At 39.2% G+C, this 72,089-nt stretch overlaps 1 protein-coding gene, 4 non-coding genes and 1 pseudogene across 5 annotated transcripts; all 6 read right to left on the reverse strand.

The window, feature by feature from the left end:
• Window positions 1-22,356: 22,356 nt before the first annotated feature.
• On the reverse strand, window positions 22,357-22,419 carry LOC114823112 (small nucleolar RNA snoR101). Its single transcript, XR_003771233.1, has one exon. It is a non-coding gene; the product is annotated as a small nucleolar RNA snoR101 (small nucleolar RNA).
• An 80-nt stretch (window positions 22,420-22,499) lies between these two features.
• On the reverse strand, window positions 22,500-22,562 carry LOC114823113 (small nucleolar RNA snoR101). The gene has a single exon (XR_003771234.1). It is a non-coding gene; the product is annotated as a small nucleolar RNA snoR101 (small nucleolar RNA).
• Window positions 22,563-22,708: 146 nt separating this feature from the next.
• Window positions 22,709-25,307, reverse strand: LOC114823110 (pentatricopeptide repeat-containing protein At2g01860). The gene is made up of 2 exons (XM_029098465.2): window positions 23,712-25,307; window positions 22,709-23,355 (listed from the first exon to the last, which is right to left on the reverse strand). Exons 1-2 carry the CDS (start codon window positions 25,169-25,171, stop codon window positions 23,253-23,255), a joined length of 1,563 nt encoding a protein of 520 aa, XP_028954298.1. The 5' UTR covers window positions 25,172-25,307; the 3' UTR covers window positions 22,709-23,252.
• Window positions 22,770-22,826, reverse strand: LOC114823115 (small nucleolar RNA snoR101). Its single transcript, XR_003770472.1, has one exon. It is a non-coding gene; the product is annotated as a small nucleolar RNA snoR101 (small nucleolar RNA).
• LOC114823114 (small nucleolar RNA snoR101) lies at window positions 22,922-22,984 on the reverse strand. Its single transcript, XR_003771235.1, has one exon. It is a non-coding gene; the product is annotated as a small nucleolar RNA snoR101 (small nucleolar RNA).
• Window positions 25,308-36,211: 10,904 nt separating the features above from the next.
• Window positions 36,212-37,700, reverse strand: LOC114823111 (granule-bound starch synthase 1, chloroplastic/amyloplastic-like; annotated as a pseudogene).
• Window positions 37,701-72,089: the final 34,389 nt, after the last annotated feature.

Here is a 72,089-nt window from a genome sequence, read left to right on the forward strand (position 1 = left end):
CCTTAAAAAAAGTGTTCATCATTCATCATCCGTTAATCCTAAAGATCAAGCCCCGACGGCCCTTTGGATCAACAACATCAAATCTACCCATTACAAAGATAGAATCAAAGGCTAAATTTGTAGAAGAGATTGTAACCCCTAAATCATTAATACAAATATTATTTTGTACACGTGTTCTTGTCTCATTCATCGCAGGAATTTCTGTGTTTATAGTTTTGTTTCAGGTAATGTATTTCAGAACACTTGGGCTGCAGTTGGTAGTTCTCATCAAACGTCAAAATTTGAGATTTGGTTAGAATATTTACAAGGTATTCTTGGGGGGGGGGGAATTTCCGAAAATCTCGAACTGAACAGAAAAAATCTCGATCCTAAAGCAAAAATTTCCCAAACCAAAATTCTCGAAATTTTCGAGATGCTATCCCGAACCGATCTCGAAATTTCGGTACAGGATTTAGGATTGGCATCTCGATATTTCGGGAATCCCATACCGAACAGAAAATATATAATATTAATTATTATATATATATATATTATTCTTTTATAATTGATGCTAGTAGTTTCTAATTCATGCTCCACAACTTGGAATGCCCTATACCTTGCATATTTTTCATGTTCTGTTTGATATTCATTTGGATTTTATTATTGCTACTGCCATGGCTGATGATTTCAGAAAGCTTGATTCTTTTGTCTCTCAACAGATGGCAAAAAGGGTTTAATTAATTTGAATTTTGACTCTGATGAAAACAGTCAGGCATGTCAGTTTTAGATTAAATGGTAGTGTGAATGAAATGACATTCCTAGTTCATGAATGTGTTCTTGAATTATATATTTGAACAACAATTCATAATTTCATATTTCAATTTGGGATTCCCGATTTGCCCCGAAATCCGGTAAATATTTCGGGATTCCCGAAATTTTGGTTTGGAATTGGTCTTCAAATTCCCGTCCTACAAAATTTCGGTTTGGGATTCGGGATACTAGTTTTGGTATGATATCCCATACCGAACCACCCCTAGGTATTCTACTTAAAAATACTTTTTGATACAATAATGTATTTATATTCGAATTTAAAACTTTTTATTTTTAATTTGAAAAGTAATATTCACAAATCTATTTTTACGGTTTTACTTTCCACACACGCCCTTATTAATTTTTTATCATTGATTTTCTTTAATTTATTCAATCAGACGACCAAAAAATTGAAAGGGTAAATGAGAAGTAAAAATGAGCGTGTAGATAAAACTACCCCTTAACTAATGGGTGGGCATAAACTTCACCTACTATTCTATTATGATAAATGCTAGAGTACATTTTTGCCCATCACCATAAACTATGGTGTATGCTCACTATACACCTAATCATTTGTCACGCATCTTTTCACTTAACTTTGATTAATTTTTTTCAAAATTGAAAAAAGTAGCATTTAATGTGACAGTTAACTAAAATTAAGTGAAATGACACATGACAAATAATTCGATGTATGGTGAGCATACGCTATAGTTACGGCGGTGAGCAAAAAAACACCCTAAATGTTAGCAACTTTTACACTAACTTTTGAATTGGAACATTCTTAATTTAACAAAACATTTATTGCTTTTAAAATTATGTTTTCTATTTTTTTTTTCATATTTAATTCTTTGCCAAATGCATTAAAAGTTTGTTTTTGTGTAAAAAATTAACACATTTTGTGAAAAGATAAGAAAGTCCAAATGCAAAGATTAGTGCAAAAGTGAAACGTGTTATGTAAAAAATTGACAAGCAAAAGTTTCCATCCTCACTCCTCTCTCCATCACTTCAAATTCAAATTAAGAAGTGATTTTTACACACATTTTTTATCCTCTCACACACTCATGTTTAATTTTGATCATTGATTTCATTTGATTTATTCAATCTGATGATCATAAATAAAATAAAATAAAATAAAGTGTGTGATAAGCTAAAAAGAGTGAATAATACTCAAAACTTCAAAACTTTCAAGTTATTACAACAAGGACCCAAAATATTCATGACCAAATAAAATTTTATTCAAAAGGACTAAGCTATTTGCCCTTTAGTGAATGAGAACATAAATATGAAAGTATAAACTTTTGGACAGAAATGCAAAGACACAAAAGTATAAAACTTCATGTAATTTCAAGAAAGGCTTGAAAGGCTGGTTTTGGAAGGCTGTGGATGAGTGAAAATTATGTGCCCCCAAATTTCTTCTCCAACCCCATGGTGGCGGCGGTGACGGTGAAGCCATGGGAGGGGGTGAGAATTCATGAGTGGGTTTTTTCGACATGCTTGTTTGTGGGAATGCTAGCACTCTTAGGAATGCGAGTACTACTCACAAACTTATCAACATTAATACCGGTAGCAATATTATGGGGTCCATAGACGTTTGTTTTCCGAATGGCTCATCCAATTCACTAGCATGTCGAAGATTTGTTTTTGCAGCGATGATGAAGAAACTCGTCCCTCTCTTTCGATTGTCCATGTTGCCTCGGTTTTGGATGGGCTTTATAATGATATGCTTGGGCTTGTTCTTGACAATGCTAGTGTCGGTTCGGCGTTGTATGGTCTGAAATGGCCCTCGCAGTGCACTAACATGTTGAGTGTGAGTTCATGCGGCGGTGATGAAGAAGTTTGTCCCTCCTTTGACGGTTAAGAGGGCTTTGGAACCAAAGCTCGTGCTTGTTCTAGGCATGCATTGATCAGGGCTTGGTGCTATGTGTTAGATCCTTCCTAACCCCCTGCATGTTGAAAACAAGTTCGAGCAGTTGCAACGAAGTGTTTGGACGAAAGCCTATCTTTTTCTCGCATCAATGAATTAAACATTTATAAAAAGCATCATGAGAAACTCATAGGTATTATTTTCTTTCTATTAATTTTTTTTTATAGAAATAACACGTTTGTCACCTATGGCACCCTGGATCAAGCTCAAACTGGCATTGGCAAAAAATTTGACGTCTTTCATTTTATGAGGGCTAGAAAGTTGGTGTTCAACGATTTCCACATCATTGTGAAGTGGATCGTAAGACCGAATATAAGTTGATCGACTACAAACTTGATCTTACTGATGCAGATAAAACCACGAAACGTAGATTTCTGGTCCATTTATAAGTTGTACAAGGATGATGAGAGACTCACATTAGTAATGCAATCATGCAAGTCGTTTGAACAATCATGTTCTATGTTTTATTCACTTCTTCTTCTTCCACCATTTGAGCTTGTGAACTCTGAGGTTGCAGGGATTTTGAGTTTTCGCATTTGAAAAAATGTTAGGGAGACCATCTATATAATCAATATTTTGTAGACCACGTAATGTGGTGATTGATTGTTGGATAACTATGTGCCCTTTTCATCGTTAATTCTCCATGTCTCTGTAGACATCGAAATTTCGGTAAATAAATGTTGACCGATAAATCAAAGTTTCAACGCTCATGTATTACATAAATTTTACACGTAGCGTGTGTCTAAACAAAAAATCGAAATAAGTTGGAAAAGTCATCAAACAGGACACATGTCAACACCTGGCAGAAACGACTTATTTCATCTGGAATATTATATTCAAAATTAGGCCTTGGAAATTTCTATAAATAGAAGGCTAATTCATTCATTTGAGGGAGGAATTCATATTACACCTTGAAGCTCTGAAGCTCTGAAACTCCGAAGCTCTCAAGCAAATCCCGAAGGATCAAGAAAGCCCTTTTCGTTCTTCATCAAATCCTCCTTCAAGATCAAGCCCCAACGGCCCTTGAAGAACAATCCACCGATTCAAGATCAAGCCCCGACAGCCCTTGAAGAAAGTCGTTCTTCGTTCTTCGTTCTTCGTTCATCATTCTTCCAAGATCAAGCCCCAACGGCCCTTTGGATCAACAATCATCCACCAATTCAAGATCAAGCCCCGACGGCCCTTGAAGAAAGTGTTCTTCGTTCTTCGTTCATCATTCTTCCAAGATCAAGCCCCAACGGCCCTTTGGATCAACAATCATCCACCAATTCAAGATCAAGCCCCAATGGCCCTCGAAGAAAGTGTTCTTCGTTCTTCGTTCATCATTCTTCCAAGATCAAGCTTCCAAGATCAAGCCCCAACGGCCCTTTGGATCAACAATCATCCACCAATTCAAGATCAAGCCCCAACGGCCCTCGAAGAAAGTGTTCTTAGTTCTTCGTTCATCGTTCTTCCAAGATCAAGCCCCAACGACCCTTTACACCAACAATCATCCACCAATTCAAGATCAAGCCCCGACGGCCCTCGAAGAAAGTGTTCTTCGTTCTTCGTTCATCGTTCTTCCAAGATCAAGCCCCAACGGCCCTTTACACCAACAATCATCCACCAATTCAAGATCAAGCCCCGATGGCCCTTGGATCAACAAGCCACCGTTTTTCAAGATCAAGCCCAAAAGCCCTTGAAGATCCGTTCATCACTGTTCTTCAAGATCAAGCCCAAAAGCCCTTAAAGATCCGCTCATCACCATTATTCAAGATCAAGCCTCAACGGCCCTTAAAGAAACACTCATCCTCAAGATCAAGCCCCAACGGCTCCTTGAAGATTCGCTCAAATCCACCTTCAAAGATCAAGCCCACGGCCCTTGAAGAAACTTCCAACAATTCATCCAAAATCAAGCCTCCACGGCCCTTGGATCAACAAAATATCCATAAATCAACACCTTACGGAGATCGAATCAGAGCATCAAAATAGAGAGAGATTGTAACCCAAAATCATCAAATACAAATATTATTTTGTGCACGTTGTTCTTGTTTCTTTCGTTTCAGGAAATTTTCGTGTTCACAAATTTGGCACGCCCAGTGGGACAATCTCTACCTCTCATCTCTTTCTCCGTTCAAGGAATCCAAACACACCTCAAAGTCAATGGCATCAAGCAAGGGACAAGCCGTTCTCACAACCACTGAGGGAAGGATCCTAAGCACTTCTGCCGCAAACAGACAATCCATTGGCGCCACAACCGCTCCTCAACATGCCACTTCAAAGTTGGTGCTGCTAAAAGAGCAAGGGGAGCATCAAAGGTGTGAGTCTATCATCAACCTGACCTCGTTGGGGGCACCGAAGCATGCTGCTGAGGCACACAAGATGACATCCCAAAACAGCCAACGACGTTCTTCGTCAGCATCTTGGATGTCTAAAGGAAAGTCACGTCTATTGGTTGCACAAGTCATGACCATCAGCATTACCTCCATCGAAGAACAATTGGCTCAGATGAATGAAGCAATTGCAAGGTTAACCCGAACTGTGGAAGAAAAAGACTTACAAATTGCAGTACTTGTCAACCGACTGGAGGCGTAGGATGGCGAGAAACCCAAACCAGAAGATGATCCACTACAGAGAAGAGATGACGAAGAAGAGGAGCCTCAGGTGGAGGAAAACGATGTGAAGCCGGAGCCAGACCAGGCAGCGGCACTCATGGGATCTCTTTCTATCCAGCAGCTACAGGAGATGATCACCAGCACCGTTAAGGCGTAGTACGAAGGGAGCTCAAATACCTCCGGGTTGTACTCGAAGCCATATTCAAAAAAGATTGACGCCTTAAGGATGCCGAGGGGTTATCAACCGCCAAAGTTCATGCAATTCGATGGAAAGGGAGACCCGAAACAGCACGTTGCCCATTTTGTTGAAACTTGCAACAACGCAGGGACCGAAGGGGACTACCTCGCCAAGCAATTTGTGCGCTCGCTGAAAGGAAACGCCTTTGAGTGGTATACAGACCTAGAGCCTGAGTCCATCAACAGTTGGGAGCAATTGGAGACGGAATTCCTCAACCGCTTCTACAGCACCCGCCGCACTGTAAGCATGCTGGAGCTCACAAGTACGAAGCAATGGAAAGATGAGCCGGTCATTGACTACATCAACAGATGGCGCACTCTAAGCCTCGACTGCAAAGATAGGCTCTCGGAGACCTCTTCAATCGAGATGTGCATCCAAGGCATGCAATGGGGTTTGCAATACATCCTTCAAGGCATTAAACCACGGACCTTCGAGGAATTGGCCACCCGCGCCCATGACATGGAGTTGAGCATCGCCCATCATGGGAAGAAGGAACCGATCGCCGACTACAAGAACGACAAAGTCCTTGAGACAAAGGTGGAGAAGGCTACGTGGAAATCCACCAAGGAAGCAATGACAGTCAACACATCTCCCGTCAAAATCCCTACACGAGGCAAGGCGATTCAAGCTGAAGCTTTTCGTGATCAAGAGATGCGTAGACGCACTTTGAAGGAGCTTGAAGAGAAAACTTATCCATTCCCCGACTCTGATATGGTTGCCATGCTGGATGACCTGTTGAACAAAAAGGTGATCGGTTTGCCTGAGTGCAGACGGCCGGAAGAGATGAATCGTACCGACAGTCCAAGGTACTGTAAATTCCACCGCTTCATCAGTCATCCAACAGAAAAGTGCTTTGTGCTGAAAGATCTCATCATGAAACTGGCTTAGAAAGGAATCATCGAGCTAGATCTTGACGATGTGGTGAAGTCAAATTATACCACCATCACTTCTGGCTCTTCCTACTTAAAGTTTTTACCTCAACCTCTGGGGGCATCCTCCAAGACGAGCAAAGTTGAAGGATGGACTCAAGTCACTCCTAAGAAATTGCACAAGAAGCATACGTCTCCTCCACAAGTCAAACAATCGGAAAGGGGGCATAGCAGCTCTTGTCAACCTTCAAAGCAATGTGAAAGTGTTGAGGATGATGAAATTACGACACAAAGATCGTCTGTTGCCATCACAATGCGCGATTTCTTTCCCGAAGACTTCTTCAATCACTCGGTCAAGGCTCCTTACTATGAAGATTGCGAGGAACAACTCTCCCGGATCGCTTGACAAACCACCAATTGCTCCTTGTCCGCAAGAGTCTAAACTGCATGGCACAACGTTCCTTGTCTGCACGAGTTGAAACTGCAAACGACACCAATCACTCCTTGCCTGCATGAGCTAAAACTGCAAACGGCACAAAAAGAAAATACCAAAAAAAAAAATATGTATGTATTTGAACTACGTTACGACTTGATCTCTTCTTTAGAGGGGTACGTAGGCAGCTTGAATATTCAAAATTTCGAGTTCAGTCACATCAAAATAAAAAAAAAAATATATATATATATATATAATAAAATAAATAAAAAAGAGAGTTTTATTAAACATTTGACTATTGAGAGTCAATTTGATTATACAAAATTATTTATAAAAAAAATAAAAACATATATTATTATGTATTTACAAAAAAAACAAAAAAACAACAACAACAACAAAAACAAAAAAAAAACAAAAAAAAAAACAAAAGAAAAGAAAAGAAAAAATAAATAATATATGAGTGTCTCGGCCCAGCAGCAACAAAAGGCTCAAGCCACAAGCCACAAGCCCAATCCGCGGTCAAGACCAATGCTTGCTCAGACTTCGCTTACAAATCCAGGCCCAATTCTTGAAGCCTTGATCTGCCGAGCCCACCTTCATGGTCGTCGTCTTCTACTCCAATACCAGCAGCATTAACCTCAACAAAGGCATAGAGGGATCTTCCAGTGCCTCGAAATTCATACCAAACTCGTTGGCTGCTCCCGGCAAGGCAACAAGGATCAACAATCCACCAGCGACGAATCCACCCCCACAAGTTCCTTCTGATGTCTTCGCCATGACAGGACCTGAGAGACAAGGCGGTTCAGATGGGTGTAGATGCTAGTGTTCAACGAATCGCCGTACTAGAGAAGGTCCTCGACGTCAACAACAGAGACGGAGAAGAAGCCTTAGAAGATGCGACTGCATAGTCTATGCTCACTGGGGAATAGAATCCGGAGCGCGACGTTTGAGGGTTTGATCCACTGCTAGATTTCATTCTCGAGGTCATGCCATGGCGTTTTCAGAACATCCATCTTCGGCCGCCTCAAGAACCGCAGCTCGTTTCCTCAAACAGGCCCCGAAAGGCCCTAAAAGCTAGGCCCACCATGATGCTATTTATCACTGACACCACCTATAAGGCGGACCCGATCCGAAATGGAGAAAAGCACTCCGGTGAGGAAACCCCACACACCCACCGCCGATCTGCTCACCTGGTCCGAGACTCCACTCGTCTTCATCTTCAGTCAGTGCGGCAGACCACCTCTTCATCACCAATCTCGACGCCGACGCCATCTACGACACCTGCCGCACACGCTGCAACCACCACTCTCAACCGTCGTCTCCGAACCATATTGAGTGACAACTTGTCGGTTTCAGATCTGGGTTCACCTACCCCGGTCATTTCCTCGCCGTTCTGCTCGACATCGTCTGTACCATCCGTCCCTTCAACGCCGAGTCTTCCATCGGTGAAAACCAGACCCAATGCTAATAAAGTCACGGTGCTAGTGGAGATCATAGAGGTAGGGTTGCAGCGGCAGAAGGAGATATTGGTGGCAAGTTTGTTGCGACTAGAGTTGCAGATTCAGGACCGTCTGATAAAAATGGAAATCGTCAAGAACTGCTTCGCCGGGAGCGAGATGTTAGAGGTCCTCATCCAACCTTCGGACCGCTATCTTGGAGCCCAGCCGCACGTCGACGACGAGCAGAGAACCCATTTAATGGCTGCTGCTACATATGTTGTCCAAGCTCAGAGACGCAACAATGACGACGGGGTTGATACGGAGAGCCATAGCTTCTGCGGTGTCGTCGAGATCAACGACGGCAGCGTCGTTACGTCTGCATCCAGGCTATGGCGTCAAAGGCCCAAGCCCAACAGGTGGACCTCAAGGCCCAAGACAAAACGAACATCAAGACCCTACTCGAATCAGACCAGTATGTGTGCGAAGATCTGCAACCAGGGAATTCCTCAGGACACCCAACAAGAAATGCAGCCCAAGTCACCATCTCCTCCACCATCGAGGTTGTCCCTGCCTTGCCTCCGCTCAGTTCGAGGGTCTTGGGTTCGAGTTTGTCCTTCTTTGCCTCGCTGCTGTGCCGTGGGACTTGGATTGCATCCCTCTCCTCCTCGACACTATGCACTACCTCCTCCTTTTTCCGTCTCTCGGACTCGACCTGGGTTTTCACCCACGAACCCAGCTTGCAGAGAGCACCATATATATATATATATAAAAGAAAAAAGAATAAACAAAATAAAATTATAAGGGTTTCGGTGCATCAGGCATCATACAAAAGAAATAATAAAAAAATAAATAAATATTAAAATAATATATATATATATATATATATATATGGATGGTGCATCAGGCACCATACAAAAGAAACAATAAAAAAATAAAAAAATATTAAAATAATATATATATATATATATATATATATATATATATATATGGATGGTGCATCACGCACCATGTGCAAAGAAAAAAAATATATATATATAATAAATAGATGATGCATCAGGCACCATTTGCAAAAATAAAAAAAATAATAATAATATATATATATATATATATGGATGGTGCATCAGGCACCATGTGCAAAGAAAAAAAATATATATATATAATAAATAGATGATGCATCAGGCACCATTTGCAAAAATAAAAAAATAATAATAATAAATAAATAAATAAATAAATAAATAATAATAATAATAAATAAAAAAAGAAGAAAGTGGATCCTTGGTGGCTAGCACCATGCAAAAAAAAAAAGAAAAGGTTTTGGAATGGTGGATCAGTCCGTGTGTGAAAAAAATTAATATGTATGTATGTGTGTGTGTGTGCATAATATATGTATGTTTACAGCAAAAAAAAAAAAAAAAAAAAAAAAACAAATGCATTGAGAGAAATAAAGTCCGTTTTTATTTATTTTTTTCTGGAAATTTTACATAAATTTGCATTATACATAAAAAAAAAGTCAAATCAAATTTACAGAAGGGGATCTTCAAGGATGATCAGGTGGTGCTTAATCACTCGGCGGAACTCCAGCAAGAAGAGGAGCCGGAGGTTGAACATTTGGAGCTTCATTACGCGGTACAGTCTCAGAAGATGAAGGCAAATGCTGTTGGAACAACCCACAAACTTCTGATGATCAAGTAAAATCTGACCATCAGAGTCCTACATCTGGTCAATCTTCCTCTTCATGTTTGTCGCATAGCTATGTGCGAGCTTATGCAACTGTTTATTCTCCTGCTTGAGCCCTTTAATCTCTTGTTTGAGACTCATCACTTCAGCCGCTAATGATTCAACTTGACAGGTTCGAGCAAATAGACGTTGGGCCATATTAGACACAGAACCTGCACACTACACACTGAGAGCCAGAGAATCCTTAACAGCCAACTCATCAGACCGTTTGGAAAGTAGTCTGTATCTCTGGGAGTGACAAGGTTTCGGGCCACCACCGCAGCGGTCAAATCATTCTTCACCACCGAATCCCCAACGGTAAGAGGACCAGTATGGGATATGAAGGATGGGCGCCATATGTTGTCTGGAGAAGAAGGGACTGCCTCTTCATCAAAATTAAAGTCAAAACGACGGTCGGAGGGTCCAAACATTTTTCAAAGTGTTGAAGAAAGAAGAGGACGGACGAACCAAGATCTTAGAAGTGCAAGAAAGGAGTTTCTACAAGCGAAAATTCAAGTGCGCTTTGAAACAAACTGCGTGCCTCTATAAAAATCAACGCTCGACGGGATTGAAGAGATTGAAGAGGCGAGCTCAAAATTCGAAGAGGCCAATTCAAAAATCGAAGAGGCAAGCTCAAAAATCGGAGAAGTATCTTGCTTTTCCAGACGCGTTAGCACCCGTCACGCGCAAAATTAGCTTTGCGAAAATCACGGGCAATTTGTCGAAACGCCGATCCCAGATATCGAAGAGGCGCCAGTCTTTTTCAGCCTCGTCAACACCTGTCACATGCACACTTAGCTTGACGAAAATTACGGATAATTTGTCGAAGATTTCTGATAAAGAAGAAAGCACGTGAAGCCATACTGATCAATCACGCATTGATTGCCGACACGAGTAAAAGAATAGTACCTCTACAGGTACTAAAGAATTTCCTATAACTGTCCACTTTCACCCTCCATAGCAAGGCAGACATACATAACATTTCTTCATCTCCAAGAACCTTTCTTCATCTCCGAGAATGCCTTCCCAACGAAGCCTCTCGAGTCACTCAGTGTTTCTTATTCCTTGGGGTACCTCTGCAAACAAATGACACCAAAGCAAAAGTATCTCATATCACTAGGGTAGAAAGCAAGAGTATCTCATATCATGCGTTCTCCCTGTCCTTTCCTTTGTCCTTGTTCTTACCTACAAAGACAAGGATAAAGAAAACAATATGCCGGAACCTCCACTCAAACCCGGGTAAGGAACCGACTGCTTGGAACCCTTCCCTGATTGCCTACCTAGCACTGCTCTCGAGTACTCGTCTCCCACTGCTGATGTACTTCCAAAAAAAAAGCTGCCACATCTGCCTGAAGAACAGATAAGGCAAGTGAAAATGATTCCTTGCAGCATGTGGAGACAACGTGCAGAAGAAACAAGCAGAGAATAATGCAGTCTTCACAGTCAGCTCAGCAGAAGGAGTCTGAGCTGAAGAACTCGAGAAGATGCTACATTCTGCCAGAAGAATAGATAAGACAAGGGAAAATGATACATTGAAGCATGTGGAGACAAGCACAACAAAGCACATGCCGATTCATCCGCTACTTCTTCAAAATCAAAAGTATCTCATATCATCAGGTTTGCAATCACTTTGGGTGGAGGACTCATTTTGACCTTCAAATTCTTGGGTCGACTTGCTAGGCGTTGTGGGCTGCATGTGCCGTTTCACCACCCTTGAATCAAATCCTTAAAGATCAAGACACCAACTAGAAGAATAGCCCATCAATCTTGAAGATCATACCGTTAACCAAACTGCTCAGGTGTGAATTAGAAAGATTGAACAAAGCAACAAGTCGTCACCTTCACCACGTGCCTGCTTGCCATGTGTTCGAGTCAACCTTCAAGAATCAAGCCTCAACGGCCCTTGAAGAAGTTTCCGGCCAAATTCAAGATCAAGCATCGACGACCCTTGAGGAAATCACAAGTCCGATTCAAGATCAAGCGTCCACCATATTTGAATCAAATCCAGTTCAAGAATAAGTTGTGGAAAATCAACAATTGAAGGAATCCAGAAAATCCTCCAACCCAGTTCAAGATCAAAGTTGTGGAAAGTCAACAAGCGCAACAAAATACGTGCCGATTCATCCACTACCAAAGCCAAAGATCATCTACCACATGAAGCTCCTTGTGGTCCAATTTCAACCTTCAAGATCAAGCCTCGACGACCCTTGAAGAAATCTCCAACCCAATTCAAGATCAAGCCTCGACGGCCCTTGAAGAAATCTCCAACCCAATTCAAGATCAAGCCTCAACGGCCCTTGAAGAAATCTCCAGCCCAATTCAAGATCAAGCCTCGACGGCCCTTGGATCGACATCTACATTAAGGGACTTCAAAACGCATCTCCTACACGTGACAAGCACATGTATACGACGTGCCTTGAAGTGGGGGCATTTGTAGACATCGAAATTTCGGTAAATAAATGTTGACCGATAAATCAAAGTTTCAACGCTCATGTATTACATAAATTTTACACGTAGCGTGTGTCTAAACAAAAAATCGAAATAAGTTGGAAAAGTCATCAAACAGGACACATGTCAACACCTGGCAGAAACGACTTATTTCATCTGGAATATTATATTCAAAATTAGGCCTTGGAAATTTCTATAAATAGAAGGCTAATTCATTCATTTGAGGGAGGAATTCATATTACACCTTGAAACTCTGAAGCTCTGAAACTCCGAAGCTCTCAAGCAAATCCCGAAGGATCAAGAAAGCCCTTTTCGTTCTTCATCAAATCCTCCTTCAAGATCAAGCCCCAACGGCCCTTGAAGAACAATCCACCGATTCAAGATCAAGCCTCGACAGCCCTTGAAGAAAGTCGTTCTTCGTTCTTCGTTCTTCGTTCATCATTCTTCCAAGATCAAGCCCCAACGGCCCTTTGGATCAACAATCATCCACCAATTCAAGATCAAGCCCCAATGACCCTCGAAGAAAGTGTTCTTCGTTCTTCGTTCATCATTCTTCCAAGATCAAGCCCCAACGGCCCTTTGGATCAACAATCATCCACCAATTCAAGATCAAGCCCCAACGGCCCTCGAAGAAAGTGTTCTTAGTTCTTCGTTCATCGTTCTTCCAAGATCAAGCCCCAACGACCCTTTACACCAACAATCATCCACCAATTCAAGATCAAGCCCCGACGGCCCTCGAAGAAAGTGTTCTTCGTTCTTCGTTCATCGTTCTTCCAAGATCAAGCCCCAACGGCCCTTTACACCAACAATCATCCACCAATTCAAGATCAAGCCCCGACGGCCCTTGGATCAACAAGCCACCGTTTTTCAAGATCAAGCCCAAAAGCCCTTGAAGATCCGTTCATCACTGTTCTTCAAGATCAAGCCCAAAAGCCCTTGAAGATCCGCTCATCACCATTATTCAAGATCAAGCCTCAACGGCCCTTAAAGAAACACTCATCCTCAAGATCAAGCCCCAACGGCTCCTTGAAGATTCGCTCAAATCCACCTTCAAAGATCAAGCCCACGGCCCTTGAAGAAACTTCCAACAATTCATCCAAAATCAAGCCTCCACGGCCCTTGGATCAACAAAATATCCATAAATCAACACCTTACGGAGATCGAATCAGAGCATCAAAATAGAGAGAGATTGTAACCCAAAATCATCAAATACAAATATTATTTTGTGCACGTTGTTCTTGTTTCTTTCGTTTCAGGAAATTTTCGTGTTCACAGTCTCCACTTTCAACAATTGAAATAAATTAGGTCATGTTGTGACATATTCTAGCACATGTGTGTAAATCACTAGTGGATTGGATTAGGATACTAGAATATTATATCATTTTATGAGTGTATTACTTGTAGGCAAAGAATCTTACCGAGTTCACTATAAATAAAAACACAAGCCATGAGGAATAACACAAAAAATTCATCGAGTCCATCTCCATCTATCTCTGACGCACCCTCCCTCCCTTTAATAAAATAGGCCACAACAGGCCCCACGTAATTTCCCTTTCACAATAATTGTTGCTAGAGTTACTTTGCCCCGTCTTTGATAGGGACAAAATTTTGAGAGGAATGCTAGGTTCATTCCCCCACTTGCCTTCTCCAACTTGGCTTTCTCACTCAATAAATGCCATGTGGAATATCATGACACCTGATATTATGTATTAATTGTGTTTAAAATTTCTTTCATCTCGTTCCACTATTACTCCTGATTAAACCAAAATAATATTATTTACCAAAGTTGACAAATTTAATTATATTTGGCACAATTGCGAATATTTGACATATATATAATTTTGGATTTTAATCAGGTTCAATTTTATATGTGGGACAACCTTTGAAACTTTTTTTTCTCTTGTACTGTCTGGGCAATGTATTGTTTTTCTTTGGGCGAATAGTCTGCAGCAAGCACAATGGAAAAATAGATGTAAAAAATAATGGAAGAAGGTAATAAGAACCTAAATCAAAAGGAAAAGAATTAAAAAAAAATAAAAATGAGTCCTTATAATACTAAACTTGTGTAAAAAAAATATTATCTCTACTAATTAATAAAACACTCATTATCAACCAAAATTCTATGAAATTACCAGTTTAACCCTTTAATTAAAACAGAACATGAATAAGAAATATGGGACAAAAATGTAATTTCACACAACTAAATTTTGTTGTTTTTTTTTTCAAAACATCACATACATGTAATCCTAACATATCTCTAGTTATAAAAATAAAAATATATAAATAAACAAATAAATAAAAACTTCTCATTCCCACGTTCTCTATCATTCCATTTCTCTCTCCTTCTATTTCAAAATTTAAAAAAAAAAAAATATTTCTCACATAATTTGTGTGTGCCCATGTGCTAGTTAATAATTAAAATAATTAGATTTATCAATTTCGGTGGATAATATTAATTATTTGGTTGACATATGATGACACATCCCGTCCCAAAGGAGGGCATGCTGGCCGTCACGTGAGAGTGACGTAACCATTTACACAATTCGGAAGCTTTTAAAGAATACGATTACTAAGGTATAACACCCGAGGGTGAATCCTACTTTTGTGAATTTTGCCAGAACACCGTTGGATTCCTCGTGGCCATCAAAGCTCTGCTAGCTTGAACCTGGAGGGGCGTAAAACAAAATTGAGTGGGTCAGCAAAACAAAGCTTTTCGAAAATCTTTCATTTAAAACATTTCTAACCCCTCGCTGTAAAACCTGTATACTTTCCCAGAAAATAGCATAATAGCATAATACTTTTCATAAATCTCAAATCATCAATTTTTCTTAAAATCAGGATTTATACCATGATAAAACTTTCGAAAACAGAATGAATGATGCATCAATGTAACAGGTGAAATGGTGAATTAACCGGAGACCCTGCAGTTGGTCCTATACGGTTAATTCTATAGCTCAACATCCAATCCAACCGGAGTCACCTCGGTGACCTGTACGGTCTAACTGTGCACGTCACTCGGAACTACATATAGTAGTCTGTACGATGACAGGTGTATAAATACGCTATAGTGCTTCTCACATCAATCATCAGCGCGCATATCTAAGGTCACCCACCAGTCGGAACCCCTCTAATGGTCTGTACGACTGGCATGTCGGAACCCTCACATGGTCTGTACGACATCCACCTACTTGGATCCAAGGCGAGCATGCGGTGTGGTGAATAATAATATAAGCACTAACACCTAGGGGCAGGTTATGAGCTTTCAATGCAATTCATATAAAATAACTCATCTAAATAATAATAAAACTCACCTGTGCGTCCACCGCGTCAATTCATATATATATGCATCAATTATCAAACTAATTATCTCAACAATTGCATGCATGGCAAATTAATTCATAATTTTCATATAAACGCATTTTCTGGGAAAAACAGCTGTATATAGGTAATACGAAAACAAAACTGCCCACTCACCTGGAGTTCGCCCTACAACTTCCTAGCACAATACGCCAAGCCGTCATGACGATCGGCGCCTAAAACAATAATCAAATCCAACCTCAGAATTCATATCGATAGAATATATAACTTATATAAAATACGTCACTACGTAGTTCGATCCGGAAGATCTGCCACTCAGATTTTAAATCCATAACTTCTAGAGGTCCACAATATATCCCTAGAACAACATCCTAAAATTTCCTTACCATCCAACGGTCGGATCTCCGTCAATTAACAAAACCAAGTGACGGTTAACATTCTATATTATGGACTTACAACTCCAATTCCGGAAGATCCGCAAATCGGATTCCCAATCCGTAAGTTCCTATAATCCTCAAATATTACGCATTAAAACGCATCAAAGTTTGGTGACGATCCAACGGTCAGATCGTCAATTCACATTTTCACCTAAATGCGAAAACTATAAAACGTTATTTAAAGCACCTAACCAACAATTCTTAATAACTTCTCATACGGTGCTCAATTTGGGTATATGAATATACCACATTGACCTGCTCGACGTCACGGACGTCGACAAATTTTTAAAATAATTTTTTGATGTGGCACGCGCCCCCACGCGCCAGGGAAGGCACGGGTCCACGCGCGCCCACGTGCACCTTCTTCGACCTAGTTTGGGAGTGAGGTGCTTAAAAAAAAAGCACCCATGAAAAAAAGCTGTGAGGGTTTTAGGTGTTTGGTAAACTGAAAAAAAAGGGCTTATTTTGGAAGCTGCTGTGAGAATAAGCTGAAATCAAAGGAAAAAGCTGAAGCTGCTATTTGCAGCTTTGGAAAACTGGCTTTTTTTCAAAGCACACGAAGCTACAGTGCTTCTTTAATGAAAAGATCTACTATTAGACTTTTTTTTTTCCAAAAGCACTTTTACAAAAAAGTTTACCAAACACTCTGCTGATTTATTTCACAGCCGCTTATTCTCACAGCACAGCCGCTTATTCTCACAGCAGCTTTTTTTCAAAGCACAGCAATACCAAACCAGCCCTTCCTTGCGAGCTCGCCGGACTGATTTTTCCGGTGGCCGGAAAACTGGGGAATTTTCAAATGCTTCGTTCTCCTTCGTTTCTCAACCATTTTCTTCGTATAATATATCAATTTGAATCCCTCAACATGTAGAATCACAATATACTACTTTTAAGCTTCAAAAACAACTAAATCTCACCGGAAAAATCCAAGCAAAACCGGCCAAACTTAACCCTCGTGATCCCGACGTCCAAATCCTTCCAACGAAGCACTCCGAGCTTCCTTGGGACCTCACTAAGCTCACTATAAGCTTAGAATTCCCTGAAACACAACATATTACGAGTGCATGAACAGTGACCAAAAATGAAGGTTCGGATTTCACGTGATTCCGAGGGTTTCACTTCCTAAAACTAGTACCATTCAACTCAGAACGTCAAAATGATGAAGAACCATACCTTAATAGCTTCGATCCGTGACGTTTGGGAGGTTTTTGGGTGATGCCGTATGTATGGGTGTGAGAGAGAGAGGGTGAACGGAGAGGAAGAGAGAGAGAAGGGTCCTGCGTGGTCCAACCAAAACCAAATCCTCCCCATCCATTTTTCTAAATCCCTAACCACAATATTTTACAACCCAATAAATTTAATCCAAACTTATAAAATTAATCCAAATAACGTCACACCCACGTACCTTAATACCCGCTAAGGGTAAATCCGTCTTTTCACGTCCTCGATGAATAAAATCCCGGGACGGGCTGTGACATATGAGGTGATTAATTCCTCAAGCCCTTTTTCATCTCTCTCTCCCACACCCTCTTTGACACACCTTGACCAGAATTAGGGCATGTTGGGCGTCACGTGAGGGTGACGTAGCCATGTGTACAGTGCAGAAACAATAATGATAGTAGAGAATACGAATAAATGAAAACCAACTCATAAGAGTACTAGTTAAGACAAGTGCTAGAATATGTGTGAATACATAATTAGGGCGTAAGTAGCCTAAGTTCAGTTCAGAAAATAAGTACTAATTAAACGACACCCAAAGATGCCCTACATTTGTGATAGTCTATCAGAACCTCCAATCAATCTTCATGAGCCACCAACGAACATGCTTATCTAAAACCTGGAAGGGCGCAAAACACAAAGTGTGAGTGGGCAAAAACAAAGTTTTTCAAAACCATTTAATTTGTCAAATGCTCTAACCTTTCGCCGTAAAACATGTATAATTTTCCCAGAAATAGAATATATATATATATATATATATATATATATATATATTCAAATCATACTTCACATATCCATATTTATAAGTATGCCATGCCAAAAATATAAAACAGAATAAGTAACTCAGGTGAAAATAAATTCATGAAAAATAACATATTAGTCGGAACCCCTGCAGAGGTCTGTAATTCATAGCTAATTAGTCAATCTAGCCGGAGTCACCACAAGTGACCTATACGGCACTACACTGCACACGAGTAGGAACCATTGTAAGGATCTGTACGACAAGATTGGGTGTAATATAGTTATGCTCAATGCTACGCTCTCATGGTAGCTATGCGATAAATCGCTAGTCACCTACGAGTCGAAACCACCTATAATGGTTTGTACGACAAGATTGTGCACCTAAATTGGATCCAATGTGAGCATATGGTGCGGGAGGTGACATCATAAACAGGCATGTACCATATCTCTGGCTAAATCACAATCACCCGGGGTGCAGGTTTATGAGCTCTCAATCACGTCTCCCATTATCAATATCTCATACAATAAAACATAACTCACTTGGTACTTACCTGAGCGTCCACAACACCAATTCATATTATACATCATATACTAATTCATATGCTGAATATAAATTTATATGCATGACATTTCAAAGCATACTTTCATTTAAACACATTTTCTGAGAAAATATCAAGTATATAAATATATATTGAAAACCAAAAGCCCACTCAATGGTATGTCGAAGGGTCGTAGCCCCCGAGTCGCCCTTGACTGCGCTCGTCCTCGGGATAGATCTCACCTATATGCGAAATAACTGAATAAACGTTATTTAAAGCACATAGACAAAACTAGTTAATAACTTCTCATACATTGCTCAAATGGGATGTTTGAATATACCAACGTGATCTACACAACCTCATGAACATCCCTATATTTTTAGAAAAAATTTCCGACGCCCCACGCGCCGCCACGCTTCGGTAAGGGTACGGCCAGACGCGCCTCCACGCGCTGGTAACCCTGACGGAATCCTAATTGCTGTTAGGAATATTCCGTTAAAAAGAAACATAAACCGTTAAATCTACCTGACGGCGTCAGAATATTCCGTCAACTTTGACGAAATATTCTATCTTCTTCTCCGATTAGCTTAGTCGGTCGCCGTTGCCATCGCTGTCCGCCGGAAACTGGAAAAATATGTAAAACCTCATATCTCTCTCATTATTGCACCAAATTCCACAAAATCTTCACCAAAATGAAGCTTACAACATAAGAAACAAAACCTTACCAATTTTGGGACTTGAAATCCTCGAGAATTTGCCGGAGATCCTTCGATAATCCGGCCAAACTTTGAACTCGTCGATCTCGACTTCCCGACGTCCAATTCACCTCGTTTTTCTTCTCCGAGCTTCGTGGAGAAGTCCTAAAGCTTCCTAGAAGCTCAAAAACCACTGAAACCTTCACATTTACGTGTGCATGAACAGTGCACGAAAACTGAGTATCTCGGGTTCTCGGGTTTCGAAGGTTTCACAACCAAAAAAGGGTATGGTTGAGTTCACCATAACGTGATGTTCCAATTCAATAATGTATTATGATGCGAAGAAAGATAAACACAAGTCATTATATTATTGGACTGAAACGATAAGCCATTCCCTAGAAATGAGAAATTAACATAGCAAGGAATGCTGCATAGAAGAAGCGGGGCCTCTAAATCCTTATGCCTAGTACATAGTATACCTACCAAACCAACCGATCACAACAGGCTGTTTTAAATGCTATGACTAGAAAACAAGCAAAACATAGGCAGAGTATACTTTGTATACGGAGGAAATGGTGCTTACCCAATTAATTGTGTGTGGGTGACTAATCACTAATCATACTTAGTATGATGTAGAGAGCTTAGGATGTGCGTGTGTGTGTGTGTGTGTACACAAATGTACTCGAGCTTCACACCGACCCAGACACTGAACCAGAGGCAAAGAGCCGTGAAGACCTACCTGTGCTCTTCTTAGAGGTACACTTCTCATTCTTTTTACCTACTAAGTTTTACCATCTGTTATTGTCTTCTTATTTTCTGTTCATGTGTTGTGCAATTGACTACTCGTCATTCACAAAGACTCCAAAGGAATTTGCACAAGAGTTGGCAAAGGAGGCGCATTGGGATAATGGGTTTAACTTGGTCTTGGCAGATATTCCTTCCCAAACCCGATTTACCTCTCCAACGGGCCAAAAGGAGAAGCGACTCTTATTCAAGAGGTTTCTCCAGGCATGTGGAAGGAACACACTGTGAACTATCAAATTCAGAAGCTGAATTGGTTGAAGGAGATATGGAATCCATAAATACAGCTCAATTATTTTACTTGTATGTATGCATTTCTGAGGATGATGCAGAAGCCAGGCACAGAACAATAAAATACAAAACCCGGTGCCGTTTATTTACAGCACAAAAACATTATCACTTCTATTATTTATAAAGAATGACATAGAGAGAATGAAGCGTGAAAGAAAACGTATGAAAATAAAAACCCCACTCAAGGTGGGCAGAAAGAACTTTTATTCTATATGAGAGCATCAGTCATAAATAATTGCAAATTACAACAGGCAAGCTGGAATTTTAAAAGCCTAACCTTTTTCTTCCTCTAATTGCAACAACTGAGACTTTGTTTCTTCATCTAGCTTCAGTCCTGCGATATCGACCTCCTTGCATGCACTAGTACTCTTTTTCCAGGCTCCCAAAAACCATGTAAACTTTAATCAATCCCAACTACAGAGAATCTTGCCTCCTTGGGAGATCATTTGAGCAATGACAAAGCTTTACTGCCACGCCATAGGCTGGAAAGTCACAGAGTTTTGTATATGATGACATGTGAATCATGCCCAGATTGTGTAAACCAGTCAGAAACACTCTACAACTTCACCTCAAGCCTGATGCACATTCCATAATAAAATAATCTGCCCTTATTAGGGCGTTTCATGCATCAGGTTAAGGCTTCATATAGCATCATTCATACCCTTGAAGAGATTGTAACACATTAAAATTATGTTAGAGAGCTTTCATCTGATCTTTCAAGTGGCTCTCCAATATTTTTTTCCCACAGTTCTCTCACTATGTTATCATAAACAGCAGTTGAAAGAACTCTTTGTCCCATACTTTTTATGCATAAATGTCTCAATCAATAAATCATCCCAATCCCCCTGTCCCTTTTATCATATTCTTCTCTTGCTCACATCTACCTTCTTTTAGTCAGTATCCAGTTCTATTGTCAGAAAATTGACCAAGGGTCTAAGGCACAAGCTAAAACAATGGTTATGAACTAGTATAGATTACAGAAAAACAACATGAATTCTTCAGTACCCAAACCAAGCACTCACCTGCACGTGACTAAGTGTAGGATGAACCCAGTGGTTGGCTGAGATTAAAATAAGCGTTAATTATGCCAGTGCTTCTTCGTTATCAATGTCTCTCCAAATACTAAGAGCTTAACGCAACAAAAGTCACAGAAGCTCAGCCGAACACAATACCGGTAAGAAAATTGTCTGCAACAGAATCTGTAGTGATCTCCACTATTAGAAGACATAAAGTTGAGAGTAGAATTAAAAACCCAAGGGTGGTCCTTGTACAGGTTCTAATAAGCAATGATACAATCGTATCTAGCTCTTGATGATCTTAAAATTGCAGAGGAAGTACAAAAGGGATGCACTGGGAAAAAAAAACAAAAAGAAAGAACCAAAGAATACCCAACTCAACAACAACAAAAATTGTTGGAAGACTCATTAATTAAACCCAAAATTTTAAAATAACAGCAGCCAAAACCATCTTTTACCCTTTCTCCCCCTCTCAACATAGTGGAAAGGGTAAATTTTGAAACTCCCTTCCCTGATTTCCTACATCTTCAACAATCAAATAAACAGTGAGAACCCACTAAACTCACACAAGCTCACGACTCAAACTCACCTCACTTAAAAGGTTAAACGCAGATAAAAGAAAAATGAAATCAAGAATAATGATAAAAATGGTGGTTGCAAAGGCCACAAAGTGGAGAATTATGAAGAATGAGATGAGCCAGCGTTCACCTTTGATGTTAACAAATGAATAATAGCAGCAATGCTATAAAAGATAAAGGCGTAATAGTAGCATCATCTGAACTAACACTCACTGGTGCAAACACGCACAGATCACACATATAATTATTATGAACAGATGTGCAAAGGATAGAGCATCAGCTAATAACTTGTCAACAATTGAACTTTCATAAAGTTCAGAGATCAAGTGTGAACCATCATCTGCCCTAGCACACACAAGCACAAATACACACTCATGCTCACACAAAGGAATGTAGCATATGTACAAAAAAATTGAGGATCGGTAAATAGCTTGTCAACAATTAAACTTACCAGAAGTTCAGAGATCAAGAGTAAAACATCATGTACACCACACACATATGCATGCAGAAATACGTACTCATTTGCAAACATAGAGCATCAGTTACTAACTAGTCAACACTTTGAAGTTACCTGAAGGCTGAAGTTTAGAGATAAAAGTAAACCATCACACACACCAATGCACGTTATCGAAAATAAGCATTTATTCTCACACAGAGGATTGTTATTAACAGAAGTGAAGAATAGAGCAAAGTTAATAACTTGTCAACAATAAAACTTAAGTTCAGGGATCAGGTGTATACCGTCGGCTGCATGAACACATATACCCACACGAGCACACACAAATACACACTCATGATCCCATAGAGGAAGGTTTGGAAGAGATGTACAAGAAATAAAGATTTAGTTAATATCTTGTCAACAACTGAACTCACCTAAAGTTCAGAGATTAAGTGTACACCATCATCTGCACCATCATTGCACCAATATTAATAAAAATTTTAAAATTTAAAAAAAAAAGAAGAAAAAAAGACAGAATATCACAGCATTATGAATCTATATGGAGCAGGAGTTACACCTATAGTAGGTCATACTTGTAGAATAAGACATGCTGAATTCAAAATTAATTTACAGAAGTTCAAAAAAGGACAGCCATGTAAACCCCAAAAGAAAATTAGAATATAAAATAAAAGTAACCAGACAGATGCCAGTTGGACCTTTTCAAGAGTTTTAGATATTGTAGTTAAACTCAAACAAGATATCCTTCTGTTTTGATTGCGAGGGAGGCAAACGTGGGAGACGGGATTGGAGTTCCGGCTTTGGATAGCATTCACTGTTACCACACAAAAAGAGGAAATAAATACTGCAGAAAGCAATTATCTGCAATAACTGAGAGAAATCTATGATGTGATAGAGTGGTCATTTCATTATCTAATGCAAAAACATTATCACTTCCATTAGATATAATTATTAAGAACGGAAATATGAGAACACATATGAATGCCAACAAATCGATGTCCCTGATGGCTCTATGAAACTTTACAATATATAGAAGATAACGGAAGTACACATACTCCAAAAACCAATTAACATGGGCAGAAATAACTTCTACTCCACATGAGAGCATCACTAATTAGCAATTACAAGTTACAAGTTACAACATGAAAGTTGGAATTTCAAAAACCTAACCTTTTTTCTCTTTCTAATTGCAACAACTGAGACATTGTTTCTTTATCTAACTTCAATCCTGCTATTTCTACCTCCTTGAATACATCCCTGCACTTAGCCAGCCTCCCAGAAACCACGTAAATTTTAATCATGTCTAAATATACATCATATGTTGGAGAGAAACCTGCTTCCTTAAGCTTTGAGAAATATCTTACTGCCCTTGGATGATCATTCAGGGCAACAAAAAGCTTTACTGCCACACGATAAGCTGGAAAATCAAAGAGACAATTTGAAGCCTCCATTTCCCAAACCAAAGCTAGAGCCTCCCTGTATTTCTTCTGCGAATAGCGACTATGAATCAGAGTTGTGTACATAACGACACTTGGATCATGCCCAGATTGTCTAAACCAGTCATAAACACTCTCCACAACTTCAAATTTCCCAAGCCTAATGCACACTTTCATAATAGCAGTACAATCCTGCTGACTTAAATTCATGTCTTCCCTTTCTCCAAGCTCGTCGAGTAAGGTCATTACAAGCCTGTGCTTATCGGGGTTCTTCCCAAGCTTGAGTATCAGCTTAGCATATAAGCCCGGATCCAACTTTCTTCCACTATTCTTAGCTACCAATACAAGCTTCCAAGCTAGATGCAAGCTTCCTCCTTTAATGAACCCTCTCGCCATTGCCTCAATCACTCCACGACTTGCCAAACTAGCAAACTTGTCCAAATTGAAAGGCAGTTTAAGCTCGTGGTGCCTTGCCAGGACCTCAACCGTTGAAGCCAAAAGGCGGTCATCGGGGAAGAGTTGAGGCTGTTTCTGAGCCCAAGAGAAGGTCTGCAGAGCTCTCTCAGGGAGACCCATGTGACCCAATTCCCTAATTGTCATGGAAAGAGAGCCTTTTCTAAGACACTGAATCCAATTGTTCAGAACTCGTCCCGCGTCTTCGTCTGCTCCAAGGCTTCTGATTTCCCTTGCTAACCCAACAAGCGCATTAGGGTTTTTGTAGACTTGGTCGCATACGGGCGGCACCTTAACATGTTTCTTGGGCGTGGGAAGTCCCAAAGGTCGAAGCTTGTGAGGAAGTGGGAGCGGGAAAGGCCTCTGTCGATTCAGCATTCCGGGCTTCTGGGGTATTCTCCCTTGGAAAAGGGATGAAATAGCTTCGATCTCATCTGATTCCCACGCAATGACGCCATCTTCTTTACCTTCTTCATCTGCTGCTGCTGCCTCGAATTCTTCTGTTCGAGATGAAGGTTCTGTGGAAGTGCTTGTGTTGTTCAAGAAGGGGTCGATTCCAAGGAGGTCCGGAGGAAGCTTGGTGCGCCGCGGGTAGCGAAGGTTCTTGGGAAGTCGTGTCCTAGTGTTAGAACGCTGCGCCACTGTAACCAGCCGGCGGCCATTTCTTGCAAAACTTTGAGGGAACAAAAAGGGAATTGTAGCGGACAATAGAGAATCCATTGAATGAAAACTATGACCCATGATTACAGAAGTGACATTTCCTCGAACACTTGGTCTGCACTAGCCATGTAGAGAGAAAATAGACGCAATGCTCGTACAGAGAGCCTTATTCGTACGGATATAAAGGAAATATAAAGGTTGGCCCTTAATTTAATGGAAAACTAACCAAAACCCCTAAAAAACTTTGGAAAACTAACCAAAACACCCTCAAAACTTTACTTTCAATCATAAGAACAGATTTTTTCAAAAATACCAATCCTACCCTTCACACATATGTACAAGATTGGGTCAGTTTTCTGCAAAGTTCAAGTGGATACATCCAAAAGAAGAAAAATGAGATTGACATTTTCAGAAAACATTTGCATGCAAAAGAATATGTGGCAAACATGCAACAACCAAGACAATACAGATTCACATGCAAAAGAAAATATGGCAAACACTGCAGCAACCAAGACAACATAAATTCACATGACATTCAAGCAAAGACAAGATAGCCAGCTTTCAGAGACAGTGCTGACAGTTTTCAGAAACAGTGTGCTGTCACTATTCAGAAAATTGTAAATAGATGAAATGTTATTTTGTCTTTGAAGAATTAGATTTTGTATATAAGGGAGTCTTTCCTCCCATACAGAACACGTTTTCTCAACATCTGAAAACATCATACTCACTTCATACACTCAAGCATTCGTAGCCTTCATAGCATCCTTGTAAACACTTTTTTGTAATCACTTTCTTGTAAACAACCATCTCTGTAAACATTCCATATATCAATAAAAGTTCAAGTGTACATATTCAAGCAATCTCCAAGTCTTAAGTAAGTTTTCTTTTCCTTCTTTAGTGTGTTTGTTTAATTAGACTTCTAGTCCAAAACAGGAAACACTATTGTTGTTATATTATTAACCTGTTAAACCGACGATCATACTTTGTTCGAGCACTCTGTTATAGTTGAATGTTTGCCATACAAATAACTGGACATCAACCAGGTACCTCTGAGTTCTTCGTACCTCTGAGTTCAGCCGTTAAGGCCTTATACTTGTACTGTGAGTGGCTGTCATGCTAAAACATGTCGAGTTCCATGTGCAAGGTTCTATGTCTAGTTGTTATAATGGTCATCTGACTATTTAACCGAGCATGCGTTGCGAATTTGGTATCAGAGCCTAATTTAACATTTTAATAATATAATTATAATAGTAAAGTACCTTGAGGATAGAAGTCGTAGATACAACTGATATCATATTTGTTTATTGTATATGAACAACAGATATTATTGTCCCTGTAGACCCTGTCAACCACAATTACCAGGTATTTATTGTCTCAGACATCCAACTATAACTAGCATAAAGAGAAGATTAGCATATATATCCAAAAGAATTATTAGTACTTTGAAGAAGCAAAAGTTTTATCTTGGATATCTTGAACATTCTTCATTTATTCGTAAATATAATAACACATAATTGCAGCATAAAGTTTTAGAAGCAAAAAGAATAACAGATCAAGTTTTAGAGACACTGAGAGAAGAAAAAGAGTTTTTAAGAAACCAGTTAGCCGTAACCCTAGAGAAAGGTAGACTATAGTTTATGATAGATTATCTTAATTTAGAAATTAGTGAACCTCAAAAAAGAAAAATAACTTTAGACCAAAATAGTTTAGTTTGTTATTTTCCATCAAGAAAGCATAATCATATTTTGCACAGTGAAGAAAATTCACAAGCCAATACTATTGTAGATCTTATTATTAGTCAAGCAGAAAATATAAAATTAGAAAATAATAAGCATAATCATTTGTTAAATCAGTTGTTAGAACATTTCTAGAAAAACTTCATATAAATAATTAGACAAAATTTAGACTATATTACATCTCAGTTAGAAGATAATAATAGAAATATTCAAAGGTTTCCTAGCAAAAGAGAGATAAAAGAGCTTGTTGATCTTATAGATAGTAAGCCGAAGCAAGTAGAACTTAGATCATTAGAAATAGTTGAACAGCTAAAATCAGAAGTTCAAAAAATTCAATTAGTACAAAAAGAGTTAAGTGAACAAGTAGATAAGTTGCATAATAAAATAGATAAGTTATTAGTTTAATGACAGATTCTAGAACTAGCAAAAAATATATTCAAGCTTTGAAATAAATTAGTAAATTAGATAAAGAACCAGTAGGATTAACAGATTTTTCAACACAAGTATCCAGTAGTAATATTCCCATTAGACAAAATAATTTGATTATCCAATTAGTTTTAAGTTTAGCTGAAAAATTAGATCAAGTTGAAGAACAAATAGCAGAAATAAACCAAGTTCTACATAACGCATCTTCATCACTTCCACCATCTTTGCTAGATAAATTAGAAAATTTAACTTTGAGTGCAAATAATAATAGAAGACCTAAGCTAAATCCTTTTGATAATAGAAAATGGAACTCTTTAGGAAAAAAGGAAAAGAAATAGTTAGAGCAGAAGATATTTATCCAAATGAAGAAGAAGCACAAGAATTCATTCGAAGAGGTTTTGAGAGAACACAGAAAAATAAATATAACTTGTATCAATTAGGTTTATTTGAAAACAGAAGTAGAATTGTAAGCAGCATCAGTCAACATGAAGTTAGCTGTATTGATAAAGAAGTCACACTTAATCTAATTAGTAAAGAAACAGTTACTCATTTGAGAAAATCACATTTTAGTCAGATTCATATAGGAACAATATTAATTGGAATAGCAGGATTAACCAGAGCACAAGTAGGTACAAAAGCTTTAGTATACATATATGATGATAGATGGGATAATCACCAACAAACAGCAATAGCAACAGCTGAAGTAGACTTAAGTTCAAACTTAGCAGTTATAGGTTGTATTCCAAATTATGTTATGACGATTAATGAATTTAGTAAATATATTAAAGTGAGCATAAGAACAAAAAATTATAATATGAAAGGAGAGTATAAAAATTTGTGTATTAGCCTAATGTATATAGGTAAAGTGTCTGATAGATATAATCATAAGTTTAATTTAGATTTTCAAAATTTAGTTCAAACATTTGGCAGTAAATATGTAAATATGATAGAAGCAAAACCCGTAGATAATAGCCTTTTAGAAGGAACTCAATGGACATTGCCTAATTTACAAGTAACACCAAATAGACAACCAGATAAAGTACAAATATATGAAACTAGTACAGGTCAAGCAACAATTATGTTTAGTAATTATAAGCAACTAGAAAAAATAGAAGAGGATGAGAGTTAAATTGAAAATGAAAGTATACATATGGCTTTTGATAATTTAGATATTAATTTGGTTGAACAAAATTTTGACTATATTGTAGATAAACTTATAGAAGATATTGATCATTTAGATGAAGAACAATATTTGGAAAAATATAAGACATATGATTTAGGACTACATAAAATTTCAGACAAAGAAATGAAAATTATAATCTTAGAAATAGGAGTAGAACACATTTTAGTATCAAAAGAATATAATAATTTATTAGAATTGAAAGCAGAATGTAATCCAGCAGAAGAAAGTAGTACATCAGGCGTAGAAAATCCAGGACACGCAAGCAGAACCGATCAACAATTTTTAAGACCAACAAATGAACAATATAATGAAAAAGCAAAAGTAGACTATATGGAAGAAAGTATGATAAAACCTAGAAAAAATAGGATTCCATATTTGAGAGGGTTAGAACAAATTAATATAGCTGGTAATATATTAAATTTAGATAATGTAGATCCACAAGATTGGGAAAGAACGATTGAGAGATGGGAAAAAGGCTACATACATGCAGCATTAATGTTAGATTTTAGTAATTCACAAAACATGTTAGATTACTTTGAACATACTTTGGATGGTTTAGTTTTTGATTATTTCCAGTCATGGAAAGTTCAAAATCTAGAACAACATCAGGCAGCTAAAACACATTTTAATATTGATGGTTTTGTTACTTTGATTAAACAAGAGTTTTTAAATCATAATAGGTTAGATGGCAGAAGTGAACAAGAACAAATAAGAGCAATCAGAAATTTAGAACAATTACAAATTTGCGATTTACAGTATATAGCTGAGTATACCATAGATTTCTTTAAATATTTAGGAAGAACAGATAGAATTAGTGATATTAATTTATTAGATACTTATATGACAAAAATAAAAGGACCAATAGGTGAAAAGATTTGGAATGAATGACAAAAGCATTCGAAGAAAAATGATATTGCTATAGGACCTAGAATTCAACATATATATGATATACTTAGACAAGAGTATAGTCAAATAAAGGCTAAGAGACAAATCAGGAAGCAATTTTACATGAGTTGTAAAAATATAGATTTACCACAACAGTATGGTTGCCATAAGAAAAATAAGCATAAGAAAATATACAAAAAGAAATATAAGTCATATAAACCCTACAAACAACATAAGAATTTCAGTATAAGACCTTCAAGAACATATAGGAAGAGAAAATATAGTCCAAAACAATTTAGAAAAAGAAGGGGCAGACCTTAGATTAGGAAATATAAAGCACCAAAAGATAAGAGTAGTTGTAAATGTTATTCATGTGGAGAAGCTGGACATATTAGACCTAAATGTCCAAAATTAGGTAAACAGTCGAAAGAAAAAGTACATTTGATGGAGTTGTTTAAGTTAGAAGAAGATGAGGATATTCAGTCAATATACAGTTTAGATAATTTAAGTGATAATGAGAGTATTTATAGTATAGAGAGTATTAACATGATAGATACAGATTCGGAAGATTCAAGTAGCACAAATAGTGATCTAGAAGAATATATGTGTGCATTCATAGAAGAACAGCATGAAGAAGAATATAAATACATTAATTTAGGTTGGCCAGAAAAATGTCATAAGTGTAATAAATTAGGTGCAAATAAATACTACAATACATACTCAATATTATGTGAAAAATGTTATAGTAATAGGTTATTAGAAGTTAATTCAGCAGAATCTGAAATATTAGGAAATATTGTTCATAGTATAGAAAAACCAAATAGTAGTTCCTTAATTACTATAAATTGCAAAATAGAATTAGCAAAAGAACATAAGATACAAACCATAGCTATGATAGATACAGGAAGTACAAAGAGTGTTATAAGAGAAGAATTAGTACCAGAAAAATAGAGACAAAAATTAGCAAAACCAGTAAGAATAACACAATTTGATGAGAGACCAGTTTACTTAACACATTGTATAAATAATAAGTTTATTAAAGTAGAAAAACAACAATTTAATTTACCATTAACATTTGTCTCACCAGTAGGATCATATCCATTTATTTTAGGATTAAATTTTTGAAAAGTTTGCAAGGTTTTTTATTTATGAACCCTAACATAACATTTTTCAAAAAAGGCATTACAATAACTGATCAAAGTAATACTGTAGAAGCATATAAAAACATAAGTATAGAAGAGACTAGTGGCCAAGATAGTTATCATTTAGAAAACTCAAAAGAAAATGATGAGCATAATAACGTAGAAGAGTTTGATAAAGACATTTTTGAACATGAATACCCGATTTTAGAAGAAGGAACCTGTATAGAAATATTATAGTTAGACAGACCAAAGAATTTAGAAGAATTGTTACAATTAGCAGAACAAACTAGGATTATAGGAGAAGACCCACAGTTACATTGGAGCAAAAATAAAATACTAGCAAAATTAGATATAATTAACCCAGATTTAACCATTAAGACGGCTGATATGCCTTGTAGTCTAATAGATAAACAAGAGTTTGAGCAGCAAATAAAAGAGTTGTTAAATTTAAAAGTAATTAGACCATCTAAGTCTAGACATAGATCATCAGCATTTATTGTAAGGAAACATTCGGAATTAAAAAGAGGTAAGGCTAGAATAGTTTATAATTATAAGAGATTAAATGATAATACATACGAAGATAGTTATAAATTACCAAATAAGGATGAGCTTATAAACAAAATTCAAGAGAGTAAATATTTTAGCAAATTTGATTGTAAATCAGGTTTTTGGCAAATAAGATTAGCAGAAGAATCAATTGAATGGACAGCCTTTACTTGTCCAGAAGGACATTTTGAGTGGCTTGTTATGCCATTTGGACTTAAAAATGCTCCATCGATCTTTCAAAGAAAGATGGACCAAATTTTCAAGAAATATGATAATTTTTGTAGTGTTTATGTAGATGATATTTTAGTACATAGTAAAAATAAAAATGAACATAGGAAGCATTTAGAGATAGTTTTACAAGAATTTATCAATAATGGAATTGTAATTAGCAAAAATAAAATAGCATTAGAAAAGCAAGATATAGAATTTTTAGGAATGTATATCAAGTCAGGTACAATCCAATTACAAGATCATATAGCTAAAAAGGTGTTAGAATTTCCAGATAAATTAGAAGATAAGAAACAGTTACAAGCATTTTTAGGATTGTTAAATTATGTAAGAAATTTTATCCCTGATTTAGGAAGAAAAATAGCAGTATTACATAGTAAAACTAGCAAAACAGGACAAAAATATTTTAATAGTGAAGATATTAAATTAGTTCAAAAAATAAAAGAAGAAATTACTAAACTTAAGCCATTAACATTACATTAGGTGATAGTTACAAGATAGTCGAAACAGATGCTTCATCATTAGGATGGGCAGGTATACTATACTAGAAAAGGCATAGGGAGTCTCCAAAGTCTGACGAACAAGTTTGTAGATATTCCTCATGAAAGTTTAGTGATGTACAGTCAAGATTACCATCAACAGATTTAGAAATTTTAGGGATAATTAATTCACTTGAAGCATTTTCTTTATTTTTACATAATGAAGTATTTATGATTAGAACAGATTGTCAAAATATAGTTTCTCATTATAACAAGATACATGCTAATAAACAGGCAGCCCGAAGATGGGTTAATTTTGTTGATTCAATTACAGGAAATGGTTTTAAACCAATTTTTGAACATATAAAAGGTAATGACAATACATTAGCTGATATCTTTGTAAACACGAAAATTCCTGCGATGAACGAGACAAGAAACACGTGTTCAAAATAATATTTGTATTGATGATTTAGGGGTTACAATCTCTTCTACAAATTTAGCCTCTGATTCTATCTTTGCAATGGGTGGATTTGATGTTGTTGGTCTAAAGGGCCGTCGGGGCTTGATCTTGGGATAAACAGTTGTGCAGATTTGTTGACGTCGTGGATCCAAAGGGCCGTCAGGGCTTGATCTAGGGATGAACGAATGATGAACGATGGACACTTTCTTCAAGGGCCTTCGGGGCTTGATCTTGAATTAGCGGAAGTTCTTCAAGGGCCGTTGGGGCTTGATTTTGAATGAGGATTTGACGAAGAAACGAAGAGAGCTCTCTTGATCCTTCGGGATTTGCTTGGGAGCTTTTGAGTTTCAAAGCTTCAAGGTTGTGGTATGAGGTGAATTGGTTATGAATTGGTCTCCCCAAAATGAATGCCTTGGCCTCCTATTTATAGAATTCCAAAACTTGATTTTTTTGGATTTAAATAATTAGATGAAATAAATCATTTCTGCCAGGTGTTGACACGTGTCCTGTTTGATGACTTTTTCGATTTATTTTGATTTTTCGTTTAGTCACATGCTATGTGTAAAATTTATGTGACACATAAACATTGAAATTTTAATTATTGATCAACATTTATTTTACCGAAATTTCGATGTCTACAAATGCCCCCACTTCAAGGCGCGTCGTATACATGTGCTTGTCACGTGTAGAAGATGCGTTTTTGAAGTCCCTTACTGCAGAGGTTGATCCAAGGGCCGTTGAGGCTTGATCTTGAACTGGGTTGGTGATTTCTTCAAGGGCCGTTGGGGCTTGATCTTGAACTTTGTTTGAAATTTCTTCAAAGGCCGTTGAGGCTTGATCTTGAAGGTTGAAATTGGACCACAAGGAGCTTCATGTGGTAGATGATCTTTCGCTTTGGTAGTGGGTGAATCGGCACGTATTTTGTTGCGCTTGTTGACTTTCCACAGCTTTGATCTTGAACTGGTTCAGAGGATTTTCTGGTTTCCTCCAATTGTTGGCTTTCCACAGGCTTATTCTTGAACTGGTTGGAGGATTTTCTGGTTTCCTCCAATTGTTGACTTTCCACAGCTTATTCTTGAACTTGGTTGGAGGGTTTTCTGGTTTCCTCCAAGGGACTTTCCACAGACTTAATCTTGAGCTGGATTTGATTCAAGGGTGATGGACACTTGATCTTGAATCAGACTTGTAATTTCTTTAAAGGCTGTCAAGGCTTGATCTCGAACTTAAACATGACCACGAGCAGTTTCAGGACATGCATGCTTTGAAAGATCAAGGAAGTTCGCAGCATTTTCATATGAACCCTGAGCAGTTTGGTCAACGGTATGATCTTCAAGAGTGATGGGCGCTTCTTCCAGTTGGTGACTTAATCTTTAAGGATTTGATTCAAGGGTGGTAAATCGGCACGTGTAGCTCACAACGTCTAGCGGGTCGACCCAAGAATTTGAGGGTCGAAACAGGTCCACCAAACCCAGAGTGATTGAAACCCTAATGATATGAGATACTTTTGATTTTGAAGAAGTAACGGATGAATCGACTCGTGTTTTGTTGTGCTTATCTCTACATGCTTCAATGTATCATTTTCCCTTGCCTTATCTGTTCTTCAGGCAGATGTGGTATTTTCTCTAGAAGCATAAGATGTTGAAACAATGGGTATTTCGATAGCAGTGCTAGGTAAGCAATCAGGGAAGGGTTCCAAGCAGTTGGTTCTAGATCGGAAGTTTGATACCAAGTGCTGTCTGATTGCTTTCTTTCTCCTTGTCCCGCAGGTAAAAACAAGGACAAAGAAAAAGATAGGGAGAAAGCATGATATGAAATACTCTTGATTTCGAAGAAGTGGTGGCGATTTGACAGCGTTGCACAGCGAGGCTTTGTTCTTCGACGATGGTGCCGCCAATATGTTTGTTGAAACTTCTCGAGCTCTTGGATTCAACTCAGACTCCTTCTGCTGGGTTAGTTGATTGTGCAAGGAAAGGGAGACTTGATCTTGAAGGAAATCAACACGTTGTCTCCACATGCTTCAAGGTATCATTTTCACTTGCCTTATCTGTTCTTCAGGAAAATATGGCATCTTCTTCGGAAGTACATCAGCAACTGAAGACGAGTACTCAAGAGCAAGGCCAGGTAAGCAACTAGGCAAAGGTTCCCGGTAGTCGGTTCTTTGCCGGGAGTTTGAGTGGAGGTTCCGACATATTGCTTTCTTTATCCTTTTCTTTGCAGGTAAGAACAAGGACAAAGGAAAGGACAGGGAGAAAGCATGATATGAGATACTCTTGCTTTCTACCCTGGTGATATGAGATACTTTTGCTTTGGTGTCATTTGTTTGCAGAGGTACTCCAGGAGAGGAAGAAAACTGGGTATTTCGAGAGGCTCTGCTGAGAGTGTACTCTCGGAAATGAGGAAGGGTTGGGCATTTTGCAGGTCTGCCTTGCTATGGACGGTGAAGGTGGACAGTTATAGGAAGTTCTTTAATACCTGTAGAGGTACTATTCTTTCACTCGTGTTGGCAACCATTGAGTGATTGATCAGTATGGCTCCACGCGCTTTCTTCTTCATCAGAAATCTTCGACAAATTGCCCGTAATTTCCGCAAAGCTAAGTGTGCATGTGACAGGTGCTGACGAGGCTGAAAAAGACTGGCGCCTCTTCGATATCTGAGATCGGCGCTTCGACAAATTATCCGTGATTTTCGCAAAGCTGAGTGTGCATGTGATAGGTGCTGACGAGGCTGAAAAAGACTGGCGCCTCTTCGATATCTGAGATCGGCGCTTCGACCAATTATCCATGATTTTCGCAAAGCTGAATGTGCATGTGATAGATGCTGACGAGGCTGAAAAAAAAGACTGGCGCCTCTTCGATATCTGAGATCGGCCCGTGGTTTCTGAGCAGCCCAGCTTTTGAGAAAGCAGACGTCTCTTCGATCTCTGAGCTTCCGTCTTCGATTTCTGAACTCGCCTCTTCAATTTCTGAAGCTCCGTTGAGTGCTGATTTTAAAAGAGAGGCACACATCACATTCCAAAGCACACTTGAATTTTCCGCCTGTAGAAGCTCCCTACTTGCACTTCTAAGAACTTGATTTGTCCGACCTCTTCTTTTTCTTCACACATTCGAAAATGTCTTGCCCTTCTGACCGTCGTCTTAACTTGAATGTCGGGGAAGATAGTGACATATCTTCTTCAAACAACATTTGGCAGCCGTCCTTCGTATCTCCCAATGGTCCTCTTACAGTTGGGGATTCTATGATGATGAACGATACAACCGCTTCGGTGGTGGCCAGAAATCTTCTCACTCCTAGAGACACTAGGATACTTTCCAGGCGGTCCGACGAGCTGGCTGTTCAGGACTCTCTGGCCTACAGCGTCCGATGTGCAGGTTCAGTTTCAAACATGGGCCAACGCCTTCTTGCTTGATCTCGTCAGGTTGAGTCGTTGATGGCTGAGGTGGCCAGTCTTCGGCAAGAGGTCAGGGTGCTTAGGCATGAGAATAAAGAGTTGCACATGCTCGCAACTAATTACTCAACAAGCATGAAGAGGAAACTTGACCAACTGCAGGAGTTCGAAGTTCGGATTCAGAGTGATCATCAGAGGTTTGTGACGTTACTCCAGCGGCAACTTCTGCCTTCGTCCTCTGGCGCTTCACCAAGTGTTGAAGCTCCGGATAATCAATCTCTGGTGCTTCGTCTTTCTGGAGCTCCGCCGAGTGATGAGGCGCCACCTGATCATCCTTGAAGATCCCTTCCTGTAAATTTGATTGGACTTTTTTTTTTTTTTTTTTTTTTTTTTTAACGTACTTGTAATTTTTTTTTTGGAGATATCAATGGACATGCTTTATTTTATTCAGTATGCTGTGCTAAATACAAATAAAATGTATATCTGACTAAAATGCGTTACTTCCTTCTTTTTCTTTTTTTTTTTAAAATTTTTTTTTTCTCTTTTTTTTTATTTATTTTTCTATTTTTTTTAGATGGTGCTTAACACATCCATTTCCTTTTAGATGGTGACTAATGCACTATTCTTTTACTCCCTATTTTTAGACGAAAATTCGTCGTCTTCCCCCTGCTTTCTTCCTTTCAATTATTCATACTTGCTAATAGTAGCATACACCATGACCTGTCTTTCTTGTTTTTTTCTTTTTTTATCATTTCCTTTTGGATGGTGCCTGTCAATCACTTCTTTTCCTTGCTTTCGGTGGCTGGTCACCATTTGAAAACCCTTTTTTTTTTTTTTTTTTTTCTTTTTTTTCTTTATATATGGTGCTTTGTAGGGATGGAACTCGACGGACGGTGAGCTACAGTCGAGGCTTCATGACCGGCTAGTCGTTTGACGGCGGTTTATTGAAGTTCTTCGTTGTTGTTTGTCACGGACGGAGAGAAGGCCTTTGGGTGTGAGTTGACAAACTTTGGTTTTGTCAATCTCATTCAAAGGCAGCAGCCATGGCGGAAGTGCAGAAGCAGCTGGAGCTTGAGGTAGAATGCAAGGCATTGAGCTTCGCTACCGGCTAGTCGTTTGACGGCGGTTTATTGAAGTTCTTTGTCGTTGTATGGGCTAACAGTCAAGACCTTGTCTGATTCCAAGATTCCTGCTTTCATCCAGTTAATTTTCCTCCCTTTTACTGGTTTGTCATACCCGTCAATGAAATCAAACGAGCTCTTGAATTCATTGGGCAGATTGAGAAGTGCAAAGTCAGCGAAAGCAAATCTGCCTTGGTAAGCAATGTTGTGAATGCAAAAGGCTACTTTGGCGGTCTTGTATATGCCTTTAGGCTTGTATATGGCTTTCAGGTAGCATGGAAGCAGGGCGGTGTGCCAATCGTTGGCAATGAAAACAACTTCTTCCCCATATGGTCTAGAAAAAATATTTGCTGCTGTTAAGGTTCAGAAATCTTGGTGCCACTAGAGCTGCCTGTCATAGAAGGCTGAATCTAAATTGATTGTCCTTGAAATCGACTCCAGCGACCGGACCATAAATTTTGGATGCAGTTTTCCCCATACCCTTTCGAGAAACAATGGTTGATCCACGAAAACACGATCAACTCCTCGTTTGTAGCAGTGAAAAAAATCGAACTGTTTCGGTTTTATCTCCCACTTTAAGCTCAACTATGACTTCTGTATCCCATGCATACTTGTACTGATCATAACGCGGAGAAATCGTCATCACTCGATGCCCATTTGCAGCCATAGCCGGTGGGAGGCCTCCAAGAACATCACCATGTCCACCAGTTTTACTCCATGGACCAACCTCAGTTCCCAGAAACACTAAATTCATCCCACTTCCACAAACAATGACTCCTGAAGTCTTCCTAGTGCTGTTGACGGTTTTGCCCCTCGTTTGCCTTGCAGCTGAATTGGCTATGATTCTGACTCGGAGCTCGTCCACCGAGTTCAAAGCTCTCAACCCATTGTGAGTCAGGGTCTGTTTTTCCAAAACTCATTTTCTTAAATCCTGTTTTCGGGTTTGATCCGGACGATACAGCGCCATAGCTGACATGAGAACTTGTGGAGGCAAAGCTTGAAGCAGTGATAGTTGCCATCAACTTCGTAATTCTATTATGTTCTACTTCCCACAGAAGCAGTTGAGCTCCTCACAGCAAGCTGCAGATGGATGATTCTTTTTTTGTGTGGTTGTGTGGTGAAGGCATCGCCATCGCGACTGTTTCGATTCCGGCATCTGATTTTGGAGCCCTTGGTGGAGAGAAGGCTGAAAGGAGGTGGCGGGTCGGATATGGACCGGAGTCTGTACCCGAGGAGTGTCGCGAGGCTGGGGTTGCAAGGGAAGATAATCTCCCTAACATTGTGAATGAACTGGGGGATGGGGACGTTGGTGGAGCTGTGGATGATGTCCTTTATGATTCCATCTATCCATGCCGTGGCGGCAGAGGAGCCGTCTTCCATGGCGGAAATTGTTCTTTGGTGAGACTTTTGTCGCCCATGAGCGCGATCACGACGGTGTCGTCGAAGACCATTTGGATGGCGGTGGAGGTGACCGGAGCCAAATCGAAGGGGCAGAGTTCTCGCTCCACTGGCAGATGCACGTTCATGTCGCAGAGGGAGGCAAGGGCATTGCCGTCAACGGAGGTGACGGAGATGAGGAAGGTGCCTTTGGCCTTGGCGCAGGGGACGAGGCGGAGGAGCTCCTCGGTGGTGCCGGTGTCTAGCGGCGTCGTTTAGATCTACAGCTGGGTGAGATCAGAGAGTGTGGCTAGGTTGACCTTGACGAATTCAGCGTGTTAAGGTTCATCAGCACGATCCGATGGACTAAGAAGCAGAATGGGCCTCTTGCGTGGCCTATGGCATCAGCCAGTCTTTGGGCTTCTGGGCAAATAAATTGGAAAGAGGCCTGGGTTTTGACTTTTTTTTTTCTGTCGGTGGAGAAGAGCTGGAGGGAGACGTGTGAAGCTTGGGCCTGGATGGAAACGCGTGGAGCTTGGGCCTGGGTGGCCTCCTTTTGAGGGCTGATGGATATACATACATATATATATATATATATATATATATGTATGTATATGTATGTAAAAGAAATCTTTATTTTATTTTTTTATTTTTTTATTATTATTTATATATATATATATATATATTTTTTTTTTAAATACATAAAACATATGTTTTTTTTTTATTTTTTTTATATTTTATTTTGATGTGACTGAACTCGAAATTTAATGTTCGAGCTGCCTACGTACCCCTCCAAGGAAAAGATCAAGTCAAAACGTAGTTCAGATGCATTTTTTTTTCTGATGATTTTGCCGTACACAGTTTATGCTCTTGCGGGCCAGGAGCTTTGGTTGTGGCCTTTTAGGGGTAGTAGCGCTTCAAGAATCTTCCATTGATAGGGCCAATCTTCAAGCCGTCTTCTGCCATGATTAAGTAGGCGCCGTTGGTGTAAACCTCTTGTATTACGTATGGTCCATCCCACTTTGATGTGAACTTGCTTTTCGTCTTGTGAGTTGTGATGATAGGCCTACGCAATGCGAGGACGAGATCTCCAGTTTGGAAAGACCTTGGGCGGACCTTCTTGTTGAATGCCTTGGATAGCCGTGCTTGGTAGCATTCTAAGTGTTGTTGAGCTTCGAGCCTTCTTTCGTCGAGTGCTTCCAACTCTTGAAGGCGCAACTTTGCATTCTCCTTCTCAGTCAAGCCTTCTTGCATAGCCATTCTCAGTGAGGGGATTTGACTTTCGAGCGGTAGAACAGCTTCCACGCCATATACAAGAGAATAAGGCGTAGCTTGGGTAGGAGTCCTATGTGTCGTCTGATATGCCCAAAGTGCTTCGCTTATTCTTTCGTGCCAGTCTCTCTTTGTTCGGCCGATCACTTTCTTTAAGAGATTGCACAATGTTTTGTTGAATGCTTCTGCAAGACCGTTGACCGGGGCATGATACATGGAAGACTTATGCTGCTTGAACTTGTATTTCTCACATAGCTCATCCACGAGTCGGTTGGAGAATTGCTTTCCGTTGTCAGTGATGATGTAGCGAGGCACCCCATATCGGTGGATGATGTGCTCCTTGATGAAACGGACGACAGTTTCCTTCTTTACTTCCCTTAGTGGTATGGCTTCAGCCCATTTGGAGAAGTAATCTGTTGCAGCTAGGATGTAAGCTTCTCCTGCAGATGATTTTGGAGTAATTGGTCCTACGACGTCCAATCCCCATGCATCGAATGGCCATGAAGCAGCTGTAGGGTGTAATGGCTCAGGTGGTTGGTGTATGAAGTTTGCGTGGAATTGGCAGGCTTGGCACCTTTTGGCATATTCCAAGCAGTCCTTCACCATGCTTGGCCAGTAGTAGCCCATTCTTTTGAGCTGGAAATGTAGCTTTGGTCCAGATTGATGCGCCCCGCATACGCCTGAGTGTGCTTTTTCCATGGCTTGATTAACTTCTTCCTCACCTAGGCATCTCAGAAGTACTCATTCGAAAGAGCGTCGGTAGAGTGTTTCTTTGTAATAGAGGAAGCGAGGTGCTCGTCGACGTATTTCGGAGCGGTGTCTAGGATCATCTGGAAGTTTTCCATGCTCTAAGTAATCGATCAGCGGTTGTCTCCACTCTTCAACATCGACTGGAAGTACTAAGATGACATTTGTATCATCTAGTAGCATTTCAGTGACGAGGGGGATCACCCATCTTTGGCAGACTGGCACGTCTGCAGCTTCATCTTCTCCTAATGTCATGCTTGAGGCTAGGTTGGCAAGAGCGTCTGCCATTTGATTTTCTTTTCTTGGCACATGCTCTAGTGTCACAGTCTCAAACTCTTGTAGCAGTTGAGTTGTCAGCCGAAAGTATGGGATGAGATCATCTTTCTTCACCTCATATTCAGTTAAGAGTTGATTGATTATGAGCTTGGAGTCGCCAAATATCTCAAGGGCTGTGATTCCCATATTGATCGCCATTTGGAGTCCGATGATCAGTGCTTGGTACTCAGCGACATTGTTAGAGCATAATTCGCTTAGTTGAAAGGAATAAGGTAATATATGCCTTTGTGGCGACATGAATACTACTCCTGCCCCCGCTCCGTCTGCTCGTGCAGATCCGTCGAAGAACATCGTCCATGTCGGGAAGATGTCGATGTAGAACACTTCCTCGTCAGGCAAGTCGTCTGAGATTTTCCAATCAGCTGGGATTGGGTGATCGGCAAGAAAGTCTGCCAGCGCTTGTCCCTTTACGGCTTTAGCTGGGATGTAGATGATCTCATATTGGTTAAGAAGCAACGCCCATTTAGCGAGTCGCCCTATCAAGACGGGTTTGGACATGACGTATTTGACTGGGTCAACTTTTGCAACCAAGTGGATGGTGTAAGCATGCATGTAATGCCTGAGTTTTTGGATGGCGAACACCAAGGCAAGGCACATCTTTTCTATTGGGGAGTAGTTCAACTCGGCGCCGGTGAGGGTTCGACTGAGATAGTAAAGCGCTCATTCTTTCTGGGATTCATTCTCTTGCGCCAAGAGTGCTCCAACTGAACTTTCCTGAGCAGCGATGTACAATATGAGTGGTTTCCCGGGCACAGGCGCCCCCAAGACAGGTGGACTTGACAAATACTTTTTTATGCTTTCAAAAGCATTGTGGCATGCTTCGTCCTATACAAACGGAACATCCTTCTTCATGAGTCTGCTGAACGGTTGACAACGCCCTGCAAGGTTAGAGATGAAGCGTCTGATAAAGGCAAGCCGTCCTTGTAGACTTTTTAGCTCGTGTAGGTTTCTTGGCTCAGGCATGCTTTGAATGGCCTTGATTTTTGATTGGTCCACTTCAATACCACGGTGCTTGACAATGAAGCCGAGGAACTTTCCGGAGGTGACGCCAAACGCACATTTTAATGGGTTCATCTTGAGGTTGTATTTTCGTAGCCTTTCGAACACTACTCGCAAATCCTTCAAGTGATTTGATCTTTTCTTTGTTTTGACCACCACATCGTCCACATAACATTCTACGTTTTTGTGTAGCATGTCATTGAAGATTTTCTGCATTGCGCGTTGATATGTAGCTCCAGCGTTCTTTAGACCAAAGGGCATCACCTTGTAGTAGTAGATACCTTTTGGAGTGCGGAATGCTGTTAGTTCCTCGTCTTCGAGAGCCATACGAATTTGATTGTATCCAGAAGAGCCGTCCATGAATGACAGTGCCTCGTGGCCAGTGGTTGTGTCCACCATGATTTCGATGATTGGCAAGGGGAAGTCGTCCTTTGGACAAGCGTCGTTGAGGTCCCGGAAGTCTACGCAAACACGTATTTGTCCAGATTTCTTAAGGACGATGACGATGTTGGAGATCCACTTGGGTATTGCACCTCTCGAATGAATCCTGCTTCGATTAGCTTGTCAATCTCTGCCTCAATTTGTGGAATGAGCTCGGATCGATAGCGTCTTTGAGTTTGCTTTATTGGTCGTGTTCCAGGCTTGACTGCAAGATGATGCACAACGATGACAGGGTTAAGGTCGGGCATTTCCTTGTAAGTCCAGGCAAAGACGTCTTTGTACTCTGATAGCAGTTGGTAGTACTCCTCTATCTCGTCTGCTCTTAGCAGTGCACTTACAAAGATAGGTTTTTGCTCCTCTTCTGTGCCCAAGTTGAGCTCCTTGAGATCGTCAACCGTGGCTTGCCCCCCCATCCTCAAGTTGTGGTGGTGCAGCAGTGACATCTTCTTCGAGGGTTTTGTCTTCTTTGCCTTCTTAGATCGTGATGTGGAAGACATCTTGGACTTCCTTTTTAGTGTCGTCCTCTTGGGTTTGTTGGTATGCAGATTGTCCAGTATGGATGATTGTGCGCCTTCTTACTATCAGTGGTCCATTTGCGTCAACCTCCAATATTGCTTGACGCTTCATCCTTGAAGGAATTGAGCTTCGAATATCGCCTTTTTCTACTAGCCTGCCGAGCTTTTCTTCCTTTGACGTTGTTTCCCTATTTCCAGAAAACTTCATGTTGTCTTCAAGTCTTTCCAAAGCTGACTGACAAGGAGGAGAGCTAGCCGTGTTGCTTTGCTTATTAGGTTTTGACAACCTTTCAAAAATAGAGCTTCGGGAGGTTGGCCTGTTAAGCCTCTTGAAGACGGATGTTCGGTTTTGACCACCAATGTGATCAAGGGCTGACGTTCTGGGTCTTGAACGATTCATCCTATCGAAGACTGGCGTTCGAGGGGTGGATTTAGGCTCCTCTTGATCTTGTTCAATGCTCACACTGATATGTTGAGTGCTAGCATTTTTCGCTTGGCTTGAAATCTTCACGGGTGCATTTGGTGTGAATCCAAGTCCAGCTTTGTTGTTGTTAACTCCGTAACCATGCTTCTTCAACTTCTTTTGAGTCTCGGTGAGTTCACGTTCTTTATTGTTGACGGTGTTTGAAACCTTTTTTCCAGGATTCGAAGAAGAAGCGAAGTCGTACCTAGCTTTTGACATGAGTTTGTAGGCGTTCGGATCAAAACCTTCTTCAGTCCTCTTGGTTGGGAGAAAACTTGGTTCCGCTCTCTTTGGTAGAGCTTTTACGAAGCCTTGTGGTAATCTTGCAACCTTAGCGTTGCTTAGCTGTGTCAGAGGTAGAACTGCATTCGTCTTGAGCAACTTTACATTATCTATGTACCGTTGTGCATCAGCTTTGCTTATTTCGGTTTCGAATGGGGATTGACCATTCTTTCTTCTTGACATCGGGATGTATCGGAAAACGGGTGTGTTTAGTACATTTGAGGGCGTCCTACTCCCTTTGGTTGTTGCAGGTTTAGCAAGCTCATCATCGTTCTTGCTTGAAGACGACATGGCTTCTTCTTCTTGCTTCTTGGGCATGGCTTGCCACTCCTGCTTTTTAGGTGTTGCTTTACCCGTGGATTTGATCTCTTTTGGAAGAGCTTCGAGCACCATGTCTTCATCTATGTAGAACTTGGCGTCTGCGAAATGTGATTCGGCTTCGGTGAATGGTTTGGTGTCGCCATAGATCACCTTCACTCTTTCTCGGTAGAATTTCAAGCATTGGTGAAGGGTGGACGGAACTACTCCATTTGCATGGATCCAAGGCCTTCCTAAGAGCAAGCCGTAGGAAGTTTTTGCATCAATCACGTGGAATATCGTGTTTGACTTGAGTTCACCAATAGTCATCTCTACTCGGATCATGCCCATCGCTTTTTGTCCTCCTTGATTAAAACCTTGGATTAATAGACGACTTAAGGACAGTTCATCCGCCTTGATGCCGATTGTAGTCATTGTTGACTTTGGCATGATGTTTATGGCTGATCCACCATCCACAAGCATGCGATTAACTTTGTGCTCCCTTACGTACCCAGAGACGAAGAGAGGACGGTTGTGAGGCTTGGATCCTAGCAGTAAGTCTTCGTCGGTGAAATGGATTGCGTCCTTGATGGCACAGCATGTGGCACATTCATGTGGTCGAAGCTTCAAGCCTTCGTTCTTGCTTTCTTGCACTTCGTGGTCATTGGGACTTTCCAAGACTGCTGCTAATGCTAATCGCATCTTCTTTGGTAATCGCAGCGCTTCCTCAATGCTGAAGTGTGTTGGCAGACCTTCTTCGAGAGTGAGAGTTTTTTCTCCCTCAGTGGTGATATCTTTGCCTTTTGAAGGTTCTTCTATTTCTACTTCGACCATGTGGCATGCAGCGATAGTGCACTGTTGGAAGAAGTCATTCGGGAAGTACTCGTGCAATGAGATAGGAATGCGTGGCTCTTGCTCCATAGGTTCCCCAGCATACATTGGCTTATCAACTTTTACGTTTCTTTTGGGCTTCCTACTGTTGCGGGGATGGTGCTTTCTCACTTGTTCCACCTTTTGTCTTATGGCTTGTGGTTTTGGTTTCCTTATTTTTTTGTAGGTCACCAATGTCCATCCTTCTTCATCATCGGCATGTGCATCTTGTTCGTTTGCCCCCGGTGATGGTTGCGCAGAAGGTATCGTGTAACTTCAACATTGATAGGAATGGTCAAGTGCTACTTGGAGAGGCACGGGATTGAAAGTTCCAAATGCAATTGTAGTAGTATGTGTCGCGGCCGTGTCTTTGAGGTCGAGCTCGATTCGCCCTTGTTGTGCTAGCTTCATGATGAGCTCTTTGAGGACGAAGCATTTACCCACAGGATGGCTCACGATTTGATGGTACTTGCAGTATTTAGGATCGTTTATGGGATTCATTTCTTCAGGCCGCTTGCATTCGGGTAGCTCGATTACCTTCTTTTCTAGCAAATCGTCTAACATTGCATCCATGTCTGAATCAGGAAAAAGGTATACCTTCTGCTCCAATTCCCTCAAGGTGCTTTTGTACCTTTCTTGGGTGCGGGGAGGCTCACTTTTCTTTATCTCATTTGCTTTAGTTTTGGAGGAGATCTTGATAGGCGAGGAGGCGGTCTTGACGGGCGCAGTGCTGATGGTGAACGCTTCCTTGGGGGGTTTCTTCCCAGTCTTGTCTACATTTGGGGAGAGCACCTTATCCTTCTTGAAGTCGGTGATCGGGTCTTTCTTCCCTTGATGGGCAATACTTAGCTCCATGTCATGGGCACGGGTGGCTAACTCTTCAAATGTCGGTGGTTTGATGCCTTGAAGGATATAGTGTAACCCCCATTGCATGCCTTGGACGCACATCTCAATCGAAGAGATATCCGAGAGCCTGTCCTTGCAATCGAGGCTCAGATTGCGCCATCGGTTGATGTAGTCCACGACTGGTTCATCCCTCCATTGCTTCGTGCTTGTCAGCTCTAGCATGCTCACGGTGCGACAGGTGCTGTAGAAGCGGTTGAGGAATTCCCTTTCCAACTGTTCCCAGCTGTTGATGGATTCGGGCTCCAGGTCTGTGTACCACTCAAAGGCGTTTCCTTTTAACGAGCGCACAAACTGCTTGGCGAGGTAATCTCCTTCCGTCCCTGCATTGTTGCAGGTTTCGACGAAATGTGCGACATGTTGCTTCGGATTTCCTTTTCCATCAAACTGCATGAACTTTGGTGGTTGATAACCCCTTGGCATCTTTAGGGCATCAATCTTCTTGGAGTAGGGCTTTGAGTAGAATGATGAGGTATGTGAGCTCCCCTCGTACTGCGCCTTGATGGTGCTGGCGATCATCTCTTGTAGTTGTTGGATAGAAAGAGATCCCATGAGTGCCTCTGTTTGGCCTGGCTCCGGCTTCACATCGATTTTCTCCACCGGAGGCTCTTCATCCTCGTCGTTTTCCTTCTTTACTGAACCATCCCCTTGCTCGATTTTCATGTTGGGCTTTACATCTAGTTGGTTGACGAGTGCGGCGATTTGCTGGTCTTTTTCTTCCACAATCCGTGTTAGCCTTGCAATTGCTTCATTCATATGAGCCAGCTGCTCATCGATTGAAGTCGCTCCAGTAGTCATGACTTGCATGGCTGAGTTGCCACTTGTGTCGGCATCGGAAAGCATGAAACCAGAGTACTTCCTTGGGCTTTCCTTCCTTGGCGCCTTTAGCGAAGCCAGGGTGATCAAAGGTTCATGCCTCAGGTGCTCTTGTTCCTTCGGCGGAGTTGATGCAGGGGTGGAAGATGCGGCAGAAAGAGCTCTTGCCTTGCTTCGAGTTATGACGCCCGAAGTAACACCGCTTACGGTGATAACGTTCTTGTTCCTTTCATTGGCTGCGAGAACAACTTGAGCCTTCTTTGATGCCATTTGTGCTTTTTGCTGATTCAAAGATAGAGATGAGAGGTAGAGATTATCCCACCGGGTGTGCCAAATTTGTAAACACGAAAATTCCTGCGATGAACGAGACAAGAAACACGTGTACAAAATAATATTTGTATTGATGATTTAGGGGTTACAATCTCTTCTACAAATTTAGCCTCTGATTCTATCTTTGCAATGGGTGGATTTGATGTTGTTGGTCCAAAGGGCCGTCGGGGCTTGATCTTGGGATAAACAGTTGTGCAGATTTGTTGACGTCGTGGATCCAAAGGGCCGTCAGGGCTTGATCTAAGGATGAACGAATGATGAACGATGGACACTTTCTTCAAGGGCGTTCGGGGCTTGATCTTGAATCAGCGGAAGTTCTTCAAGGGCCGTTGGGGCTTGATTTTGAATGAGGATTTGACGAAGAAACGAAGAGAGCTCTCTTGATCCTTCGGGATTTGCTTGGGAGCTTTTGAGTTTCAAAGCTTCAAGGTTGTGGTATGAGGTGAATTGGTTATAAATTGGTCTCCCCAAAATGAATGCCTTGGCCTCCTATTTATAGAATTCCAAAACTTGATTTTTTTGGATTTAAATAATTAGATGAAATAAATCATTTCTGCCAGGTGTTGACACGTGTCCTGTTTGATGACTTTTTCGATTTATTTTGATTTTTCGTTTAGTCACATGCTATGTGTAAAATTTATGTGACACATAAACATTGAAATTTTAATTATTGATCAACATTTATTTTACCGAAATTTCGATGTCTACAATCTTATCAAGATTAATTTGTTGAACAGGTATGGAATATCGTGGACCATCATAGCAAATAGCACAAGACCGCAAGGCAGAAGAGTTTCTTTCAATGGCATGATGATGCACCATCAACCTCCACCATTCAGTGGATTTCAAAATAGCATGAGCAGACCAGCATCACCACCAGTACCCACGTTCAACTTTAATGGCAATATTGTTGAAGGAATCAGAAATCCAACTCTGAGATACAGGTCAAGGGTACCGGGGCTTTCTGATAGGCAACAAGTTCTCTTAGATAATTTCTGGAATATCCAAATTAAGCAGCCAAGCATGAGGTTAGGTCATGAAAAATTAATTTGAGCCTTGGAACAAGAGTTTGATAGCTTTAATTTTAATTCCACCAAAACCAGCAGCATATTCATTCTCTTGAGCACAATCTTCAAGCCATTTCTAGGGACCATGAGTCATTACTTGGTAAGTTTACCAAAATGAACCAAGAACTCCAATCTCTTAGAATGCAGCAAAAGGCAAGTGATACCTTGAAAAGAGAATTAAAAATAGGTTTAGAGATTGATCAGCATAAGCATAAAGGAAAAGAGGTTATTGAACCCATAGAACAAGACGCTAATGAGCCCATAGAAGAAATTAAGATTGAGCTCTTAGAAGAAGACGTTGAAATGGAGCAACATCAAAGTAATGATCAGCATCAGGTTCGGAGTGACAAAGAAAAACAAGAAAAATATGAAAGTTTTCTTAGGAATATATCTTCAGACTTAATATTAGACGATGTTTTATTAGAAGAAATTTCAAAAGCAAAACTGAGAATAATGTCAACAGATATGCAAAATAAGATCCTGAGCAGAGCATCACAGTCCATGAAAGAGTTACAATTACAATTACAATGCGCCTTGTATCAGTCCATCTTTGATCCAAAACCAGGGATGGATATTATTACAAAGATGTATCCTCCATGTCTTTGTGATAGTACAGAGAATTGTATTTGTAAACCAGAGGTTAGCGTAGCTGTGGCCAGGATTGACATGAGAGATTTTAAAACATGGCATTTTAGTTATGAGCATCAGAAAAAGCATAATGAGGTAGAAGTTACCCCTGCCCTACTATTAGAGTTTGGTTATCTCGATAAAATATTTATTAACTGTATTTCTCAACTAGAATCATTTCCTGAAAAGCTTATTAAAGTAGCAGAAGACTATCTAGAAAGGTGGAAAGAAATTTGCATAAGTTTTATTAGTAGTCCTCCAGATTGGTATGTACACATGCATAAGGAGAAAGCTAGGCATATAGCCATGATCAATGAAGAGTCCTTTAGACTAAACCCTATCTCCTCACATAGGTGGACTCCTTCATACAAAGATATTTTAAAATTTAGAGGGATCCAAATGTTTGCTTTAGATGAGTTTGAAGATTTTAGGTATGATATGGTACTAGTAGCAGAAGAAGAAGAGATGTATATTTACAGCAAGACAAGAATCAATCATCAGCCTTATTGGAAGCCTCAAAATTTCAAAGAAGAAACAGCAGAAATATATTACAAGGTGAAAGAAGATAGAGAAAGAGATGCGGAGCTAGTAGAAGGCGATGAACAGTATTGGAATAATTTGTCAGAAAAAGAGTTGCATAACATCGATAACATGATGGAAGCCTGAAGAACTAGCTGTAAATTAGCATAAGATGAATAGCATCATAATGTATTTCCAGACAGAAATGTCAACATCGTTGTGGTCCGCATGTAATGGCATAAGAGTAAATAAAGAGAAGAGTTTGATCTATTACAGACTTTTCATACATAAAATGTCCTTATGGTTAAGAATGAATAGTACCAAGCCCCTTTCGTTAAAACTCCCAAAAAACTTTCCTTTTAATCATGGGCCAATTTTTTTTATAATACCCAAAATGGGCATGAGAAAGAAAACAAGGAAGAAAAACATTTCAGAAATATCACATGCATGCTCAAAACAAAAGCAAAAATGGGCTTCAGGAGACAGCCATGCACCAAGCTCACATGCATTTATCAAGACAAAACAAAAGAAGACAAGCAAGTTCACATGCAAAGCAAAAAGAAGACAAATCAGTCAGATCACGTTTCAGAAACAATGATGACAATTTCAACCACAGTAGAAGATGACAAGTACCAAGGAGATGTCTATACCATACATTTGTAAAGATTTTAATTTTTTCAGAGTATTCTCACTCAGTCTATATAAGAGGAGTTTCATTCATTGTAAAAACATACCTCAACATCTCAACACCTAAACACCCTACACTCACCATATACTCACACCATCCTTCAATCCTCATACACTTAAGCATCCAAAACCTTCCTAGCATCCTTTGTAAACATTTCTTTGTAAACACTTCCCTTGTAAACATTTCTTTGTGAACATTTCTCTTTGTAAACATTCTATATATCAACAAAAGTTCAAGTCTACCGATTCAAGCAATCTCCAAGTCTTAAGTACGCTTTCTTTTCTTTCTTTAGTGTTTTTGTTTAATTAGACTTCTGATCACTCATATATTTCATGCATTTATACCATTTATTTCTAAAGTCTTTGTGATGTTTTTGTGTTAAAATTGTGGCATTTTACCTTACCTTGTGTTATTGTGCAGTTAAATGTGTTTTATGATCAATTTCAATTAAAAGGAAGAAAAGTGGAAACACTGACAGAGAGGAGTGGGAGACTGGCGGAAAGAAAAGAAAATAAATAAAATAGGCAGAAGAGAGAGAGCACTGAGACAGAAAGAAAAGAAAAACAGTAGACAAAGAAGAGTGGAAGTAATAAGAAAAGGAAAAGAAGAATAAAAAGAAAGAAGTGGAGTGTGCTGGCTGAAAAGAAAATAATAGAAAATGCTACAAATGGGACGGGATTGAGAGGCTGACACGGACAGCAGAATAGGAAGAATAATAAAGGGAACGAGTGGGGGAGACTGACAGGAAGCTGCCTTTGGGGGGCAGCGTGAGAGACAGCAGAGGGGGGACTGGAAAATGGAGCAGGAAAAGAAATAAAAGGAGGGAGAGGGCGCGGGATTGCAGGTCAGAGGGAGGACAGAAGGCAGACAGCTGCCTTGCGGCAGCAGAAAACCGACAGAGAGGAAGAAACGGAAGCCGAGGGCAGCAGAGTGACAGTCAGACGTGAGCGTGAAAGACAGAGAGGAAGAAACCTCTGCACTCTCTTATTTCGGTTCTATTTTCCTAAACTCATGTTTAACTTTTGGTTTAATTTGTTAATAATGTGTAACTAAATTTATTTTGGCTAGAGGTTAATTCAAAGCCATGGATATATTTGTAATATGAATTGATTACCTTCAGTTGTGATTTCTGAGTTGTGATTTAATTTGCTTAACTGCTTGATTGATAACTTATTTTTGTATGTCGATTAAGAATGCATACTTAATTTACATGCATGAATTTGATGCTAGAATATAAGTGAATTTCACCTAATCTTTATGAACTTATATTCACAAGTAGTGAAGGTTGTTATCCACAATCGTGTTAAGTGAATTCTAGGCTGGATTAACATGCGTATTCCATAGTTATGAATGCCTAGTCAATGTTTATGATTTCCGTTGAACTTAATGATCTTTGTTGAATGTCTCTATCATGCGTATTCCATAGTTAGGGACTTTGATGAGGAATAATTTGGTTGTAATGCGTATTCCATTCAATCCAATGAATCTAGGGAAATCTAAGAGTTAATTTAAGCAGACCTAATTAACTTGGAACATTGTCATTCACAATTTATTGAAAGAACAACTGAAAATCAATTTAGGCTGCATATGTGTCATGTGTGGAGAAAAACCCTCTAGCTAGTCCGTCATCTATCCTTTCACCTTAATTTCATGCTTTTGTCAATTCTGTAATTTATTTAAGTTTAATTTACTTCTCGTCAAAACCAAACCCCCCCCCATTATTAAATTATATTATTTAGTTAGTTTTCATTGTTGTTAGTCTTTTAATTCAATTTCCGTCCATTTCAGTTCCTAGTGTCTAATTTGATTGTTTTCATTATTTTGAGTCATTCTAAGTGTGTTTCGAGTTATTAGAGTTTTTAGCCTAGTTTTGTGTCCTTGAGTCTTGTTTAATATTTTTAAATTAATTTAGAATAGATTAGCAATCCCTCCTAATCCCCGGCCTAGAACGATACCCTACTTACATCTATACTACAATTGTCAAAAAGAGGGTTTAATTTGTGTGTCAAGTAATTCTCACATCAAATTTTGGCGCCGTTGCCGGGGATTAGCAACTTTGCTAATCCCTTTATTTTTGTTTTTGTTTATGTTTATATTGGTGTTTGTGTATTTTACTTTTGATATTTGATTTATTTTTCTTTCTTTGATTTTAGGTACAAATGGAGCAAGACATGGCACTTGCGACCATTCAAGCTCAATTGGCACAGCTCACTGCTCAATTGACTCATAATGCCGAACGGACCACAATGCCAAGTGTCCCTACATTTGATGTGCCCTATGGGCAAGGATATCAACATCCTCAATTCACTGTGAACGAAGATGCTTGGGGTTATCAAGGCTATGATCAACCAAGCAACAACATGTTTTCCAACGCTTACAATTCGGCTTGGAGAGATCATTCAAATTATATGTGGGAGGAACCTCAACAATTCCAACAAAATGGATATTGGCAGCAAGAGGAGGAGTTCTATTCACAACCTCATATACAATATGCCCAATCAAACTCAGATTCGTCAATAGATTACAATCAAATTTTTGATGAATTAAATTCTTTGGTGCAGGGCTCATAAAATCAAGCCAAGGAGGCTCAACAAGATGGATATTGGCAGCAATCTGAGGAGTTTTATTTAACGCCTATGCAGCCACCACCGCATACCCCACAACAATTCCAATCAACTTCAAGGGTGTCCATGGATAGTGATCAAATTCTTCAAGTACTAACCTCTTTGACGCAGGACCAACAAAATCAAGACAAGAAGTTGGATAAATTGATGAGTCAAATGGGAGAGATTATGGAATTCATGGTACAAATTCAAGAGCAAAGTGAACTCTCTAGCTCAAGTGTTGAAAATTCGAAGGAAGATTTTGAAATCCACGATGCTATCACTTTGGAAGGTGACATGAAGGATGAAGCTGTCCCAGAACTATCCAAACACAGCCCGAACATGGATGAATTGCTGCTGCAAGCAGAAGAGGAGGAGGACGACCTGGGCAGTTTAGAAGAATTTTTGCTGCAAGCTCCTCAAATCCCTATGTCATCCAACTCAGGTGAGGAAGTTCTAAATTCACTTCATTCTAACATTATTCCACCGAATGTCTTTTGTCCTTGCAGGTTTTTTATTCCAAATATCAAAGAGAGTGAAAAAGACATTGTGGAAGCTCTTCCAAAGGTGCAAAGTGATATCCCAATTCTTGGTGCACCAAAACAAGTTCCCGATGGTATTGAAACGTTCAAAGAACCTTGCACACCAAGAAAAGGGATTCAAGAGAATGAAGTGGTTGAAGCATATCAAGAATACATCCAAGAGGTTGTGCATGAGACAATCAAGCACAAAGCAGTTGAGTTTGATGACACGGGACAAGCCACAACCATCATAGTAAACCTGGCCAAGTTCAAAGTCCCGGAAATGTTCAAAGATGTGGTGTTTGTCATTGAGTTTGTGTCGGAAAAAGAAAGTAAGCCATCTTCTCCAATTTCAATTTTAATTTATACTAACATGTTTCTGATTTTAATGATTCAGGCACCCACTCTTGAATTTAAACCATTGCCGAATCATTTCAAGTATCACCTCCCATTAAAAGATAAATTCCATGCTTTGGAGCAGAGTGGAGTTTAAAGGAAAGATTCGTCCGGCTAAAGACGTTAAATCAAGCGCTTCTTGGGAGGCAACCCAAGCATTCAACGAAGGGAGACTTTGGAATCGCTAACCAAATCAGATTTGCATTCTTACACCCTTATCTTTACTGCTTTCATTTTGTTTTGTTCAGTTAGTTGTGTTATTTGGTTGATTTCTGTGAGTTTGTGTTATTTAGTTTAAGTGTGGGGGAAGGTTAAACAAAGTCTTTTTACATTGATTTACATATTTTACATTGATTTAAAAAAAAAAAAAAAAAAAAAAAAACATAAAAGTAAAAAATATTTTACAATGATGTGTAAACTAATAGCATTCATTGGTCAGGTGGTGCTTCAGTAGTCGGCGGAGCTTCAGCAGTCGGCGGGGCCACAGAAGGAGGAGGCAACAGAGGTTGATCAGTTGGAGCTTCACTACGCGGTGCCGCCCCAGAAGACGAAGGCAGATGCGGTTGGAACAAACCCACAAACCTCCGGTGATCAAGTAAAATCTGACTATCATTTTCCTGCAGCTGGTCAATTTTCCTCTTCATGTTTGTGGCATAATTGTGTGCAAGCTTGTGCAATTGTTTATTTTCATGCTTGAGTCCTCTAATCTCCTCTTTGAGACTCTGTATTTCAGCCACCAACGATTCAACGTGACGGGTTCGAGCAAATAGGCGTTGGGCCATGTTGGACACAGAACCAGCACACTGCACGCTAAGAGCCAGAGACTCCTTAACCGCCAATTCATCAGACCGTCTAGCGAGCAGTCTGTTATCTCTGGGGGTGACAAGGTTCCGGGCCACCACCGCAGCGGTCATGTCATTTTTCATCACCGAATCCCCAACGGTAAGAGGACCAGTAGGGGATATGAAGGATGGGCGCCATATGTTGTCTGGTGAAGGCGGAGCTGCCTCTTCACCAATGTTCAAGTCAAAACGACGATCGGAAGGGCCAGACATTTTTCAGAGGTGGTGAAGAAAGAAGAGAGTCGGACTGATTAAGATTTTGGAAGTGCAAGAAGGGAGTGTTTACAGGAGAGAGCTCAAGTGTGTTGTGGAACAAAATTAACGCCTCTATAAAAAAGAAATCAAAGAGGCGCTCCTCAGAGAAGCGTCCTCTCGCAAATCGAAGAGTCGGGGCTCCTTTCTCAAAAGTCGGATTCTTTTCTCAAAAGAGGCGTTTCATTTCTTAAAATTTGGGCTTGCTCAGAAACCACGAGCCGAACCCCAGATTTCAAAAGATCAATTTGTCCAGACGTGTCATCACTCGTCACATGCAACTGGCAGTTTTGCGGAAATTACGGGCAGCTTTGTCAGAAAGCGCGTAATTTGTACTATTCATCCATCCACCGGCTGCCGACAATGAGTGAGGGAATATTTCCGGTTGTGAAGAAAAGTCCTATAAGTGTCTACCTTCGCCTTCCCACAGCAAAGGCACACCCTCTCAGCACTTCTTCATCTCCGAGAATGCATTCCCAAAGAACCCTCTCGAGTCACTCTGTATTTTTCATCCCCTGGGATACCCCTGCAAACAACCCATCCAGAGCACAAGTATTTCATATCATAAAGGTTGAGAGCACGAGTATCTCATATCATGCTTTCTCCCTGTCCTTTCTCCAGTCAGCACCTGCTCTCGAGTACTCATCATCTTATGCCTTCGCTTCGTCTCTCACGTCTAAGGGAAGTGAAGATGATACCTCGAAGCATGTGGAGACAACGTGCTGATTCATCCTCAACTAAGGACAAGGAGAAAGAGAGCAAGAGGTGGGCACTTGGAAAGATTGAAGAAAGAAACAGACCAACACCTTTCCCTCGTGCCTGCCCGTCGTGCAGAAGAAACAAGCAGAGAAGAATGCAGCTTGCACAATCATCCAAGCAGAAGGAGTCTGAGATGAAGAACTAGAGAAGCTGCCACATCTGCTTGGAGAACAAAAAAGGAATTGAGCCTGCACAATCAACTCGAGAGCAGAAGGAATCTGAGTTGAAGAACTCAAGAAGCTTCAACAACATCACCAAAGAGCAAAGCTTCGCCGTACAATATCATCAAATCATCACTTGCAAGTAAAAAGCTAAGTGTCACCCCGTTCAAGAGGAAAGCTGTGGAAAGTCAACAAGCACGACCAATGATCACTTATTAGTTCTATTCATTGTCTTTTATCGTGATTTTCAATTTTACATTTTCTTGCGTTACTTAACTGAATTATTTCTTTTCTTTGCAGGAACTTTTGGTTCTTTCCACCCTTGAAGTTGATTGCAGAATTTTAGCTTGGGGGGTCATCGCTTGGTTTTACTGCAAACTAGGGAAGTTTTCAGTCCAATTGCTTTATTTTGTTTCTTATTATTTATTTATTTTATTTTTAATTGCATTATAGTGTTTTCTGACATTGGGGACAATGTCCAGTTTAAGTTTGGGGGTAAAGAGTATAAAAAATGACCAAATTGAAATTTTTTTTGTACCTTCAACTACGAACGAGTTTCATTTGTTTCCATGTTGTTGCTTTTTGTTTTCTTAATTAGTTTTGTTTTCTTTTAAATAATAATAAAAAAAATATATATATATATATAAAAAAAAAATTAAAAAAAAAATCAGAAAATTTAAAAATCCAAAAATATTGTCTGGTTTCCCTTATTGTTTTGAATTAGATTTTTGTTAGTTTCCCGACCCAATGATATAATTGGATCAAATTTGAACCATGATCATCAAGAACTTAGTTAACATGTGTTTTGTGAAATTCCTAATTCTCTTGTTAGTTTTGTACATGTTTGATCATCTTTGAAAAACCAAATGCACATAGCCTTGTTGATGTGAAACTAAAGCATGACTTAAAGCTTCATATGTGAATTTAGTGACCATATACATCCTATGTGAGTTTTTGAGCCTATTGAAAGTGTGTGCATTTTTCATACACTCCTATTTTTTTATGTGTGATGAACTTATGTGAGATACATCTCTAGAACTTGCGTAACGATCTTTCGAAATGTTGTCATTGACTGCATGAACTTGGAAATGATAGAGGCATTAGGTTTACCACTATGACCCAAATAACCATGTTTCCCAAAGAAAAATGATATCATTAGATTGCCAATTTGAGCCGTGTATGTTGAGCCTTTTATTTCTTATCACCAGATATGTCTACCCTTATACCTGAAATTTTTTCCTTACCCTTTCCAAGCGAGCAATGCGAGATTGTCTTATGAGAAACGTTTGTGAAGTACTCTGAAGGTGTTTGGCAAAAGAATAAGTGTGGGGGTATTTCATGTTTGTATAAAATAAAAAATAAAAAAAATAAAAAATAAAAAAAAAATAAAAAAATAAAAAAAAAAAGAGAAAAGAAAAAGAAAGATTGTATACAAATGAAATAAAAAGTTTTTAAAGTTTCAGTTTTAGGGTGTGGTTGGAGGTGCTAGAAGAATTGCTGGAGAGCTTGAGTTCTTATAAATCTAAAGAAAAGAATTGCTTGCAATGTAGCTTGGAACTTGTGTTTTCCTATTCTATCGTTTCAATAACCCTATCCCTAAACCTCATTACATCCAATAAAAGTCCTCTTGATTTAAGTTTTGCAATTATGACTGTGGAGAAGTGATCTTTATGCAAGCTTATGGTAGAAATTTCACATTTGATTCTTTGAGCGAAACACATTAAAACTAAACACATGTGTGATTGAGTGCATATCCCGTGAGATGGTCGCTAATTTGCATATGATGATTTTAAAAATAAAAAACTTGAAATTGCATTAGCATGGCTATCTCACACACTACACTTCAAGGATGATTCAAAGATTATTGCTAATATTTGAATTAGGAAGATGAACTTGGATTAGTTCCTTGATGCTAGCTATGGTTCTTGATGATTTGTTTTCTTAAATGAAATTCTATGAAGGTCACATAGAGGGAAGCTAATGTTTTTCTTGTTACTTCTTGTTCTTGTTTTCTTCGTTTTGCTCGAGGACTAGCAAAAATGTAAGTTTGGGGGTATTTGATCACTCATATATTTCATGCATTTATACCATTTATTTCTAAAGTCTTTGTGATGTTTTTGTGTTAAAATTGTGGCATTTTACCTTACCTTGTGTTATTGTGCAGTTAAATGTGTTTTATGATCAATTTCAATTAAAAGGAAGAAAAGTGGAAACACTGACAGAGAGGAGTGGGAGACTGGCGGAAAGAAAAGAACATAAATAAAACAGGCAGAAGAGAGAGAGCACTGAGACAGAAAGAAAAGAAAAACAGTAGACAAAGAAGAGTGGAAGTAATAAGAAAAGGAAAAGAAGAATAAAAAGAAAGAAGTGGATTGTGCTGGCTGAAAAGAAAATAATAGAAAATGCTACAAATGGGACGGGATTGAGAGGCTGACACGGACAGCAGAATAGGAAGAATAATAAAGGGAACGAGTAGGGGAGACTGACAGGGGGCTGGAGGAAATAAAAAGAGAACTGACAGGAAGCTGCCTTTGGGGGGCAGCGTGAGAGACAGCAGAGGGGGGACTGGAAAATGGAGCAGGAAAAGAAATAAAAGGAGGGAGAGGGCGCGGGATTGCAAGTCAGAGGGAGGACAGAAGGCAGACAGCTGCCTTGCGGCAGCAGAAAACCGACAGAGAGGAAGAAACGGAAGCCGAGGGCAGCAGAGTGACAGTCAGACGTGAGCGTGAAAGACAGAGAGGAAGAAACCTCTGCACTCTCTTATTTCGGTTCTATTTTCCTAAACTCATGTTTAACTTTTGGTTTAATTTGTTAATAATGTGTAACTAAATTTATTTTGGCTAGAGGTTAATTCAAAGCCATGGATATATTTGTAATATGAATTGATTACCTTCAGTTGTGATTTCTGAGTTGTGATTTAATTTGCTTAACTGCTTGATTGATAACTTATTTTTGTATGTCGATTAAGAATGCATACTTAATTTACATGCATGAATTTGATGCTAGAATATAAGTGAATTTCACCTAATCTTTATGAACTTATATTCACAAGTAGTGAAGGTTGTTATCCACAATCGTGTTAAGTGAATTCTAGGCTGGATTAACATGCGTATTCCATAGTTATGAATGCCTAGTCAATGTTTATGATTTCCGTTGAACTTAATGATCTTTGTTGAATGTCTCTATCATGCGTATTCCATAGTTAGGGACTTTGATGAGGAATAATTTGGTTGTAATGCGTATTCCATTCAATCCAATGAATCTAGGGAAATCTAAGAGTTAATTTAAGCGGACCTAATTAACTTGGAACATTGTCATTCACAATTTATTGAAAGAACAACTGAAAATCAATTTAGGTTGCATATGTGTCATGTGTGGAGAAAAACCCTCTAGCTAGTCCGTCACCTATCCTTTCACCTTAATTTCATGCTTTTGTCAATTCTGTAATTTATTTAAGTTTAATTTACTTCTCGTCAAAACCAAACCCCCCCCATTATTAAATTATATTATTTAGTTAGTTTTCATTGTTGTTAGTCTTTTAATTCAATTTCCGTCCATTTCAGTTCCTAGTGTCTAATTTGATTGTTTTCATTATTTTGAGTCATTCTAAGTGTGTTTCGAGTTATTAGAGTTTTTAGCATAGTTTTGTGTCCTTGAGTCTTGTTTAATATTTTTAAATTAATTTAGAATAGATTAGCAATCCCTCCTAATCCCCGGCCTAGAACGATACCCTACTTACATCTATACTACAATTGTCAAAAAGAGGGTTTAATTTGTGTGTCAAGTAATTCTCACATCAACTTCTAGTCCAAAACAGGAAAACATTATTGTAGTTATATTATTAACATGCTAAACTGACGATCATACTTTGTTTGAGCACTCTATTATAGTTGAATGCATGTCATAGAAATAACTGGACATTAACCAGGGTATCTTTGAGTTCTTCATACCTTTGAGTTCAGCCTCTAAGGCCTTATACTTGTACTGTGAGTGGCCATCATGCTGAAACATGTCGAGTTCCATGTGTAAGGTTTCATGTCTAGTTGTTATAATGGTCATCCGACTATTTAACAGGGGCTGCTTTCCGAATCTGATATCAAAGCCAAGTTTAGCATTTTAATAGTATAACTATAATAGTAAAGTACCTTAAGAACGGAAGTCATTAACACAACTGATATCACACTTGTTTATTTTGTATGAACAATAGATATTATTGTCCTTGTAGACCTTGTCAACCACAACCATCAGGTATCTATTGTCCTAGACATCCAACTATAATTAGCATAAAAAGCAGATTAGCATATATATCCAAAAGAATTAGCAGGACTTTGAAGAAGCATAAGTTTTATCTTGATTATCTTGATTATCTTGAACATTTTTCATTTATTTGTAAATATAATAACACAAAAGTGCAGCATAAAGTTTTAGAAGCAAAAAGAGTAACATATCAAGTTTTAAAGACCTTGAGAGAAGAAAGAGAGTTTCTAAGAAACCAGTTAGCCGTAACTCTAGAGAAATGTAGACTGTAGTTTATAATAAATTATCTTAATTTAGAAATTAGTGAACCTTAGAAAAGAAAAATAACCTTAAACCAAAATAGTTTAGTTTGTTATTTTCCATTGAGAAAGTATAATCATATTCTGCATGGTGAAGAAAATCCACAAGCCAATAGTATTGTCGATCTTATTATTAGCCAAGCAGAAAATATAAAATTAGAAAATAATAAGCATAATCATTTGTTAAACCAGTTGTTAGAGCATTTTTAGAAAAAATCCATAAAAACAATTAGACAAAATCTAGATTATATTACATCTCAGTTAGAAGATAATAATAAAAATATTCAAAGGTTTCCTAGCAAAAGAGAGATAAAAGAGCTTGTTGACCTCATAGATAGTAAGCCTAAGCAAGTAGAACTCAGATCATTAGAAATAGTTGAGCAGTTAAAATTAGAAGTTCAAAAAATTCAATTAGTGCGAAATGAGTTAAGTGAACAAGTAGATAAGTTACTTAATAAAATAGATAAATTATTAGTTTAATGACCGATTCTAGAACTAGCAGAAAATATATCCAAGCTTTGAAACAAATTAGTAAGCTAGATAAAAAACCAGTAGGTTTAACAGATTTTTCAACATAAGTATCCAGTAGTAATATACTCATTAGGCAAAATAATTTAATTATTCAATTAGTTTTAAGTTTGGCTGAAAAATTAGATCAAATTGAAGAACAAATAGCAGAAATAAACCAAGTTTTACATAAAGCATCTTCATCACTTCCACCATCTTTGTTAGAAAAATTAGAAAATTTAACTTTAAGTACAAATAATCATATTAGAAGACCTAAGATAAATCCTTTTGATAATAGAAAATGGAACTCATTAGGAGAAAATGAAAAGAAGTAGTTAGAGCTGAAGATATTTATCCAAATGAAGAAGAAGCATAAAAATTTATTAGAAGAGGATTTGAGAGAACATAGAAAAATAAATATAATTTATATCAATTTGGTTTATTTGAAAATAGAAGCAGAATTATAAGTAGCATCAGTCAACATGAAGTTAGCTGTATTAATAAAGAAGTTACACTTAATTTAATTAGTAAAGAAGCAGTTACTCATTTGAGAAAATCACATTTCAGTCAAATTCACATAGGAACAATATTAATTGTGTGGATGCAAATTTCTTCCTCCTTGATCTTGGACAAAATTGCACCTACAAAATAAATAACACATTTGGTTATGGCCAAAAGCCTCATGCGCCCACGATGAATGGGGGGGGGCTTTGGCTGAAGAACCTCCGATGCCAAAGTTAGAATTTAGAGAGAAATAGTGTTTAGAGAATTTTGGGATTTTTGCAAGAGTATTCGAATTGTGTTTTGAAGAGAAGAGAGGGGTTTAAATAGGGGAGTGGCTGGCCTCTTAGGGTGAGAGAGGACCGGTCACCTTGCCTTGTTTGTGGGTTTTGTTCATGATTGATGATAATTTTGGGAATTATGTAGTTAATTGGATGATCTTAATTAGCAATTAATATATTATTTAGGTAAATATATTAATTGGCTAATTAGTCATTACAAAAGGAATGAATATATGATTTTTATGGTATGATTAGCTAATTAATCAAATAATGGTTGAAAAGATTAGCTAATCAATGTAAAAAAGGCAACTTATGGTGGAAAAACAAAGGAAATGGCCGGCTCCTATTTTGGAGAAGAATAAACGGCCTTTTGGGTGGTTTTTAGGCTTAATTGTCAATTTAATTGATAATTAATGAGTTTATTAGGTAATAATCCCATTAATTTGTCAATTAACTCAATATATATGGAATATTTGGTAGGTTATTGAATGATTAGATAATTGCTTGGCTAAAAGAGGGAAAGTGGGGTAAAAAATATATGGAATGAGATAGGTTTTGAATTGTTACCTATTTTTGGCATTTCTAAATTGGTTGAGGATGATTGTCCGCCGCTCGCGCGTAGGACTCTCGGTATGCCTCAAGGGTATTTTTGTCCTCTATTACCCAAAAATTCACGTGTCGCCTTGTGATTATTTTTGGCTCCACAAATGCCCCCACACCTGTTGGGCAGCTCGCAAGAAAGGGCAGCAGGTGTAGAGATCTTCTTGCTTTAGGAAACTTAAGACTGCTTCCTATTTTGATGTTGATTCTCTCTTTAATAGGAAATTAGATCCTTCTAAGAAAGGGAAATAAATTTCTCTCAAAGCCTATTTATGTCCACCTTAAGTGGGTTATTAAATTAACTTTGGAGAGCGATTTATTCTACCCTACAAGAGAGAGATAGCTTATAGGATATTTGTTCCCCCTCCTCTAGCAATCTTCTACATCTTGCCCGTGCAAAGGACTGTCTTTCGTTGCTTTATTCGTCTTCTTTGTGCTGCACTGAGGTAAGAAAAATTAATTTTCCTTGTCTTCTTCTTGGATGGTGCTACCGTGGGGAAGCTGTTGGGGTGATGCGACACGTCGGCTGGCATGGGGCAGGAGTCGGCTCGGCATTGGCCGAGGAAGTATTGTGGCAGGGACCACTGCTTTAAGCTGCTCAACTTGGCTAGAACCAAGGGCAGCTTATGTGGCTTGGGCTGCGAATTATGGCACTGGGGCACAGTACTAGGCGAGTCACATGGCTTATGTCCTTTTAGGCTTTTGGACATGACGCGAGCTAGGCCAGTGATTGAGAGAAATGAAGAGGTTGCGGGCTTTATGAGCTGCTGGAATGTTGGGTTGAACTCCCCCTGCTAGGTACCATGAATGGTGTTGGTTACTTTAACTCTTTTCGTCAGGAGAAACGTGGGCTGCTCCCTAAAAGAGGAGGTGAATAAGATCAAGGTGGATGCATTGGCTCGTCCAATCACTGTTGTGGATCCTGCTGTAAGGGAAGGTGGGAAAAGGGATCTTCCCTGCCTGCTCAAGAGATGCTGGCTGAGAAAAAACCAAAGACTTCTTTCGCTGCTCGCGCAGGTTCACCGGCTGCCTCCAGGCTTGTGATTGACTTGACTTTTTCCAAGGGGATGAAAAATGAGGCTGCTAGATCTGAGCATGTGGCGCCTACCATGTCAAGAATGGCTAGTACGATTGCTGATAGGATTGTTCGGCATAAAGGTCCTGTCATGCCCCTAGTGCCGAATTTTGTACCAAGACGTTTGTTGGGAGCTAAGTCTGGTTCACCTTTGGAGAGGCTTGTTATTATGAATAGCGATAAGGTGGACTCTGCTATTAAAGTGGCGCCAAGGCCCATTCCTTATGCTGCTGAGACTGATTCGCCTGCTGGGAATGAGGAGACTGCTCGCGTAGGCAGCTATGAGAAATCCACTAAGCTTGCTTTTGGGGAGGCTGCTGAGATCTATGTGCTTTTGAAACCAGATCTCTTGAAAACATGGACGCTTGTCTTAAGTTTGTTGATGGTTGTTTGCCCAAGCTCATTTGTGAAGCATACGACCCAATATAGAAAGACTGCTCTGCTTGCTATGATGCAGATATAGCAAGGCTGCTAAGGAGATGGAAAATACTGTGGCAGATTCTGAGCTCGTTGCTTTGAAGGGGTCTAATATTTCTGCCCCCACTTATTTGTGGCTTGAGACCGCTCGCCAAGAGATCGTTGACTTGAAGATTAGGCTTGACGCGATCCAAGTTAAGCATGAAAGTGCAGAGAAGGAGATCGGATGTCACATACCTTAGATTCAAGATCTTAAGCATGTCGTTTCTGAGTTTTGTTCCGCTGTAAAGGATGAAGAGTTGATTGCTGCTTATAACCAAGTGATCCACTTCAAGAGAATCATCGATAGGCTTGAACCCTAAGTGTTTGAACTTCAATGCGTACTGAAAGTCCGAAGAAGGAAGTGGATGAGATGCAGAGCATCCATGTTGGTCTGCTCGAGGAGGATGAGCAGCTGAAAGGTGAAAAGGCTGGGCTCGGGGTTTCGAGACCTTCTCTATTTCTCCGGAAGACTTGCTTGATTTTACTTTTGAGGCTTCCATTGGTGAAATAGTTGGAGAAGTTAGTGCCCAGGCTTGGGTAGCTGGGGTGAAGCACTGGATGATACCATTGCTAAGAACGTCGCGGCTACTGAAGGTGTGGCGACTGAGTAGTCGTGGGATGTCCAAGCTCCTATAGTCTTCTAGGTAGCCTTTAGGATTTTATTTATTTTTCCTTGTAGCTTTTGTTTTGCGTAAACTCCTTCGGCCTTTGCTAGTTGTTTATAAACATGTTTTCCTTCACTTTTCTTCATCTTCACTTCTTTGTTCATGCCCTAACCTTTAGACTTGATAGACCAGTGGCAGGCATGCTACTTTTTTATAAGCAGATAAGCCCACGTAGCCTATGCAGCCGTAGGTGTTGGTGTAGAGCTTTGCAAAGTTGTTAGCCATAGGGTTGGCAGCCGGATGCCTTACTTACAGAAGCAGACAAGTCTGCGTAACCACTAGGCTGTTAACCTTGGTTTTCTCCAATTCCATAGGTTGCGTAGCAAGTATCACAACACTTTAGGACTTGATGTAGGTTGTTCTGCGCTTGGCAAAGGTGAAGCTTATCGACTACGTAGCACATCGGCAGTGGATAAAACTTCATATATACGTGCTAGCTTGTTTAACCTTTCACAAGAATGTGCGATTGTATAAGTCTAGCGCGGTTTTACTGCTTGAAGGGCAAGCCGTAGGCAGTCTTCCAGAATCCGTAGGCTACCTTAGTGCACTCGGTAGCAGCTTTAGGGTTCCAAGGCAGCCGTCTGTAGGGCGTACTGCATAATGTGCGCCCTCCGTCTCTGGGGTTCGGTTCCCCATGGATTAGGCCAAGAGACCCAAAATCCTTCAGTTAGCTAAGCCTTGAAAAAGACCATTGTGGCTACTTCTAGGAATCCTGGCGCAAACCATCGTGCATCTAGTTATACTAGGGCAGTCAGGCTCATCCACGTCTGGATATTCGGAGTGTAAAGTTTATCCTCCCGTCTTGGAGAGCTGACCCATATGGGTGTCGGGGAATTGGTTTACCCTCTCGCACTAGAGAGCAATTAGTTTACCCTCTCGCACTGGAGAGCATGGTTGGTCCCTCGGGAGGCGCAATTCATGCGATGAATCCCTAAGTAGGGCGCAGTCTTCTTTTGAAGTGCAGGAGTGATCCGTTGTTGTAAGCATGCAACCGAGCCAAGTTGTGATTACTTCTGAATTCCTCATTAAAAAACGAGTGAAACGAACGAGAACTTAGTTGTAAGGTAGGAACTGCATAACAACTAGATAGTCATCAGCTTGTGAGGTGGTGCCCGTCGAGCTTCTTGAGTCTTTGGGTTTTGTTATAGCTAGGGAGGAGTTGCTGCTGGTAGGCTACTATTCAAGTGATGGTCTGCTCACGCTTCTCCTCTGCCAAATCTAAACTTGTGACCATCTCCTTACCATTCGGTTGTTCGTTTTTTGGTGGTGTGATATGCCCATGGACATTCGAAGAGTTCGTTTAGCCATTTTCCCTTCTTGTTGGTGAGGGATTTCTTGAGGCAATCAAGGATCGTCTTGTTGGATACTTCGGCCTGCCCATTGCCTTGAGGATATCTCAGCGTGGACATGTGCTGCTAGATGCCATATTCTTAAGGCACTTTTGTACTAACTCATTAGCATCTTGGTGCATGGTAGGCCAATAGTAGCCTGCGTTAAGAGCCTTTTATGCTAAAGATTGGCCTCCAGAGTGGTTTCCACATACACTTTCGTGGATTTGATCTTAGAACTTTCAAGTTGTCGGGAGGCGCTAGGCAGCAGATATGTGATCCGGTGTGGGATCTTTGGATGAGAATGCTATGACACTTAGGCTATTCGCTCCATCTCTATGCCTGGCTTGTCAAGTGTTGGAAATGTGCCCTAAAACCAATCATATGATGATACTTTACGGACACTTCACATGTTAAACTAATCTAGTTTAATATCAAGGGTAAAGATTATTGTTTGAGCCGTCTCATATAAATGTTATACGCTTAAACGATAAGTCCAAGGAATATGTGATTGGGAGAATGCGATCTAAAAAAGTTAGATTCATGAGACCATTCTTTCGTATACATATCCTAAATGTTCCTGATCATAGGATTGCCAATTGGGCATTGACAGTCCGTTAAGATCAGTACGTGCTGTGTCTTCTCTCAGGGAGAGTGACTAGTCTCGAGTCATTGGTGTGTGTGACATCAAGACAAGTACGTAGGTGCTCAATAGAGAATGAGTTCACTGAACACGATCAATGAAGAGTTCTCATATTCATGTCACATGAGAACTCATGGTTGGGATAATGCAAAGTAGTCCTTTGACCTGAGGCATCATAGTTGTCTTGTGGTTAGGTACTTGATCTTTGATTATGTCAAAGTCACCCCATCCGCGGGTGTCCACGGCATCGTCGGAGTTAAGCCATTTAGCCATGGAGGGAAGTGAATGCGCAACAAGGGGTCTCTAACCTTCAAACCGTTTTGGGGGAGAATACTCTATGATATAATTAAGAATCTCTGGCCAGAGTATGAATGAGATTTAGGAAGTCGTTCCAAATCACATTCAAGGTAATCATATAAGCACACGAATCACATTGGATAGTAGACATGAATAAACTATCAAACTAAACAATGTGGTCAAGAGTATTATATTAGAGAAAGACCGTATTGCATTTGTAATCCTAAACTGAATAGGTTCTCCACCTCTTCTGATTAGCTTGGGTAACCATGATATGCTGCTAGGTGTCACTCATGGTTTGTGGAAGCCCTAAACGTGTATAATCACTAAAGGGAGAATTGAAAGTAAGTTTCAATTCATAATCGATTTGAAATGGTTTTAATCGCCCATTGCCTCGCTAAAAGGAACCTAATGGATCGTACACCGTGTAAGGTGGAGATTGAAGAAACAATGGAGATGAGTAAGAATAATTAAATGGTTTAATTATTTATGGCAAGGATTAATTAATATGTTAATTAATCAAACGAATAAGTTCGTTAAAGACCTCGGGATAGTTTTGGACCTTAAGGCCCAACAGGCTTCGAACGTCAAGCCCATTGAATTAAGTTGTATGACAACTTAATGAATAATGATTCACAAAGGCCCAATTAGCCCAATAATACCCTAAGGCCGGCCATTTAGAGATGGAGTGAGTTTTGGACTTATTTACAAGTTTGCCACTCCAATGAATTAAGGTATAAATATGACTTTATAGCCAAAATTCATTTAGGGTTTTCTTTTGGGGAAAGGATGAGAACATAAGCTCTCCTTTCTCTCTAAAGTGGCCGGCCACCCTTGGAGGGATTAGCTAGTAATCTTTCTCCTCCAAGGTCACTCATCTCTTCTTCACATCTTACCTTGGTGTGGAGACTTAGAGGTTCTCTATTTTGAGAACTTGGAGAAACATATTCTTCCATCCAAATCCATGGATCTAAGAAGCAAGGAATGAAGGCCCTCTCCTTGGGTGATTAGCCTTTGCTTATGCAAAGAGGAATCTACAAAGGTATAAATTTCTCAACTCACTTTGATTTGAGTTGAGTCTTGGTTCACCAATCTACTAGGCTTTGAATTTCATGGGTAATGTTTTGTTTTTGAGTGCATACAAGCATGATTCCGCCTTTTAATTGTTAATTGCATGCTATAGATGTTATTCAAATGAACATATTTTTCACAAAATTTCCTTCAAGTGGTATCAGAGCCTAGGTCTAGTAGTTGGTGAATCCTTTTGGGTTTTGTAGTTTATAGTCTTTGATTTAAAAGTTGTAATATGTTACAAGCTTTATTCTTGTTTCTTTGAATGTAAATTTTGTTAGAAAATTTGCCATCTCAAATGTTGTAGATGTAGTTCATATGAGCATGAATATTAGAGCTAAAAATTGGTGCCATGTTTTTGGGAAAATTCGGCCAAATCTAAAGGGTGGATTTTTGGGTTCATGTTTGTCTTGTTAAAAGTGTTTTCAAGTAACTTTTGGAACCCCTTTGTACCCTAGTTTGGTTATATGTTATTTCCCTTAAGTTTGAATGGTTTTGGGATGTTTTTGGGTGAAAAATGTTCATGGAAATTTTTGAGTTTTTCATGAGTGTTCTTCTTTGTTCTTGACATTTTTGCCAAGAACAAAAAGTTTGGTGTTTTGATTCAAAGTTTTGATTTATTTCATAAAGTTTATGTTTTATGTTTTTCATATGTTTAAATGTATTAGATATTTGTTTAGAAAGGTGATGGAATTATTGGTGGGTATGTAAGGATTAATTCCCTTTCACACACACCACTTGCACCACTTGCATGCTTTATGTCAAACTTACCAATCAACACACACATCACTCCTTTCACCTCTCCAAAACCGGCCACTCCCTCAATGGGAGTACTTTTGGGGCTTTTATGCAATTACATAAAGTTTTGATACTTTTGTGTATTTGCACTTTGGCCCAAAAGTTTACGTTTTCACGTTTAGGTCCAAAAACGCTAAAGGACAAATTGTTTTGCTCCTTTAATGAAGTTTTTGCATTTGTTGAAATTTTTGGGTTCTAGTTGTAATTACATGAAGTAATGGACTTTTGTGTTTTTACAAAGTGACCCCAAAAGTTTATGTTTTTGCAATATAGCCCAAAAGTTGAGGTTATTGCATTTTGGCCCAAATTAAGTTGAGAACAAAATTGTTTTGTCTCTTTAAATGAGAATTGGATTTTCATTTCATTTAACTCCATTTAAATCAATTTTATGGATACAAAAACCAAATGAAAATGTTGCATTCAATTTAATTAGTTAAGGTGTTAATTAATTAAAGGGTGATTATGAACCTAAGCCTACGATAATTGAGCTATGTGAAAGGCCGTTTCAAATTTGTTTGAACCATGGGAATGTGTAGATTAGATTTTGGTTGTAATTTGATTTGATCAAATGTTGTAAAAGAGCAAAAGCTCTTCTTTACTTTAAAGTAATTTGTTTTATTCAAATGTTGTAAAGAGCATAAGCTCATATTTACTTTGAAGTACTCCTTTCTTGTATTATTTGATATGCATGAAAATGGAGTAGAGGGTCCAACGCCCCTAAGACAACACGCCTTAATGTGATTAAACGTGTAACTAAAATCAATCACCATCCCTAGACCGAGATTCAACACTAGGCTCGTGTTGAATCTAAACAAAGGTTCATAGTCATCCTAAGGCCCTAAGGCAACTATATAGTCCATCAAATGAATGCCAAGTTTATGTTAGTAGTATCATATACTCTTGCTTTAAAAACCATTTTATAAGCATAGTGGGAGTATTATATACAACTAAATTCAATCAAATGGACCAATAGTTGTAATAGGACCAAAATTGTTTTAATAAAGATTAAAATGAATATTTATATGTGATGAGACCCTCAACCAAACCATTATTAAGTTGATAAGCATGAGAGTGCTTTGAACACTCTTTCGTGGCCTTCCACCGTGGTAGGCTCTAATCGTTTGTGACTCGTACACCGACTTCACCCTATAATGGGGGAGTACAAAGTGCGTGCTTACACTCAGGAGGAGTTCTATATACATACATGATGAAGTGAGGTAGGCAACGAGTTTAGCCAACATGACATAATTCTGAGGCTATGCTTGAACCCCTACACGAACTAGGCATGGTGGGAATGACTTAACTAAGTACAATGACGCCAACATGATATAATTTTGAGGCATCATTCTCTAGAGGCCAAATTAGATGGGTACTTGCAAGAGATGCAAATGAGTAAGCGTACTCTCTCATTATTATTAACGCTAGCCAACATGATATAATTCTGAGGTGGGCTTGGTAATAGTGAGCCTCCCATACCCTACTAAGAGTTGTTGGAAATATGCCCTGAAAGTCAATCTTTGGAAGAAACCTTTCAGGACAAATGAATGGATGTATAGATGAATCTTATACATCAAAAGGCAAAGACACGAATTAGGACTATCTCAATAAACGATATATGTCCTAAATAGTGTATCCATGGACAATGGATCTATTGAAGAAGTAATCTAATGATGTTAGATTACAGAGACCTTCTTCACATAACCAAATGTCCAAAAAGGTTCCTGGTTATTGGATTGTCGGAGGGACACTGACAATGCGTAGACCGGTACATACTGTGTCTGCTTCAAATGGAAGGATAGAAAGTCTCATTCCATTCGTGTTGTGACACTAGGACAAGTATGTAGGTGCTCATTAAGGGAATGAGTTCACTGAACGCAATCGAACGAGAGTACTTGCATGGAGGTCTACTCACATGTCAAGCAAGTAACTCTAATGGTTGGAATAATGTAAGTAGTCCTTTGACCTGAGGCATCGTCGTTGTCTTGTGGCTAAGTACTTAATCTTTGATTGTGTCAAAGTCATCCCATCCGCGGGTGTCCACGGCATGATTGGGGTTAAGCCACTTAGTCATGAAGGCAAGTGTATGCGCAACAAGGGATCTCTAATCTTCGATAAGAGAGGAAGAATACTCTAAGATATGATTCGGGAATCTTCGGCCGAAGTATCGAGCGTAATAAAGGAAAGCGTTCCTATACGACTCAATTGAATCATATAAGAAGGAATAATCACATTAGGGGTTTGACATAATATATCCATACCCTAGTAATGTGATTGAGAGTATTGTTTTAGAGAAGGATTGAATTACATTGTAATTCCAACTGAATAGGTTCTCCGAATAAACTTCTACATTAGCTTGGGTAGCTATGACATATGGTTAGATGTCACTCATAGCTTGTGAGTTCTTCTAGATGATTAAATGTAGTCATCAAAGAAGAAAGGTAAATTGAAAGGAAGTTTTAATTCACTAAGTGATTGGATTAAATATAATCAATTGGATTGGTGCCAATCACCTCACTGCCTTGCTAATTAGAACCTAAAAGATTGTTCACCAATACACTATTGTAGTGAGTAATTAATGGATGATGGAAACAATTAATTGGATTAATTATGTGTTGTGATTAATTTAGAAAGTCTAAAGAAATCATAAAAGCGATAAAGATCGTTTTGGGCTTAAAGAAACGTTCGGGTTTAATTGGGCCCATTGGGCCTAAACCCATTGGGCTTTTATTCAAGCATTGGATGACTTGAAATAAATGAAAGCCCAAAGCCCAAACAACACAAAGAGGGCCGGCCACTTTAGGTGGAAAGGGTGAGATATTTAGTCAAGTTGTTGACTAGGTTTCTTTTGTCTATATATGGAACTTTATAAGATATTGTTCATTAGGGTTTTTGTGTGGTTAAAAACAACAAAGAGGCAAAAGAATATCTCTCTAAGAACTACACAAAGGCCGGCCACCTTGGGGTGATTTTACTAACATATCTTTCACCCTTTGGTTATTCCTTCATCCTTCTCACTACACTAGTGGGTGAGGATCTTTAGAGGTTTCCTACTTTGGAAACTTGAAGAGAACCTAGGAGCACTCATTCTATCAAAGTGGAGGAGGTAAGGAGGGAAGCTAGGCTCAAGGAGTTCAAGGAACAAAGGGCTTGGAGGTGGTCCATCCTTGGTCTCAAGTCTAGATCAAGAGGTATAAGACTAAACCTTCACTTTGTTCTTTTCTCTAAAATTTTATTTGATGCATTATATATAAACCTATGAACCTTGAAGGGGATTTGCATGACTATAGCTTTGATAATTTGTTTTAAATGCTTCCGCTGCTTTCGTATATTAAATTTGATTTGTATATGCATGATAGTCATTTAGAAATCCCATCCATGAATCTCATAGATTTCCCTTCAAGAGTTTCCTCCAAAACTCTCGAATTCCGATGAGGGATATGGAATTTGCCAAAAATAGTGGGTGGTGCTATTTGATTTAAAGACCCGAATCAAATGGCTTAAAATCAATCAATTTATATACGTTATGTATTTGTTTACCAATATATTTGCAAACGCTATCCAAAACTTGACTAAAAAAAGCCGAATGCTTTGGTTTCCGGACTTGGTACAACAATCCCAAAGATTGTCTTAAATGGATTGTATATGTACCTAAGTAGTCTAATCCTCACAATCTTCCTATTGATAATGTATCATTGGAAGAACATGTTAGATAAGTCTATCATAAAGAGGACAACACTTTTAATGTCATAGTTCTTCACTTACAAATCGTTGTATGAAGAAATAAGAGTTGCTTTGAACAACCCTTAGCTAATGCAAACACTAGTGCTTGTTTCTTTGTTAAATGAACAAAGAACTTAAGAAGAAAGCACAAGGGCATGGACACTTTATGTGCCATGATTCTTCACTTACAAATTGTTGTATGAAGAAATGAGAGTTGTCTTGAACAACTCTTGAAAGTTTGTAATTATGTTTAGAACATAATGGTTGGTTGACAAAAATAGTCCATCAACATGGACTTATGATGATTTTGAATCATTGAGTGTTGAAGTGTTAAACCACTTCTAGAAACGGAAACTAGGCAAGGACTTCACCTTTGTGTCCCTATCCAAATGGTTCACTAAGTTTATTGTAAACTATATAGTGAACAATAACCACACACTCTCCAAATCGTTTGATGTGTATAACACAATTGAAATAAGTTTCAAGAGAGATAGTGGGAGTTTAGGGACCATGACTATTGTAGTCAAAGGAGAAGTCAAATGAAGAAAGGGAAATAACTCCAAGGGAACAAACTTTCTTTATGAAAGGATGGACATTGGAAGGGGTATTTGCAAGAAATGTCTTGCAAGTGTCAAGAACACACCTTTCGAAGGTGTTGTAAATTGTTCTTGAAAAGTTCAAAACAGTTGGTTCTTCTACTTGAATGCTTGATTCAGTATTAGTAACTATGTTTTACAATCGTTGTAAAAGTGTGGCTAATAAAAAGTAGAAGATTAATGAGAGAAGAGAAAGTACTTCACATTCGGAACGTGAATCAAATGTAG

The sequence above is a fragment of the Malus domestica genome, chromosome 16 (assembly GCF_042453785.1).
Source record: "Malus domestica chromosome 16, GDT2T_hap1".
Lineage (NCBI taxonomy): Eukaryota > Viridiplantae > Streptophyta > Magnoliopsida > Rosales > Rosaceae > Malus > Malus domestica.

Excerpts from the sequence above, each read along its gene's own strand:
- LOC114823110 (XM_029098465.2), bottom strand. The coding sequence starts at position 25,171 with ATGGGTCATAGTTTTCATTCAATGGATTCTCTATTGTCCGCTACAATT. Across the intron at positions 23,356-23,711 it reads CAATTAGAAAGAGAAAAAAG|TGAATGCTATCCAAAGCCGG; the intron begins GTTAGGTTTTTG and ends GTGTGGTAACAG.